General features: G+C 37.4%; 3 protein-coding genes, 2 long non-coding RNA genes and 1 pseudogene across 7 annotated transcripts; 5 read left to right on the forward strand and 1 right to left on the reverse strand.

The window, feature by feature from the left end:
- Nucleotides 1-4,858: 4,858 nt before the first annotated feature.
- On the forward strand, nucleotides 4,859-7,772 carry LOC116264811 (uncharacterized). The gene is made up of 3 exons (XR_004174928.2): nucleotides 4,859-5,156; nucleotides 5,237-5,347; nucleotides 7,064-7,772. It is a non-coding gene; the product is annotated as an uncharacterized LOC116264811 (long non-coding RNA).
- Nucleotides 7,773-8,153: 381 nt separating this feature from the next.
- On the reverse strand, nucleotides 8,154-16,152 carry LOC116263502 (putative cyclin-B3-1). Of its 2 annotated transcripts, none has more exons than XM_031643230.2 (17): nucleotides 16,043-16,152; nucleotides 15,871-15,961; nucleotides 15,729-15,761; nucleotides 15,568-15,612; nucleotides 15,432-15,489; nucleotides 15,270-15,327; nucleotides 15,095-15,185; nucleotides 14,836-14,877; nucleotides 14,671-14,703; nucleotides 14,505-14,556; nucleotides 10,354-10,656; nucleotides 10,169-10,258; nucleotides 9,214-9,465; nucleotides 9,066-9,125; nucleotides 8,891-8,989; nucleotides 8,632-8,810; nucleotides 8,154-8,557 (listed from the first exon to the last, which is right to left on the reverse strand). In XM_031643230.2, the coding sequence occupies exons 1-17, from the start codon at nucleotides 16,053-16,055 to the stop codon at nucleotides 8,413-8,415; spliced, it is 1,644 nt and encodes a 547-aa protein (XP_031499090.1). In that variant the 5' UTR covers nucleotides 16,056-16,152; the 3' UTR covers nucleotides 8,154-8,412. The 2 variants fall into 2 exon arrangements, with proteins under 2 accessions (XP_031499090.1, XP_031499091.1); XM_031643231.2 differs by having other exon boundaries at nucleotides 15,871-15,946; nucleotides 16,043-16,144.
- A 14,855-nt stretch (nucleotides 16,153-31,007) lies between these two features.
- Nucleotides 31,008-33,520, forward strand: LOC116263941 (polygalacturonase QRT3-like). 2 transcript variants are annotated; one of them, XM_031643776.2, is made up of 3 exons: nucleotides 31,008-31,358; nucleotides 31,458-31,688; nucleotides 32,236-33,520. In XM_031643776.2, exons 1-3 carry the CDS (start codon nucleotides 31,098-31,100, stop codon nucleotides 33,241-33,243), a joined length of 1,500 nt encoding a protein of 499 aa, XP_031499636.1. In that variant the 5' UTR covers nucleotides 31,008-31,097; the 3' UTR covers nucleotides 33,244-33,520. The 2 variants fall into 2 exon arrangements, with proteins under 2 accessions (XP_031499636.1, XP_031499637.1); XM_031643777.2 differs by having other exon boundaries at nucleotides 31,014-31,295.
- Nucleotides 33,521-34,817: 1,297 nt separating this feature from the next.
- LOC116265088 (U6 spliceosomal RNA) lies at nucleotides 34,818-34,911 on the forward strand (annotated as a pseudogene).
- A 359-nt stretch (nucleotides 34,912-35,270) lies between these two features.
- On the forward strand, nucleotides 35,271-37,111 carry LOC126410563 (uncharacterized). The gene is made up of 2 exons (XR_007574786.1): nucleotides 35,271-35,612; nucleotides 36,868-37,111. It is a non-coding gene; the product is annotated as an uncharacterized LOC126410563 (long non-coding RNA).
- A 3,179-nt stretch (nucleotides 37,112-40,290) lies between these two features.
- Nucleotides 40,291-68,588, forward strand: LOC116264923 (uncharacterized). The gene is made up of 3 exons (XM_031645384.2): nucleotides 40,291-40,494; nucleotides 40,660-40,797; nucleotides 68,367-68,588. The coding sequence occupies exons 1-3, from the start codon at nucleotides 40,404-40,406 to the stop codon at nucleotides 68,381-68,383; spliced, it is 246 nt and encodes an 81-aa protein (XP_031501244.1). The 5' UTR covers nucleotides 40,291-40,403; the 3' UTR covers nucleotides 68,384-68,588.
- The last annotated feature ends 3,501 nt before the right edge of the window (nucleotides 68,589-72,089 follow it).

Consider the following 72,089-nt stretch of genomic DNA (forward strand, 5'->3'; position numbering starts at 1 on the left):
TGAAACAACATTGTGGAATTAAATCCAGTTCGGCCAATCTACCTCTCAAAAACAAATGTTGCTGATTTTAACAATAGTACACAGCATCATATTCCAAGACCAGGAATACTGTTTTCACTGATTATATTTACTTTAGTCATAGGTTGAGAAATGGCATGATTGTTGATCACAGAACGAAAAATTCACATTCTTTTAAAAGGTGCTCCCAACATTTGTAGATGGTATGGAAGAATCATAAGCGTCTCTGCGTAGTTCTTTTCATGCGTACGATGAGAATCACAAGAAAAGTTAGTAGATGGACAAGAATTGTTGGATTTTAGATGTAGAGCAGCCCATGATGGGCTGGATCCAAAGTCTATAGAGTAACACAAAAATAACCATCCGATTTTGTGACCGCGATTTTGGGTTGTTAATGAAAGAGATCATGAATAAGCAAAGAGAAAACCAAAAGGATGCAGATAGATGGATGATTTTTGATGTAGAAGTTTTTTCCAAAACATAGTGAAAAACCACTTCCTATCAAGCAGGGGCGGAGTAAGAAATTTTTCATGATGGGGGCCAAATTAAAGTTTTTAAATTTTGACTGTGACTGAAATATCATTTTTTAAAATTTTTATATAGAACAAGTAAAATTTTCTAAATTTCCATGTAATTTTAAAAAAAAAAAAAATTGAGGTGGGGTCAGGGCTCATGGAGGCCCCCTTGGCTTCGCCCCTGCTATCGAGCACAAGAGTCCGCTACTTCATAGCCTAAAACAACAAACTAAGGTATGCATGCATTGCTATTTCCATTTTGCTGTTATATGTTAAAGAATGAATCAAACATTTATATCTGTTTGTTAACAAGTAGGTTTTCTTTCCTTGCCCCTTGTTGAAAAAAGTACACATTAGGATGCTAATTTATCTCTACTGCTAACAAGAAAGAAAGAAAAATCAAATGCAGAATACAAAATAATTATTAGCCGAGAACTAAAACTCTATGAAAATAATGCACAAGTGAAGTAGCTGAACTGCAGATGGAAAGGAAGAAACAACCAAAAAGATATGCCCCTTACAGGTTTAAGATTTAAGACATTTTCATTGAGCTCGACTAGTCGGTGACATTGTTCTGTCTTTCAAATGAATGAATGACTCAAACTTTGTGTTGAATAAAATGTAACATCAATCAATTTTAATGATCAATTCCTTTAACAGCTAAGGTTGATATCTGATCCTACTTTTCCTCTTGCTTTTTACTAGCTTTGGATTCTTTGCTAACGTAAAATTCAATATTACCAAGCAGAGGTTAAATTTTGAACTATTCACCAGAAAAGCTGCACGCTGCATCAGCTACCAGCTACCAACAAAATTTGAACCAGCATAGGTACCAGCCATCACTAGAAACAAACAAAATATTCCACTCATAAAGTGACTCTAGTCAAGAGCTTTTAGGATAGACCAACCGGGGGGCGGAGCTAAAAAATGTTCATGAGAAAGACCGAATTAAAGTTTCTAAATTTTGACTGAGCTCGATAGCAATAACCTAACGTCAGTGCCAAGTGTTGGGGCATTGGGACGTTGTGCATTGGTACCAAGGGCGCAGCCAAAGAGGGCCTTGCAAGGGTCCTGGCCGCCCTCAATTTTTTTTTTTAATTACATATAAATTTTTAAAAAATTCAATTGTCCTATATAAAAATTTAAAAAAATGATATTTCAGCTCCTGTCAAAATTTAGAAACTTTAATTCAACCCTCTCATGAAAAATTTCTGCTCTGCCTCTTATTGGTACCACTTATCATGAACAAGTCACACACTTGTGCCAATTGTAATTGCAAACTGTGCAAATTAAACTGATACCATTTGTTGTGGAAGAAAAAGGTATGTAGGTGAGAATATATGGTCTGATATTGTCTATGTGTGTGATTTGACAAAGGTTGCTTTCACACTATTTACATGCAAAAATTTTCAACTTTGTATATAGATAGCAAATGAGAAACAACTTTACATGTACTTGCCTCAGTTTGCTCATGTGGAAAGCCATGAGAGACAAAACCCAACTTGTTAGTATGAAGTCTGACCGCTCCTGACACCTTTACTAAACATAGTTAGACCAAGGATTAGACATTGTGTTTTATGCTCTAAGAATTAAATGTTGTCATGTTCCTAAGCATACAAAAGCAAACGTGCCTTGGTTTTAGAAAAAAAAAATATGATTGCATATATCTAAGTGGATCAACAGAAATAGGATTTGTGAACTAAGAAAACTTAAATGTGACAGTTAACATTCTACTATCATTGGTCTATGGAAGGACGAATCTGAACTTTTATGATGCATGCACCCAGACTCTGCATAACCAAGATCTAGTTTCTAAGATTTAAGGGTATGTTTACATGTGTTCAATGGTTCAATAACAAATCTTATCTGATTTTGTGTCCAGGTCTAATTCCAATTCATATCCACAGTTATAAAGATCCTTTTGATCTAATTCTGATTTAAATTGAGATCCAATTTTAAATATCTAATATCATGATCAAGGAGAAGTTCGAAGCTCTATGAGTCACCTAGGTTTTAAACTAAATTAGAGATCCCTTATAGTTCATTATCCAAACTTGAGATCAAATATCATCGAGATCTAACATTGTTGGCCTCTAGATTTGAGGTATAATTTCAAGAACCAAATTCAAGGTTTCTAATTAAGGTTTAGGATAATCTCAATTCAAAATCTCAGATCTAAGATCCAATCCATACAATGGCTTATAATGTCTAGATCTGAGATTCCAGGTTATAGATCTGAGGTCCATTGTTTAGAGTCAAGATCCAATTTTTGAATCTCAGATCCAATATTCATAGCTACAAGTTTCATTATCCAAATCAGACTTAGAATCAACTTTTCAAGGGTTTTTTTTTTTTTTCTGGGTTGACAGGTTCAAGCGTAGCTAGGGTTCTACACCCTGGGTTCACTATAGTGAGTTCAAGGCCTAGTATTAATTAGACACTTGAAAGAAGGTTTATCCAGGGCTTAGGGACCGAGTTTAAGGTTCTAAACTCTATCTAAGTGAGGCCCAGAAGACACTTGTAAGTTGAACCTAGGTTTAGATCCTGTCTTTGTATGAGCATTGAGTATTAGAAAATGAATTTAGAAAGTTTTTATTCTGAATTCATTTATAAAGCTATGAGTCATAAAGTGGGCGAGTGTAGAGACTGAGCTAGGTTGGACTACCCATTCCAGTTTCTTCTGTACTAGATGTATGACATGTAAAACATAGTGCATATTTAAAATTTGGTGCAATGCATGCCTACTTCTAAGATGTTATATGGAAAATTAATCTATGTGTTCAATGCAGTATTGAAATTAAAATTGGAAATTGAAACTAAAACTTGCAATGCATCACTACATGGTGTTTGACAACATCTAAATCTTCTAGACTCCAACATATCTGCTCCGAAGGTTTTAAATCTGCAAAGATATCTACTAATTTCATTGGTGGCATCACTTTTTTCAAAATGCATGATTTACGAAAATGGTATGAAAATTAAGTTACCATTGTTGGTAGAATACCAAGATTCAAGTGTCTTCCGAAGGAAATACTTGAGGAAGTACAGCTCCCTCTCATACCTTCTTAGAATATTTTTGGTTTATTATTTTATCCTGGGATTCCCCTTTACCAAATGAACATTTTAGTTCCTAGAGTGCAGAAAATGAAGTGCAATGAAGAGGACTAAGTCAGAGGCAATGTGATTTTTTATTGGAAATTTTTGTGTTTGCTGGTTGTCATCTAGCATTGCCACTTTTGAGCAACACCGATATCACAAGATGGAGGACCACCTGCGAGACCAATGAGGACAACTTCTTTCCAGTCGTCAGGTCAAACTTCAGCATGTTCGCTACAATAATTTCTAGGTGGTAGTTGTCAGCTTGTTACACGGTGCTCTTATTGTTAAACAGATATTTTCAATTGAAGACTATCAATTTCTATACATAGTCCCCATTTTGTTAAGGAGAATTTCACTTGGCACATTAAGTACTTATGCATGAGAGGGTCATCTCAACTTTCATGTTCTTCCCTTTGTTACGACCATGCAGACATTGGTGTATGAATTCATGCCCAACGGCACACTACACAACCAGTTATCAGGTGCCGGTTAATTTTACACTATGTGCCTATGCTTCTCCCTTGTTGTTGATGAAACATCTTTGGATTATCATCATAATTGTGAATGTGATATATGTGTTAAATGTGGTTTTTTTTTTTTTTTGTATTCCTTCATTAGACATCTAGTTATGTACTCATTTCTTGTTATTTTATATTGCATGGTTTTTATCAAGTGGCCTGTTGTACACTTGTTTTGTCATTTGGAACAAGAGGACCTTGATGGGTGTATTTGTCCTGCATTTAGTCTTTATGCATGATTATGACTATTTAGGTCTGTTTCTACTCAAGTCATGCATAAAGCTGATGGAGTTGTTTTGTGTACTGGCTTCAAAGGGACTTGAATGTACACCTTTGCGATCTGTTTGATACTCAACAAGTTTATAGTCATGAATCATCAGTCTGTCGTCGTATGTTTGCACGTTTGTTTTGATGCTCAAATGTGGAAATGTTGCTAACGTAGCTGATAGTAAGATAACATAATGGGAACTAAAAAGTGTAATGTATATGATGAAAATTAAGGCTGCACAACAAGCCGAGCCAACTCGAGCTCCACTCGAACTTGCTCAAAAAAACTCGCTGGTCGTTTATAAACAAGCGGAGTTCGAGTTTACAAAGATACTCAAAATGATGAACTAGTCGAGTTAGAGTTTGAAGAGGAATTCGACTCGTTTATACACGACTCGACTAGCTGAGTGCCGAAATCTTACGGTAAAAATTTGTCCCCTTTCGAAGTGAATCTCAAATCTCAACTGCTGTCTTTCTCTCTTCCATCATGTGTCGACCAACTTCACCGAATCACCGCCCCGTCGGCCGCCACTGGCCCGCTGACCAGCACAGCTGCATATTGATGTTTTTCTGTTCTTGTTTTTCTGTTCTTTTTCTTCTTAATATCCCTGGATGTGTTTTTCCCTAGGAAGAAGAAAGCAGTGAGCTCGGAGAAGAAGGAGAGCAAGCGGAAGAGGTAAAGTAAAGAAAGGGATCCCAACATGCCCAAGCGTCCGCACACAGCATCCTTCGTTTTCATGTAGGATACTTTCTCTCTTTGTACCCATCTCACGCTCTTTCCCATGGTTCCTTATTGCTCATCTCCCTAGCCGTTTTCAGGGATGAATTTAGAAAGAAATACAAAGAAGAGAAGCCTGAAGATGCAAAAAGCGTTGCAAAGGTTAGGCGATTCTTTGTGTTATACCAGTTCGCTAGGCTATGACTGTGGAGGTAACAGTCCTTCCTTTTCTTTCCCATTTTCTTTGATTCATATCTAACTTTTTGTTCGTTTCATCTTCCGAACGTTTATCTGCACAAACGCAGCATTGAAAGGTATTTGGGTTCAATGAGAACAGGTCTTTCTCGTTTCTATAGTTCCCAATGTGCCTATTTAATTAATCACTTTCATTCAGAATTTTCTTTTTCTTTTTCTTTTTTTACTAAGGATGTCTGCTCCTATATAGGAGGTGGCCATGCGCCGCAGGAAAATCTGAAAGTGCGTTCCTTTAAGATTTTCAAATTTTGAAAGTGAAGTTCTCTAGAAAGATTTCAAGATTTTGAAAACTCCCACAACTCAGCCCCCACTGCACGGCTCAAAGGGGAATGCAGGGTGGTCCGTAAAAGAGCTCAGCCTGATGTATTTTGGTGCTTTTGATTAAGCATCCGAAGACACCCTGAAGCAAACCCTCATTCCCTTCCTATTTTCACTTTCAATCTTATTAGTTTTATGTTACTACATGCTTTTTTCTTTTCTTTTTTTTTTGGTTCTTCTATGTCATCAAATGCAAGATAACTAAATGAAATAGAACTTTTCCATTGAAAATATAGTGCAAAAAAAGTTTCCGTGAAAAAACAGGTCCTTGCAATCAAATTAAGCGTAAAGTAGAAATTTACCTTCATGAAGCACTATTTAGAATGACCACAAAAGTAAAATGCTAATCGCACTACTTGCATCAGATCGCTGGGTTGCATTAGATCTATCATTAAGCTTTATAATTTTATTTGGATTATTGTTTGAATTGTATTTCAAATCACAAAATCTAAATCTGATTGTATTATATGCGGTATACATGTTATTTTATTATTTTTGTGAATACTTTATACTTTATTCTTTTATCCAGATACTCATCGTTGCCCTATATGTCGCTTTGTAAACTTAACACATCGCTTCACATTAACACTTAACAACATTGAAAGTCATCTACTTCTCCCTCCCGTATTTTTCTACCACTCTTGTTCCTGGTGATCTTTTTGCTTGCTGGTAGAGTGTCCGTTGCCACTGCTTGAAGGAAAGGCACTAACCCCAACAGTGGTATCAGAGCTCACCTACGACCTTGGTTCCCTGCAAAGCATAACAAAGCAGTAAGATAAATCCGGCTTCGTCAAGCCTTCCTTTCTGCCGGAGTGCAGGAAGCAGACTCATTGGTTACTCCTTTGGTCATATAAAACTAAAGGTCTCAACAAAGAGACGCCGGTTCTTCCCATGTTTTAGCAGTTAGAGCTTATAACTTCTCAAATATTAGCATGCAAATTTGATATAGTTTCTAAAGCATGACTAACAGCCTGCATTAAAACTCAAGGCTTCGGTGAAGTCCTCTTCTTCTGTCGGTGTGCTCACAACCACACTTTGAGAAGTCATTTTCTTCTATGTTGGACTATGATAAAGACTGCCTCAACAGAACGAGACTAACGCTTATTGTAAGAAGCAAGTACGTGTGCATGACCTGAACATAAATCATAACACTTAGATGTATGCTAGCATCATTTTGTTAAATGAATGATTAAGCAGCAAATGTTCATATGCGTTTTTTTATATGCGTGGCATGTACAGTAAAAATATATACAGGTAAACAGAACCAGAGAGCCGATTCTATTGTTTGCTTTTAGATAGTCTGTTCACTGTTAAGCAACAAAAGATTTGAAAAAACTTTCTTTTTGGTGCTGTAGTACTGAAACGCAGAACAAAAGAGGAGAAGCAGGCACAAGGGAACAAACCCGCAGGGATTCTCGGCTTAGAGAGGAATACCCACTGCTCAGCCACAAAAAAGAAAAGGTGAAAATATATCTGCACTCCAGTCCTTGTGCCTTTGGGAACCGAAGGTCCTTTTTTGGCAGACTCCTTTTCCCGGCATCCCCCGTGCTGCTGACCACTGCGGCTGCCCCTGCGATTCCCCCGGCGTAATGAAAAAAAAAAAAAAGAAACGAAGTAAAGATAGAAGACAGAAACTTACCTGAACGATCCTTCCTCCCTTGTTTTTTCAAGGTTTTTTTGCTTTGGGTTCCTGTTACAAAGGTTCTGGTGAGTAGCCGTCCGCGTCTACCGCGTGTCGGCCAGTTGCCAGTGGTCGAAGAGGCCGGAGTCGGCCTGCGTACGCTGAAAACCCTCGGAGATACAAGAGGGATCGATAGGGGAGAAGGCAGACGCAGGAGAAAATGGAAAAGAAGTTAGCGTCGGACTGGGTCTTCACTTCTCATATCCATTTTTGGAATGGTCTTCATATTTTCGGGACTTTATAGATAGCGTGCCATGTTTTTCTCTCTTATGCCACCTGACAGTGCTTTCTTTCACTGCCTTAACACTTACTTTCTTTCATTTTCAGAATTTTCAACCAATTGAACCTAAGATCATAATTAGGCCATCTTTAGATGACAGAAATTAATGTTGCGACAAAATGAGTGAGCCGAACGCATGAGTCCAAAGAACATCAAATAAAGCCACAGAAACGGGAGGTTCCAGCGGCATTGTCAATATTGTATCATCATACAAACCGCATTGGGGATACAAAGTGAAATAATGCTGGCTCATACAGGATTTGAAAATCAGCATTGGGAAAACCTGACGAGGGCCAATACAGGCTAATGCATGTCGACCGAAACGCCATATCAGTTTAACAAAACGAAGACGATGATGCATAGAAACCAATACTCACAAGACTGGGTTGAATGGCAGCCATGTCAGTTGAGCTGGCTACTGGCTTGGTCCGGGATGAGGCACCAACAAGTTAGTGGAGAAAAGCATATGTTTCAAGATGACAACTAAAGAGATCACAGATAAGAAAATGGTATGCAACGAAGAGTTATTAATAATACAACATCTCCGTCATTGACAAAATAAAGCAACATTTCCGTCATTGACAAAATAAAGCTTCACCGACTTTGTATGACGAATCTTCTAATAAGAAAAGAAGCTATTCCATGGCACAACAATTTGTTACAATCTACTGACAACATTTGAAATTGTTTCCATACTTTTGGCAAACCTGGCATTCAAAAAGAGCCATAAGTCTGCAACCCCTTTAAGATAATACAGCAGGAAGCCTATTGATGGGCTTTATGCCTGCCACGCCACTGCATTTTGAGCTCAAATACTTCTCGTAGCTTACGGTAAGTTCTCCCACACTTGCACATTTTTGGAATCTTAAGATCATTTCTGCACACGGTCTTTAGAGTACATGGAAAAAAAAAATCACCACATAGGTCAGGAAGCAAATGACTAATATAAAAAGCACTTTTACCTCAGTTCCATTTCTTCATAGTCGGTATGCTTCTGCAACAGTGTTGTCCAAGCCGGAGATATCCGTAGAGTGCACCTTGCTAGGTAGATTGAAGAAGCACATAGCAATGAAGCTTTAAATTTCAAAGCTTCATAAGCAGTTTGACATAGCTCAACCAAGTAAAACGATAGGTGTTCAAGCTGGCATAACAAACTTCAGTATAAGCATAATCTATCAAGGGGATGTCACATTTACCATATCTTAAACAAATGTTTTATACCTTAGCATCGGCTTGAGCAGCTTTAAGAAATCTTCTCATAAAAACATATGGAGTAGGTGCATTTAAACGGAATCTCAATTTGTTGAGAACAAATCGTTCCTGGAATAAGTCATCATAAAGTTTATCATAATATGAGAAAACAAATTGCACCACCAAAGGGAAATGAAGATGATACCATTGAAAGCATTTCTTCTCTTGTATAAGAATCTGAAGATATGCTAATCAAGTCATCAACCTATTTCATATTCAACCATAGAAGAAGCATCAGATCCAAGAGGTGGAAAAAGTTGCAGCCTAGAAGAAGTTAGCTTATACTGTACAACCTTAGGATGCCAAAAGTCTTCATATTTGGAAGCTATCAGTAGTGTGGTTAGCCCAACCAACTGCATGTCATTTTTCTTAATCACATTAGCGGATAAAAATCTGTCAAGCAACTCTACCATAAGAAAGAGAGTCTCTGGCATCAACTCAAACTTCATGTGAACTTCAATCAACCAATTGATCAGTATTGCTCTCATCCTAGGAGTAATATCTGTTTGAATCACCATGTAGTCTGCAGGCAATGAACTCTGTGCCTGTCATATTATTCAGAAGTGAGAGCACTAGAAAACTTAACGAACAAAGCCATGGAAAATATGATAATTGACATTGTCACAAATTTGTTTGCTTGCATTTTTGCATTCAAGGCAAGTATATGATGTGTGTAGAGAGAGAGAGAGAGAGAGTTCTCAACATGAAATCTACCTAGGCCTGCACATGCTGAGTTAAGGTGGCTTGATACATAAAAACTTTTATTTCTCAGCTCAAACTCAATCAAGCTCAAGGTCAGCTCACTGAGCTGCATTAACACTCAGACCTAGACCGAACTAAGTCTGAATTGGACTGAACCCAACTGATTCCAAAAAAGGTCATTTTTTTTATTTTGAAGATTGATAAAAGTACAGGGTGACCAAGACCAACAGAGCTTGATCTTGTAGCACCTTTAATGGAGGCATGTAGTAGCTACCACTGTACCGAACAAAACTTTGTGTAGGACATACAAAAAGTAAAATTGTATGTGTTTTTAAACAAGCCAAACTGATCTCAAATGGGCGAGCATAAAGCAACTTGAGCTGAAAGGATGAGCTTGACTTTGACCAGATTATCGTATGAGCCAAGCTTCAGACAAGTTGAATGGAATTAATTCAAGTTACTCTACTCATTGCCCACTCTAAGAATAACCAATCATCTTAGAAAGGAATGTCATAACGGATAGTCTGTAGTAGAGTTGGATACTACCTCCATAGTCCAATAGAACTGATAGATGTCCTCCACATACTCGGCCACTTCAAGTTCGTTATTTTTATCATCAATATTTGGAACCTTGTCCTGCTTGTAACCATAAGATTGAACTAAATATAACATCCATAAGCACAGTCATTTAAGGATATGTGGACTGAAAAGAAAAAGAAATAAGAGAACACCTCAGATCTAGCCATTAGCATAGAAGTGAAAGATCTTCGTTTCTTTTTCCTTGGTCTAGCAATAACTGTTGTAATTGCATTTCCTGAGTTTCTAGTGCCTCCAGGTTGAGATTTATCCAAGCTACTACTGCACAAACTAGTTGAATCATCCTTCACAATAAGAGGTCTCAGTGTATTTTTGCTCTCCTTGTCCGCTGATGACCTTACAGCAGCAGATGTTGACAGATTTCTCTGAGTTGGTGGAAGCTTTGATTTGCTCACTGTGGAAGCCTTTAACTTTGTTTGTATTGATGTTCTAACAGTCTGTAAAATTGTTGTCATACAGTTTGGTAACCAAGTGTCAAAGAAAAAATAAAACTCTAGCATTGTTACTCACACATGCACCAAAAGATGAAGCATAGTTTCACATCATACAAGATAAAACAAAATTGAAAATTCACTGGAAATATGATTAATGGATTATCCTCAAATGCCACATGAGATCATAGTTTCACCAGTAAGTCTTCATGGGTGTTTGGATGACACCCTCATCTAACCCAGTCGTGTGAAAACTTGGTTATATGAAAACCAATTTTTTTTTAATGAGTTTTAAAACTTGGTTTGTTTGTTTGGGGACACACCAAAACCTAGCCTTTTATGAATAACCTAAGTGGGGTCAGGTTTTTTCACTCCATCTTACAAAAACAGGTTTTGTCAAAACTGGGCTTTCTTCAAACTCAGTTTTGAATGGCACTCAAAACACTCCAAAACCTGGTTTTTTACTATGTCACACAGGTATGGGGTGCGGGTGCTAGTGCTGCTGCTGCAGCATTTTCCAAAAAATTAAGGAGTGCAGTGCGGCAAGGATATATATAGAAAAACAGGTAGCTAGTAGACCCTCATATGCCAGAATTACGGGAATTGTTTGAGTCATTGATTTTAAGAAGATCATACGACAAAGATTAATTTGAAAAAAGTGAAAACCCAGTTGTATCTTTAAGAGACTAAATTACTCATCAAATGACTAAACAAATGGCTTTCATTAATCAAGACCCATTGCTTTCTTTCAGGGTATTTTAGTCTCTTGAATATAGCATTAGATTTCCATTCTGTTAAACTTAATCTCCATGGTCTGATATTCTTAAAACCAACGGTCCAAACAACTCTTATCAAGTGTGGCATATGAAGGTCCAGTAGTTATACATTTTCCTATATATATGTGTGTGCGTGTGTGTGTGTGTGTTTGTGTTGATATATATATTACCATGAAACAAAAAACAATTTGTTTGTTATTGCACCCGATCTGTACCCAAAGACCACCCAAGCTGCACCTGACATGACTTGGGTGCGGCAAACTTTTTGAAGAGTTTGTGTTATTTAGGTTTTGGAGTGTCATCTACATGCCCTAACGACTGCCACAAATTCATTTCTTGTGTTTCTGTCAATCAGGTTTTCTTGGGTATTAACAGCAAGTTTTTTTAGGAGAATTTTGAAAATTAGAAACTCATAAACACAAAAATTTGAGTTTTCCACTAATTTTCTTAGCTAAACATTTAGAGAGATTCAAAATATCAAAAAATATGTCAAAAGCTTAAAAGAACCTCAAAAAATCAAAATATATTGAAAACATTCTTTTCCTGAAAAACACAATAAAAATGTGTTTTTCTTTTTGGTCCTTTTACAAAATACTGTGATCATTTCCCTTATTCTATTTCTCCTCTATTTTCCTGTTTTTTCAAATTCTGTGAAGAAAAATGCTGATACTTGTAAAAGTGGTCATAATGTACTGATCCAGGAGTTTACATTAAGCCCTAATGCTTCTTGATTCAGCATACTGCCTTCATTTATCAGCCAGAGCTAACAGAATCCATTGGCTTTTTATTTTAATGATTCATCAAAAGCTATACAAATTTATTGCCAACTGAATTCGAACCTATAACTATCTTTGATATTTTCAAAAATTGTTGTATTATTGCCATTTTGAAGGTACATTCACACAGCATTACCATATCTTTGCCTTTTGAAACAGAATGTGTGTATAAGAGCCAATTCTTTTATTGAACATTCTAAGCTACCCTATTGGTCAAGGAAGCTTCCCTCGTGGTATGCCTCTAGGAATATCCGGTGGTCATGGAAGGAGATTCTAAAACCTCATGAGGCATGCACATCACCACCACAACAAAAATCATATATGGTGCATGAATTTATGCTTCAATTACAGAAATTCATAATAAAAAAATTTATAATTTCTAGTGTTTCTTCTATCCTCTATATTTTTCTATTTTGTGAATTGTGAATTTCCAAGAATTTCCTGAGAAAAAGATAACTAAATAAAACTTCCAAGAGAAACATCGTGAATGATACTTGTGAGCATGAGTAACATCAAATACGAGAAAAAAAAAAGAACCTGTAAACTTTTCCCAATGATAATCTTGGTGATCATACTTTATCTCAAGACTCAAATAACAATATGAAAGGAAAACAATTTGCTAATATATATATATAATTTTAATATTGTGGCTCCTAATTGTTCAAATAGGCATGCAAAAAACTATACAAGCTGAAGAACTGGGAATTGATATCGTTGTTATACAACCAAAAAGTGTTCCACTCATACTTCCATGTTCAGGAACGTTACAATGCTTTAAAGGCCCTTGAAAAAGAAAAATATGAAAGCGCAACTTGAATAGTTAAAAGTTAAACTTTATGCACATCATTTATGGTGTTTAATAGCATTAAGATTTTCTCCTAAATCAGACAAAAAGAACATCATGTTGAACAAACTTCACCAGAATATAGAGAAAGAGTCAACAGCTAAGAAGCAATAGAATGTACACATCAAGATATTCTTTCCTTTTAGAGTCTTTCTTTTACTAAAGAAACATTCCTTTTTAAAGTATACTACCTTTAAGTACTGTCATTTCTCACGTTTTCCAATTGGGAACCCTTTCATAGAATCTATATTCTTGATGTGGAGGCTACGCATGAATAACCATAACAATTGTTATATATAGTGGCCAATCGGTGTTATGTCTAGTGGCTAATGAGTGAAAACTTATGAAGGATATCCAGACAACATCCATCTGTTGATTCAATTCTGGGCAAGAACTTCTGTGCACACTAAGATATCTTCCCATGGCTAATTTTGGTTGTTTGAACTTTGAAGGCAACGGCCAATGTTCAGACAATAAGCAAGCTATCTTCTCATTGGTCAACATGACTAGTTTAATAATGCACTTACAGTTTTAATGATTTGAAGAAGAAAATGACAAACTGACGTAGATTAATAGTTAACAGCACAATATGAAAGCAGTTTCTCTGTACTCTTTACTCAAGCAGGTCAATGCACATTATGAATTTCATGCGGTAAGCTGTTCTAGGAAGAAAGAGATTTATGTTTTCATATATAGTGCAGGATACTTTACTAGCACTCCAATGATGGCTACATTCTCACCAGTTCATGTCAAGAGCAAGTCAAACAGATTACAAACACAATACTTTTCTTGAAACTCCAAGTGCATTACATTTGCAAGAAAACACCCCTTTAAAGATAAGGAAATTCCCATCATAAAAAAGCCTTTTGGATGATAGAAAATGTGAAATACTCATTCTTGAAAGTAGATCATGCAACTCTAATAAAAAAACAAGGTCAAAAAGTTTATCAGAAAGCTCAACGATGATCAATCGATTACTGAGACTGCACAAGGCATATCTGAAGCTTTTGTAACCAAACAGTACATATTAACACTTCAGCAAACATTAAAGAAGGTTGCACTTGACAGGGAGGATAGCATGAGCTTAGCACTAAAGCAACATGCAGTTATTTTAGCATATATAATAAAAGAAATCTAATCCCAAACAGCATTGTAACATGAGTCTGGCATTAACTTTGGGATATTCTTGGTCGAAGTCATGGCTTACAGATAGCTATTCCTTCTAAAAAAAGTAATTCATGTTAACTTAGTTAACTTTTCTTCATTTGAATGGTTAAAGGTTCAACTTCAAGTAAATGTAAGTTGTTTTCAAGCACATTGCAAAAGATCACACACCATGGTAGCTTGTCTCATGGTCCTGCTAATGCATCTCTTAATCTGTTTGTGCAGTTGAAAGGCATCCCAATCATGTGATATCTAACAGGAATGCAGAAAATTTTAAAACAAAAAATCACACACCATGGTAGATTGTCTCGTAATCCTGCTTCCAGCAGCCCTCTTAATTGTTAAACTATCGGAAAGAAACAAAAAGGAAAAAAAAAGCAAATGTCAACATCCCCTAAATGTGTAAAATTTTATGTTGAAAAAAATGTTTAGCCACCAGAAGGTTTTCAAGAAGCACTACCTTCTCAAAGAAAGCCTATCTCCTTTCTCGACCCTGCAAAATGTAAGGGTTCAAACTGTCAGGAGCAAAAAAATGAAGAGAAATGGTAAATCTGAATTGGAGATGATCTCTTTGTCTACAAGTAAATGATATTTTATTCAGTCAACATTCCTCGATAATTGATACCTTCTTGCTGTTAGAGCATGCCCCTTTCCTGTTTGAGTGACCCTATGGTAGTATGGTGAACATGAAACGAAAGAACCAAGTTAAATTCACGACCAATCTTAGAATGTGCAAGCACGTTTCAGCGAGTTCACAATCAAATAAACATAAGAACATAGACAAAGAGAAAATAAGAGGATAAAGAACCGAAGGAAAGAAAAGGAAGTATGTTAAATAGCCATGAAGAAGAGCTTGTTCAAATAACTGCTTGTGTTAGGCTTACTTAGTAGGCAGAGAACTATCCCTCTTTCTGCCCTTGTTTTGACAGTCATTGACATTGCTAACGTCGGCCAATGCTTTTCTTCCAACTTTGCCTATACAATTCACCAAATCATTGATTATTTATGTTTCATAACCAAAATCCAGATCCATAAAATAGATTATGTGAATCACCTAACCTTTCTCAAAAGATATGTCGCTCTTTCCCACATTTCTTTCAGTAGAACCAATTTGCTTCTAAACCAATAAAATAAGCAGAAAAATTAAACCCCTCAATTTCTATCCGAATTTTTGAAAAAATAAATGGAAAACACAGCAATAGAAGAATACAGGAAATTCACCTTCAACATGCTCAGTCTATTAGACGTAGAAACCATCGCAGTTTTGTTAGCTTTACAACTGAATTCATGAAACCAGAAATTACAAAACTATCTACATTAACAAGTGAAAGAAAACAGTTTCTGAAACCAACTTTACCCAAATGACAAGCCCTCCCGAGTAGGTTGAGAAGCCACCGATTTACTACAACAGAAAATAACAACCGCCACCATCAAAACGACAAAATCTTTGAAAAAGGGGACTAAAGTGGAAAGCCTCAAACACTATGGCCCTAAGGAGAGTTTAGAATTTGGGTTTACCGCATGTTCACGGGAGGTTTCTTCACAGGTTTCCTGAAAAAGCAATTTACAGAAATATCTCAAGTAACACTAATTTAACCACCAACCAAACTGAGAAAAATGAACCGAAAATGAAAGAAAGTATGAACCAGTGTAAAATTACCCTAAATCAATGGCCAGAGATCTCCTACGAGGACCCTTCTTCTCATCATCATTGTCTTGATAAATCTTCAAACATGCTGCAACGTTTCCCTCTATTTGAGAGAAATATAGCCACAACCAAATTGAATGAAAATAATGAAAGTAAGAAAAACAAATTCAGAAAGGAAACATACTGCTCCTCGCCATCCTCCTCGCAATCTCTGATATCGTGGGAGAATGTGATGAAGGCAGACGACGGACCCTCTCCCTCTCCCTCCCTCTCCCTCTCTCTCCCAACCCCCACCCTTTTTCGAACTCAGAAGGGGGAACCAGCGAATACTCCAATTATTTGAATCGTAAGGAGAAAATTAACAAAGACCCACTGAGCTTAACGTATTTGCAAAATGACTGTCGGTGGGATGTGCTAAATGACCATTCGGGTTTGACGCGCATCGAACCTAGCAGGTTTAGGGTTTGATTACAATTGATAACTTTTTTTTTAGTAAATTCGGGTTCGACGCGCATCGAGCCTAGCAGGCTTAGGGTTTGATGACAACCGATAATTTTTTTTAATAATTAAATGTGAGTAGTTATCCGGCCTTGTTTACCTAGCAGTTGTTCGGAGCATCTTTTCAGTTTTGGGAAGATTAGAAGTGAAGGATAGTGGCTACCGTCTGGTAAAGTGTGACTAGTCCAGTTGGATTAGACGCCAAAATCTGGCTATTTATCCGGTGATCTGGGGAGCAAACCCTGTACCAACCATATTCTGTCCAAGTTTAGTGTGAAACGGAGTTCGATTGGCGTAACAAAGATCAAATCTTATCTTCTTCAGCGTGCGTTTTACTGTTTCTGTGAAACCAGAAACTGTGTCAGATTCCCTGTGTCAGATTCCGACGGCTGGCGCTGTCAGCTTCGGTGTCAAAAAAGGTCAAACATCGGCTCATTGGAAGTGCCTGCATGTAAGGAACCTCCACACAAAATTTCAGAATTTTTAGAGTAACGGTTTGAAAGATATGAATTTTTGAGTGACTCCCTATCGCTGGAGGGTGTCCAGCGGCGGCTGAGGAACAAGCAGCAGACTGGGCGACCCAGGGCCAAACGTGACTTTCTTTGGGGCGCGAATTTTATTGGAGCTGAGTTAGAAGTTAAGCTTGGTGGTGTTGGATTCCTTGCGTGTCTAGTATTTTCCTACCAAGTTTCATAATTTTTGGAGTTCAGTTATTGAAATTACAAGCGGTGCCAGAAAAACTCCATGCGACTAATACTGTGACAGTGTTTCCTTGGCTTTGGGAATGTCGGATTGGGAAGATTGTGATGTAGAGGTTGAATCCTCTTGCGGGTACAACAGGATTGGAGAAAGATCCTACGAGGAGTATGCGCAATACTCTAACAGTGAGACCTACGGTCGATCATGAGAAGAGCAGTATGAAGAATGGGATGATGGCTATAGGGAACGATTCTTAGATGGAAACAGGTCAGATTTGAATTAGTCATATTCTTAACCATATTCCCTTGTTTAGACGTTCACGGTTCACATATTTGAATTCAAATTTGAATGAAGGAAAGTCTTTTATACCATATTCAAATCCACATATGCATTCACAATCCAAATCTGATTTTTAAATTAACATTAATATGTATCAAAATGCATGGGCATTAGTCATTAGACATATGATGTTTATATAAAAATAAATCCTATCCGAATCCAAATTCAAATCTGCTTGGTATTATTTGAATGTGAATTTGAATTACTATCATTTCTTAGATCTGAATCTCATCCGATTTCTTAATTGGATGTCAGTTTTTGTGAAGTAGTTCGGTCATATATCAAATCCAAATGGGATATATTGACATCTCTAAATGCAAAATGCAAGTCGAACTTACTGATCACCCATACCACGCAATGATCTACTTAGAATTGTGTGATTTGAAAATTGCCAAGCACCCATGCTTAATGGTTTTAAAGAAATTTTAGTAGATAAATTTTCACTTCTTAGTACGATGGAGCCATAGATAAGAGCCCGTCAACTGAGCCTGTTAATGTATTTTCACTTTCACTACTTCACATGTGTAGTCAAACGATGACACATAAATGAGAATGATGTCTATGGATCAGATTCAAATCCGAATCAGATGAACTCTTCACCATAGATCTCCTATTTTCAGATGTTCGCATTTTCATATTTGTATACCAAAGAAGAAAAATTCATACTTTATTTGAACCCAAATTTTAAATTCACAACCAGTGTTGTTAACAATGTTATCAAAAGTGTATGCCTCGACGCGTTCCATTGAAGTGCAACTGGACTAGAGGCATGTGCATCACTAGGGTGAGGCGCACGCCTCACCATGGTTCGGGCATCGTGCCTGAGGCTTATGTATTTTTACCAAAGTCCAAAATCCAATTTTATTTTTAGTTTTGGACCAAGCCTTGGACATTGATTAAAACTCAAAGTCCAATACCTGCCGGTATTATTATTAATGAAATTATTATTATTAACAATAAAACTAATTAATATTGTAGAGTTACACGGACCACATATTAAATTAATAACTATTCTTTCTTCTGGACCTCCCCATCCTTTCTTATAGCTAGTAGAAAGCTTATGACTTCTTCATCTTCAACATAAGACTAAACTATAAACAAGGAGTGTCATCTTTTTTCAGTGTTTAGTTATATATATGAAGAAAGAGTGTAAGGTTGTGACCCTTGAAGGGATATATATAAGAGGATGAGAAAGTCATCAAACCTTTGTCCTGAAGAGCCAATGATAGGATCAAGTTCTTGCGGCCAAGTGTAATGACTCGATCCACACTCTAGTTCGGATCTTTGGTCCAGTAGGTCGACCTGCCTCCAAGCACAACTAACTACTTTAACAATTTCCTTTATAAGCCATTGCAAATCTCTCACAATTTTTAATACTGGATTAAACTTTGGGGTGTTACAATCTACCCTCATTAATGCGACCTCAGGTCCAAGTGTTGAACCTACTTTTGATAGCATTGTAATGTCTTGACCCACTCTCAAGACAGAGCTTGGGCCCTTGGTCTAGTGGATCCCAACCCACTCTAGCAGTTTCAGTTTCATTACAAAAAAAGTTAAGATTCAAGACAACTAACTACTTTAACAACTCCCTTTATAATCCATTGAAAATTTCTCATAATCTTCAATACGAAACTAAATTTTGAGGTGTTACACCAAGCCCTACCGAACCCAATTCCAAGTATAAGGTACTTAATATAAGAAATTTGATTGCCCCTGCAAATTATCCAATCAGATATTTAGTTAAAACAAATCCAAATCTGATCAGATTTTGTTTCCACAAGGTAGAGTTGGTCTTCGGAGCATGGTGGATGTTAGCAGGGCTAACCTCTGCTTTTTTTGGGAAGCTATCACACAGGATTCCCTCTGGGCTGATCTTGTCAAGGCTTAGTATTTGACCAAAATGAGCTTGTGGCATTATAAACTTTGTGGGAGCAAATCGGTCTCATATAAGAGCTTGATCAAATCTTTACAATCAATTGAATCTCAAGTTCATTGAAGGGTCAATAATGGCTCAAGAGTCAAATTTTGGCGGAACCGGTGAAATGGCGTCATTATTGCTAGAATCATCCCACCAGACCAATGGCCATTAGAGACACCATGAATTGCACTATTAAGGAGCTTCTTGCTTATGAGGACACCTATGTCCAAACTTTCTTAGACTTTATGAGCATTCTGATGCAATTTCCAATGCTTGATGATAGCATGCAAGACATACTCGAATGGGTGGATTGTGGTTCTCGTCTGATGTCGTGACACCATATTTGGGATACGTTACGAGCCAGTAGTCCAATTCAGCAATGGAGGAATTTTATTTGGAAAGTTGGAGCCCGTCCCCATGCTGCGTGGACAACCTTCTTGGCAGCAGAAGGCCATCTCCAAGTTGACGCTAGAGCCCAAAAGCACGGTCTTCATCTTGCTTCAAGATGTTATATCCGCAAATGGGCTCAAAAAGATATCAACCATGTTTTCCTTCATTGCAAAGAAGCTAGAAGCTTGTGAGAGTTAGTTATTAGGAAGTTTGGACAACTCAATTTCCATCGAACAATTGTCAAGGATGCTCTCGTCTAGTGAAGCTCCCGCAAGTTTGAAAATAAGATCCTTTTCAAGTGCTGGAAGGACCTACTGCATATAACCCTCCGGCATATCCAGAATTGGCACAATAGCTGCAACCATGAGAAAAAACCTACTAGGGGATCCAGTGAGATTTTATTGTCTCAAGAGAGTGGAAGCAGAGTGACAAACATGCTATCCAAACATTATTAGAGGTGTAGTTGCCATGGGGTTCTTGGAGGTGGGATCATGGCACTTACCACAACATCCACATTGCATAGTGCCTTAATAAGAACAACATAGATATGGCAACTCTAGTTAGGGAGAGTAGTGGGCATTACATATTTGGCATAGTTTGTTGGAGAATGGAGGCAAAGCTACTCATGAAGTCCAGAAAACAGAAAGGTATGTCGGTGTTATTAAGGTGATATGTAACAATGGGAGTTGGATCAGTTGTTGTTGCAAATGCTTGAGAGAAGATACCACTCAACAGGTTTTGGGAGGTTTTGTAAGTGTTCTGCAAAAGAACCTGGTTTTTTGTAGATGACCCAGCACGAGAGGTGTTCCATTTGCTCAAAAGAGTTGACAGAACCACTGTCTGCAAAAGTATATCATTAGCCTTTCTGAAACCATACAAGGATATTTTGCAAATATTTACGATCCCATCGATCCTAGTTTTGTTGTAATTACTCTCGCATTTTTTGTCAATAAATTCTGGGGCAATCCCCAGCATCAGTTCTCCGAAATAACTTTCCATTTATTTTTTGGTTATTTTCATTGGACTATCTTGTCTTCTATCTCATAAATACTTTACTTAGTATAATATGTAGAGTTCAATTTTTATATTTCTAGACATTGGATTCATGAACTTGATCCATTGTCCAATTGAGATCCACAATACATCTTCTATTTTGGATCAAACCCTCCAACTCACTTCCTTTCAAACATATGTTGTCAAATCACCTTTAGGCTGGGATTTGGATTCTCTCAAGCTTTCATCCCTCTTCTATCTGAATCTAAGGTTCATCTTCCTATAGGGATCTACTGACCACCCAATAACCTAAATTTTGGATTCATATCAATTTTATTTACATTCAAATTCAAAGAATTTCAATGGTTTATCAAATTCAATGAAATACTATTGATTTGCATAATGAAATCCAACAAAATTTCAAATAATCTTAAGTCACTTTCAAAGAGATTTATATAACAAAAGAACAAACAAGGAAAAGATTTATAGGAGACGAAAAAATGCATATGTGCGAGGAGAAGCCAAGGGAAGAGTAGACCTGTAAGCTCCAAGAAACTTGTCGGCCAAAGGATGTTTGTTGATTTGACTTGGACTAGTACTGTTACTCAGGGCAAAAATAGAAAAAACTTCGATCCGATAATAGTGGGATATGTGAATGGTGTTTTATTATTATTAATATTATTATTATTATTATTATTATTATTATTATTGAAAAGAAAGACATGTTAAACCTCCATACACTTTTGTTGGGACCCCAACAAAATGAAGTTGTAGAGTGTAAGAACTGTCAACTCCTCAATATTGTTCAGTCATGTTCAGTCACTTATTATGCATATGAATGCCCCAGCCCCGCCCCAACCCACACCTCCAAAAAAAAAAAAAAAAAAGAAGTGTTTGGACTGATACCCAACTATTGCTCGCTATTTGACCAATAAAACCCCTAGTTCCAGCATTGATGATCAAATTCTTATACAGCTCCTCCTTAAGAGGTCCATTTTTGTATAACATCTTCAAGTCTTTGGATGCAAATGTTATGCTCATCTTACGACTACGTTTAGAAATAAGTTTGAAAAAGAGACATGAAATGTGTTTTTTCTTGTACTCTAGCAGAAAGACATGTTATAAATGCTTTAAACTAATATCAAAAAATTGTTTATCACTAATGATACAGAATTTTTTGAGCTAAAACTATGTTTGAAGAACCAATTCAAGGGGAGATGGGCATTCAACACCTTGTTGCTGAACTGCCTCTTTGCCATCTTCAACAGTGTCCCCACTGCAAGTTGTTCTCATGAAGAAGCCTTTATCTATACTGAATCCATCTAGCCTAATAATGGTGACTCGAACATTAGAACCGCTTGAACTATCCCAAAAGCAAGAAGATGAGCAACCCATAGGTGTTCCACCCATTCAATCAGACCACCAACCTGTACTTATTCACTACTACTACTTGACTGTCGAAAAAACCCATTCCATAGATTAATATATGGCTTTTGGTAATTAATTGTCACAAAAACCTATGTCCAAAATAGAACCAAGATGTTATGAAGAGATAATTAAAGAGAAGAGGTGGAGAGATGCAGTGCAAGACGAACTCTCTTCTCTCGAGAAGAACCAAACTTGGAACCTTGTGCCCCGTTCGAAAGAAAAGAAATACGTCGACTGCAAGTAGATATACAAAATAAAGTACAAAAATGATGAATCTATAGAATGTTTGAAAGCTCACCATGGCCGCTAAAGGGTTCATTCTGACTCAAGGCATCGACTAGAATGAAACATTCATGCCCATGGCCAAAATGAATAGTGTAAGAACTTTCCTTTTAGTGGCATCAAAAATTTATCATTCTACTTGTATATGCAGATAACATGACAATGACAAGTGTTGGTGTTGAGTTTATGTTGTGCATAAAAGATTACCAAACAAACAGTTTGAAATCAAGGATTTAAGTACATTGATATATTTCCTAGGCATAAAGGTTACTACCCAAACAAAGAAATCTTTATATGCCAACTGAAGTATGTGCTTAGATCTTTTCCAAGAGACAGGTTGTATGACTGTAAAAGCTGCAGGACAAACCATTGGAACTAACTTGCAAATTTTAAAAGCAAAAAAGAGATGCGTGGAACGTGTTCAAAATTTTCGAAAGTTGTTGAGAAAAATTATTTGTTTGACTCTCATTAGACTCGACATCACCTATCTTGTTCAAGCAGCGGATAGAATTTTGAAATACTTAAAGTGAACCCCAAGCAGTTGAATTTTAATGGAGAACAACTGGTCCTAGTAAAGTTACTGTGTACACTGATATAGACAGGGTTGAGGGCGTTAATCGTTAATGATAGGAAGTCCATATTGGATATTGCATATTTGTTTGAGGCAACCTTATAACATGAAAAAGCAAAAAACAATCGGTGGTGGCTCAGTCAAATGTTGAAGCTTAATATAGAGACAGGTAGCCTGTACTTGAAAACTCATACGGGTAAAAGCTTTGTTAACAGACATGAATATTAAACTTACGGTGTATAGCTATAATTTATGTTCGAGCAAATCTAGTCTTTCAGGAGCACACCAAATATATAGAAGTTGGTTGTCATAATATAAGTGAAAACATGCAAGATGGAACTATTCAAACTCCTCATGTAAAAAAATGAATATGACTCGCCGATATTTTTATGAAGACCAAATAACAATTCATATCTACCAAGTTGATAGATTGACATATGTGCACCAACTTGAGGTGGAAACTGTTGCATGAATCATGGAGATCATTTTAACATTTTAACTTTCCAATATGTGATAGATCCTAATGTTGTCATTTTCTTGAACAATTGATGGGTAGGAATGAGACTAAACCGTTCCAAAAAATCAGATATTAATGTCTGCTTAAGAAATTGGATCAGATTTGAATTTAAGAAATGACATCCGATCATATTTGGATTTAGATATGCATAAATATGTTTATGAATGCGGATTTGGATTCAAAACTGGATTTCTTTATATATAAATATTCTATATCCAATGCTCTTACATTTTGAAAATCAGCCAGAGTCCGTTCAAAATTTGGATTTGGTTTTAAATATGAACATAAAAATCAGATTTGCATCAGATTCAAATTGTGAAATCGGGTTTTGGATTTGGATTCAAATATGACTTTTCTTTGTTCGTATTCTAATTTGAATTTGAATATGCATATGTAAATCTCTAAAAAAGCAAATATGGACACTTTATCTGATTTGAATAAGGTCTGTTAACATCCCTACTGATTGGTCATACCAACCTGGAGCAGTGGGAATATTATTTACCAAGATTGCACTTCCTAAAATTGTGTTGTGCCAATCTCGGGTGATCTTCTTTACTCTTGATTATCAATGTAGTCCTTCCTTATTACTATCGTGGTGCATTTGCCTAAAGATACATGAATGAATGAGCTTGCCTAATACATGAGCTCCAGTTTTTATGGTTAGAATGCATGTAATATAGCCAAAGGTTACCAAACAAAAAAGGACACGTGGAATATATTATAGTGAAAGCTTGCCTAACAGAAATTATTTATACATAAATACAGATATAAAAGTATATCTGCTCATATTTAGTTAGGTTTTAAAAATGGAAATCACGTTTCATTTAGGAGACCAACACAAATATTCATAATATACCCCCGCCTGTAATTTTTTCACCTGAGCTCCAGTTTTTTCTTGGTAAATTAATGGACCATTTTTTTCAATATATTTTAAACTCTAAGTTAAAATCGATGTTATAAATAATCAACTATTCAATCCAATTGGTAACAGTAAAATTCAGTGAATCGGCTATATAGATCCACATCACAATTGTCTTTGAGTCGATAGAATAAAAAAAATTCATCTTGTTTTTTCAAAATCAAAGATAAAGAAATTAAATTTGAAAAAAAAATAAAAATAGATGGCTTCTTGCACCGATAAATTAGAACCATTGTCATGCCTATTCAATGAAAATGGGTTGATTCTGGATTTTGAGGACACTGGATAGAATATCAAAGGAATAACAGCAATGGTTGTTATTTTTGTGACAAAGATGCTAAACATTTCTTAACTTGAAGGACAACGTTGGGGATAACATAAATTGACATAATTCAACCGATTTTCAAAACATTGTTTAAAAATATTAGTTACTATGAAAGAAATAATAGCAATATATGTTAGTTTTGCATGGAAGTTGAGAAACAATACTGTTTTACTTGAAACAATAATGCTGTGAGAACATAAATTTAATGGCATAATTCAACATGCCATTAAATTCATGTGGAAATATAAAGGACATTAAGCAGAGAAATCTAAAGCCTTAAGATAAGATTATAGTGAAAAGTAGGCTCTTAAATGAAAATTCATGTTTTCAAAAGCATATTAAAAAAAAAAAAAAAGAAACCCAAAGACTCAAGTTCAAACTCACCAAAAATTGAAATTAAAACCTCAAGGTGAATCTAGTAACTTAAAATTACCAAATCACCTCTGATTATGAGGTTGATTTCCGTGTCACACCCATAACACAAAAATCCATGTTCCTCCAGTATAATTTGAGGTGACATTTTCATCATTTTTTAGGAATTTTTTTTACCAATACAACTTTTTGCCCCTTAGCCAGAAGGAACATTTTGATCATTATCAGCCCATAACACGTTATGCAGCATAATATTATAACCAGATTGGTCAGACCACGTCTTTCTTCATGTTGTTATATTATTTTCTTTTTGTCCCGTTCATTTTTTGTAATAATTCCAAAAACTGTTGTTCCACCCTCCCTCATTATCGCTTTCTCAAAAGTAAAAAATAAAATAAAATAAAATAAAAAACACCATTTCCTTTTTTTTCCTACCCATGAACAGTTTTTGTGCTGCTATAATAAAAAACATGAAGTTTTACCACTCACATGACCAAACAGCTAATTGAGGTGTTTTTTTGAGAGAAACAGGTTGTTTGTTATGTCCTTTTTTCACTTGTGATCAGGGGCGGAGGGAGTGGGGGGCCGCCTAGGCCGTGGCCGCACCTTAGTTAACTAAAAAAAATTACATTAAAATTTTTGAAAATCTTTAGTTGTGTAATGTATTTTTTGTATTTTGATTTAGTTTGGCCCCACTCGAATAAATTCGTTGGACCGTTTGGTCTTTCTCTTAAAAAAAAAAAAAAATCCTGGCTCCACCACGGTTTGATATATATAACACATGTATTCGTAACACATGTATCGTATAGTCAAATAGAGTGATGCTCGGTGATCTTCCACTATCACAGATAATACAGGGATATTAAGGCATAACAGTGAATGAGCGTTCCATTTTAACATCTCTTTTGTTAGTAGTTCTCATGTGCATTTATTATTCATTACTCACTGAATGGGTCAGGTCAAGCAATAAATACTAGTTATGAATGAGGGCCTTAGGGGAAGCAACCTGCCCTTTAAGTTGGTCCAATAGATTTCCTGCAGGCCGAGGCAGTTGGTCAGTGAGTCAGGGGCTTCTGCAGCCTGAAGAAGGGTCTTAGGGAAAATCCACGAAAAGTTGCTAATGGTAAAAAGGGAGGTTTGAATGTAAGGGTTGTTCTCATTTTACCCAAAGAATTTGAACGAGCTCCCCATAATCGTATTTCTCCCGAGATGAAAGAAAAGATGGGTGATCTGGTCCATCCATATATATACATGGACCAATTCGCCGGCTGCAGACGAGTTGGGCAAATCCGGTCCAAACATCTGGGGCCGACCCACTTGACTAGAGAGTAGATAGAGCTCTACAAGTCTAAATCAAGTTAGTTTGTTCCACCTAACGGGTGATTATAGCAAAGTCATTAGAACCGGTTTGAATCCGTCTTCATAGGCCGATTTGAAACGAATCGGTTATTTTCCGATTCGATTAAGTGGTCGACTCTAGGCTCGTGGAAAATCGAGCATCTTTTTCCATGAATCAATGCAATCGGAATGAGAATTGGCGAATTCAACTCGAATACAAAAACGAGGTTTCATGCATGCAATGTTTTTGAATAAAATTGATGGCGTTGTTTTACTGAAGGGGAGGGGCCGAAAAAAGAGACGTCATCATCTTCTAAGGTCGTTCCTTTTTTTTTAATTTTTTTTTACAAAATAATTTTTTAATAAGCACCTTCTTCTTCTTCTTCTTCTTCTTCTTTATGATTTTATGATATTTAGTTTACATTTATTTTTTAAAATTTTCCTATTTTAATCATTTAGTTTAGAGTTTCTTCTTTTTATCAGATTTTATGACATTTTGAATCTTTATTTAATTTTTTAAATTTATAATAATTTTAACCAATCCGATTCATTAAAGATTCCAGTTCCGATTCCATTTACAGATTCTTTGAATCATTTAGCTTTCCGATTCAATTCAGAAACTGGTTCTAATAAGATTGGTTTATACTGGAGCAAAAAATGGTTTACAATGTGATTGCTGAAACAGTGAAACGGCTCTTACGGAAATATGGAAAATGGATCGGACAGTGTTATATATAAGGCAGGTCTCTCGATTTCGATACATTGAGCCGATGGTTAAGGATATCATTAATAAATAACTCTGACTTAGATCGGATATCATACCGAACTGCAAACTTCTTTGAGAAAATTGGATATGCAAGAAAAAAAAAAAAGATTAAAGGTGAGATCAGATTTACGTTCTAATGTGAACATAGAAATCAGATATTTGAATTTGGATTTGTAAGCTTTTCTGTACTCGTATTAGAATCTAAATATATGAACATTCTAAAAAGTGAATACAATAAAGAATACATCCGATCCAATAGCATTCCTATTCATAGTGACGCTACAAAAGCGGGACAGCTGAGTTGATACAGTTTTGCAATAGAGCCACTGGGGTTCAATGGGTTAGGTCTGGACATCTGACATGACACATAAAACCCGAGCCAGAGCTTAGCCCAATTGAATTAAAAATTATATATATTTTAATATAAAAGAATATATAAATATAATTATACATAATAAAGTATTATAATTATATATATAAATCAATAATATATATTTAAAAAATATTATCAAGCCGAACTGGGCATATTGAGCCCACCCCATAACTGATCGGGCCAACTCGGTGCCCTTTTTTTCAGGCCTGAGCCAGGTCAGGTACTCGGTCTGAAGGTCAGACCTCGCACCGTACACACGTACGGATCCATCCATAGAGGACCAAAACCCATGTGTTTTTTGGTGTATTTGACTATGAATAATGTTTGTGGGTCTGGCCAAGAAAACCCACAGCCCGGCAACATAAACAATATCAGATCTGTAGACTTACTGGGTAAAGTAGGCCTGACCAGAAATGGGCGCCAGTCGGGTCAGACCTTCTCATTACACAGTCTCCGGTTCCGGCCAGAGGACGTCTTTCTAAAATCGCATAGCTGAACCCCAACTTCCACATCTAAACAATTTAGAGTTTTGTTCATATTCAGGGTTGAATTCAACTGTGAAGAACTATCGGTTGAATCCATGAGACATGCATGTGGAAAATTTGAAAAATATGACACTGAAAACTTTGAATCGGAGGTCTAACCTTGTAGTTTTGTTATACCAGTGTTTTAAAGAGTGTGTTTGATAGCCTCGGACATTAAATTCAAGATAATTTGATATCATTAAAAATTTCAGATTCATGGATTTAAAATCAGACCCCCTCCCCTCCGACCTCAAATACGAGATTTTGGTTATAAACTACGGATCTCTAATCCCCTTTTTCTTTTATAGTTAAATCCAGTATTTGTTTGTATCGTGGGTCGGTTTATCTGTGCGGAGGCAGAGCTGGCAGGGGCCTTCCCCCCTCTCCTCAGATTTTGAAAATTTAAAAAATTATATATATATTTTAAAATTTTAATTTAATGTATATAAAAAATTAGAAAATTATATTTTAGTTTCATTTAAAAATTTTGAAACTATAATTCAACTTCTACAACAAAAAAGTGCTTGATCTTTGACCAACTTCAGAGCTCACAAGGCTTGGTCATGGAGGCTTGCCTTCAATCCGGAAGAAATGTAAAACTGGAATAACTCTACCGAGACTAATTTGAATCTGAAATGGGAAAATCTGACCTATTGAGATTCCTGACTTGCTTTTAGTTGGCTCAAGATGACTTAGTGTTTGTGTAGTAGTGCTGCAACCGTTGAGAGTGGAAAGTGGGGTCCGGAAAAGCGGAACCAGAACAAGTCAAAATAAAGCAAAAAAAAAAGAGAGACATGATGTCCTTTTCTTAAAAAGCAAGAAGCAGGTAAGGTAAAGAGAACCAACAAGCTAATAAATCCCTTGCTTTTACTCGAACCCCAAAGACTTGGATTCCTTCTCCTTCTCCCTTATACCTTTCCTCAAGAAATACATCACCTTCCTCCCTCTCAATGGACAAAATACTACGCTTCCTTGTCCAAATTACCAAAACACCCATGATGGGTCGGGAGAGGCCAAGCTTCCCCATTCGGCCCCCACCCCTATTATTACCCTTTCTCCAAGGTTCATTAGGGTTGTTTTGTTTTGGAAACTCCGCACTTTCTTCAACTTGAGTGTCACATACGTACATGTAGGGAGTGAAAATGCTTGACTCGACTTGTTAAAGTTTGGGTCGTGAATGAGTTCGAGTTGAGTCAAGTTCAAGTTCATGAGTCGACTCATTCAAACAATCGAGTCGAGTTTGAGTTCATGAGTCCACTCATTCAAATAATCGAGTTGAGTTCGAGTTCGCTAAACTCGAACTGTTAAAACTATACTTGGCTCAAAAATGATGTGTAGGGGATTTTTTAAATATCCGACTCATGTTTTTTAATTTAAAATGTTAATTAATTATCTAAGTTTTTACAAAAGCTCAGTCAAAATTATTGAGTCTTAATCAAGTCGAGCTCGATTTATGACAAAGTAATAATTCATATATTCAAATGAGTTTACCGAGTCTTAATCGAATCAAACTCGACTTCAACACGTAGCTATTCTGAAACTTGAGGTCGATGTTTCTAATCGAGCCAAGCTCGAACTGACTGAACTGGGTGTGAACAACTATGTTACATCATGTGTGAGTACGAAATTTAAACCATTCAAGCTCTAAAATATTGAAGATAAAATGTCACCTCCTCTTAAATGATAGCGCTCCGGTCTTTTCAAGGACGCCGATTCAAAAGACGAGGGCAACTTAATGAGTTTAAATGCTTTTGGCTCCCCACAGCTAAACTAAACAAACGGCTCCATATTCAACGGCCTGGAGGTGCATCCCAAGTTTTAACAATCCTCCATTCAAAATTAACATACATCGCAGTAAAAGCGGTCTCATGCTCAGCGGCCTGCACTGTTTGGTCATGTCTGAGAGATTAAACGAACGATATTATTCAGTTGGTCTGATCCAGTAAGCAAAGTTAGTCCAGATACATCATGATGCATATTTGAATCTAAATCCGGATTTGTACCAAAACTAAAAGTTTTAATTAATTTCGTGTTTGAAACTAGGTTAGTGCGGTTCTCTTTTTAGCTAATCGCGTTTGTCTTTGACATTTTATAATAGAGATGTTAATACAACTGATTTAGATCTGATATCTGAACCACTTCAAAAAAAAAAATTGATATCCAATTAAGAAATCAGATCCGATTAAAAAATGACATATGATGCCATTCAGATTTAAATAACTATCCTATATCTAATATTTATAATGCGGTTCGAATTCGGCTTAAAATTCATATAAATCAAATTCCCATCATATTCAGATCATTGAATTCAAATTTGGATCTAAATTTATATATGTCAGATTTTTCTTCATTCATATTCGAATATATGAACATATGAAAAACATGATATGGATAAAAATTTCATATGCGATTAAAAAATCAGATCCGATTCAAAAAAGACATTTGATGACATTCAGATTTAAGTAAATATGGTATCTCTGGTATTCATAATGCGGTTTCGATTCGGTTCAAAAGTCATCCATATAAAGTTCCGATCAGATTGGAATTACTGGATTCAAATCTGCATTTAGATTTAGATATTACATAGTTTCTTCATTCGTATTCGGATATATGAACATACGAAAACATGATATGGTTAAGAGTGCAAGCGATTAGGATCGGATCGGTTGACATCCCAAATCACTTCCAAAAAGTCCGGTGAGGCAAGGAGAGAAGGGTATCTTTGGCATCCAATTCTAATTTTCCGTGCACCTTTCTCCTTGCTCCTTTCCCTGCTTTCAAGTTTCATTCGCGTGGCCGTAGAATCCATCGTAATCTTCTCTTATTCTAGTCCGATTTTCTCCCTCCGTGTACGGCATTTAACATTACAATATTGTGTTCTATTCCAGAGATAAAGCTCAGTCTCTCTATATATATTTATATTTATACACGTCTCGGGTGAGCTTCCACCTTCCGCGATCTCTCCTCGTGCAGAGTTACCTTGGGAAATGGCCGCTAGGCATGCGTTTGTGGCACTGTTGGCCTTAACTGCCTCACTCCTGCTTCCGGAATCCGGTCAAAAATGGTGGGTGACTGGGGTTTCCGGCGGCTCCGACCATCTGCCTCTGGGAGAATCGCACTTTCTCAAGACCTCGCTGGTTCGCCGGAAATTGATCGGAATCTCGCCTTCGTCGCAGTTACAGCAGGTGATGCTCTGGGACTTCTTCGCTTTCGTCTTCTCTTTCTTGACGGAAGTCTCGTGCCCTCAAGTACTACTGTTCTCCCACTCAAGCACGTTTAGTTTAAGAAAGAAGAAAAGCCTTAAGGCGCTTCGTGTCTCTGACAAAATATTCTCACAAATCTTGCAGAAGCCAGCGCGAGTTTTCCACGTAACTGCCTACGGCGCGGATTCGTCGGGGAAGACCGACAGCACCGATGCATTGATGAAGGCGATCGCCGACGCATTTCAGGCGGCGGATGCTCATGTTCTGATGCAGGGGATTCCCGATCTTGGTGGCTCGGAGATTCACCTTGACGGTGGTGTTTACCTGATAAGCCGGCCTCTCCGATTCCCGTCCTCCGGTGGTGGAAACCTGTTGGTAAGTCCTCTCCCGCTGCTTACGGTACTCGGACGGAATCGCTCGTCATCCGTCTTCTTCCTGGATTGGACGCGCTAATTTGGTGAATTAGTTTCCTTGACAGAAACAGAGGAAAATGTGTTTTCCATATATCAACCGCATTTCCTTTCTTTGTACTTTGATGAAACAAAATCATTCCGTGTTCTCTTCAAAACTGTTTTTGTAACTAAAGAATCTCCTCTCTTCCTCACACTGCCACCAAAAAAAAAAAAAGAAGAGGTCTCCTGTTACAGTTGCAATGGAGGAAGCGTTCACCAACCTTTTTACCGACTGCCAACTAATTCATTTTACCTTTATCTTTTTCTACTCCATAAAATAACTGAATGTATTCTTTGGAACAAACCGCTTTTCTTCTTTTCTGCTTCCTTTTTCCTCCACCCTTGACTTCAACCCTTCACCTTTCTTTAGTTTCTTAGTTAGTTCGCATGCAACTAATGAAAAGCTGCCTTACCATTCTGCAAGACTTGTAAAAGTAACGCCACCACTGTTTCTTCTTAACGGGGTTTAGGTTCATGGCGGATCGTTAAGAGCTTCAGATGATTTTCCCGCCGATGGTTACCTTATAGAGTTGCAGCCATCTTCTTCATCATATGCATTCGAAGACATCACGTTCAAGGACCTAATGCTGGACGCGAATTACAGAGGTGGTGGGATGTCAATTGTCAACTCGCTGAGGACTACAATCGACAATTGTTACGTTTCGCATTTCATGTCAGATGGCATCTTGGTTAAGGGAGGCCATGAGACCTACATACACAATTCCTTCCTCGGCCAGCATATTACGGCCGGCGGCGACCCGGGGGAGAAGAGCTTTTCCGGCACCGGCATCAACCTTATGGGCAATGACAATGCTGTGACGGACGTCGTCATCTTCTCGGCGCAGACCGGAATCCTCATCTCCGGCCAAGCTAACATCATCACAGGGGTTCACTGCTATAATAAAGCAACCGGCTGGGGTGGAACCGGAATTTACGTACAGTCTCCCGGTTTGTCCCAGACCCGAATCGTGGACTGTTATCTGGATTACACCGGCATCGTTGCCGAAGATCCGGTGCAGCTACATATCTCAAATTCTTTCTTTCTGGGCAACGCCTTCGTTCTACTCAAGTCTGTCGCTGGCGTCGTAAATGGGCTGAACATCGTCGACAACATGTTTTCCGGCGACGGAAAGGCACTGGACATAGTACAACTGGATCAGTCCAAGACCGCTTTCACTTCCATCGACCAAGTAGTGATAGACAGGAACAACGCCAGGGGCATGAACCTGAGGTCCACGGCCGCCAAGGGAGTGGCTAATGGGAACGGGACGAGCACCTGGACCGTCGATTTCTCGAGCGTCCTTCTGTTCCCGGATCTCATAAGGCATGTGCAGTACGCATTGTACACTCCTGGGGTGTTTCCGAACCACGCGCTGAGGAACGTTTCACGCAACTCGGTTACTGTGGGGGCTGATACGCCCGTGTCGGCCTCCGTGTTTGTCTCGGTCGATCAGAACACGTTGCCGATAGCGAGCTAGAGAAGGCAGATCTTGAACTGAAAGTTCAAACAGACGAATGGGCGCAAGTCATCGGCCGTTCATGTATAAATTACTTTAAGAGTGTGTGTTTGTTCAAATTTTCTACAGACAAAAAAAGTCGACGCCTGCAGAGAGGGGGAGGAGAAGGGAAGGTTGAAAAAGGCCCAAATGGGTGAAGACTTGATGTCAAAAGGTGCTTCTGTCATTCGGTGTCATCCCGACGATGCAAATTATTATAATCTTTTATTCAAATAACAAGAGGCGTTTGATTCATTAATTCAAAGTACTTTGTTCCTTATGTCAACTTCTGTTATTGTGGTACCTGTTTTTCAAAAATTCGGGTACTCGACGGAAAGATTTGGTGGCCATACGCAACATTTATTTGATTTCTTAACATAAGTGGAAGATGTATGCACCTGCAGTTGGTTGCGTGATTGGTTTTTCCTTGTTGCCTGGATTCACGACATGACTAACTAAAAGGGGGGTTTCAATTTTAAAATACATCGTAGACGACAAGAGGTTGACAACCTATATTCTATAAGAGAGCCTTGAATCTCCTCTATTTTCCTTGCTCTTGGAGTCTTAGGTTGTATCGAGACCAAGATGAGATACGGTATACCGGTTAACTATAGCGCTACAACCCACTATTTACAGTTTAAGAGAATAATACCCATAAAAATTGAACTGACGACATGCCTTTATAAAGGCCACCTATTCGACCAGCTATGTGATGCCCCTCAAAACATTTTAACATACACACTTGAGAGGGTGTTTGATAACATGAATTTTATGTTCATGGTGTTCCATAAGTACACACTCTCATGGAATATTGAGTTCGTATACATTCATGAAACATTGTATTCCAAATGTATTCCAAAGAATGTAGTGTTCCTGCTACTAGAATGCCCTCTAACTAGTAAATGCTCAAGTTTTGGTGGTATGGTAGAAGCATACTAGCTGGATTGGGATTTCTTTCATTGATGGTTTGTTCCTTATGTAATACAGGCTGATGAAAGAATGAAATCAAAATTTATCTTCCTTCCAAACCTTGAAGGTGATTTTTACATCTCAAATCATAATTAATGTTCGGTACGCTGAAGATATGAATCGGAATCATTAAAACTTTTGTCATTTTTAACACATTCTTTTCTTAATGGCATGTAAACCCTTCGCTTTTTGCATGGTGGATCGTTCTGCTCAACTAATCGAAGGGTTATAGGTGGCCAAACGGGCAAGCAAGAGTACCTGTGGCTTCGTAAGAATTTGTTGGACGTTTGTTCTTGAGCTACGTTCCTTTTTCTTCTACTTTATTACTTTTCAAACTTTAATATAAGCATTGGCTTCGTAGGAAGTAGGTATGAAGCGGTTAGCTAACCGTTCGATTTTGACATTCAAGCCTTAAATTAAGTGGCCTGTCCTTCGAAGGGCTGGTGGCCATTAGAAGAAAATTATGCAATGTCATAGATCAGGTGATCACATGAAAATGACAAAGAGGTTAGGTGGCTCCAAATTTTATCACCTACTCCACTAAGACTTGGTTCACCAATCTAGAGCTAGACCTATACGAGTGAGTGGTCTATTCAGAGACATCCAATAAATTGGAACGATACAGAGAAGATTAGCATGACCCACATGACACATACAAATCGAGAAATGGTCTATATGAGTGAGTGAATTGCTGACTTCAAACGATGCTTTATGAATGCGTTACCTAATGAGAATCATTCATGGAAAGAGTATTTCGTTTTGTACATGTTTAATGGAGATGTCAATTGGGTTGGATTATTTTTCCTTTCTATTGTTTTAATGGTTAGAGGATTCCTAAGAGGGCATTTGATGGCTACAGGACACACGCAGAACAAAACATGCATGTGCTGTCTAGCTGATTTTTCAAACGCTATGAGTGACTCTGTAGTACAGGATGGACACAACGGGCGGGTGGACAAGAAGTATAAATTGTCATCTGTTCCATCCTGTTTCGAGCTAACCCTTGGAACAGACAAAACACGCCTCCCTCCCACCCCCGACCTTGAGCCCCCGACCCCGTTCTCTTTCTCTCTTCTCCTCCGTCTCCATCCCCGAGTTGCCTTTCTCCTCTGTCTCCGCCCCCCGAGCTGCCCTAGCCCTTCTTTTTCTCTCCTTCTCCTCCGTCCTCCGAGCTACCTGAGCCCTTTCTCTTTCTCTCCTTCCCCTCCGTCTCTGGGGGAGGGCGCTTGCCGGATGAAGTTTCTCACGAATGAGGATTCTCGGCACACTTTTCAGAGAAGAGGATTTTTGGTGGATTTCTCTCTTTCTCTCATCCAAGCCAACATTCAGAGAATGACCGGCCATGGAGTTCAGTCGGCCAGTGTTTGGGTTTGCTATTTGAGGTGGGTCTCTCTCTCTCTCTCGGCTTAATTCGTTCCTTGGTCTACATAGGCGATAGAGTTAGCAGCATCCTTCGGGTTGTTAGTGGAAGGTGGTTAGGGTTCCACTAGGTTTTGGTTTTTTCAGATTTTCTTTCAATGTTCAATTTTCTTGATCGGAATCGCCACTTGATCAAGCTCAACAGGCCAGATTGTGAAATTTGTGTCCCTGCTGACCTGAGCGTTCTAACTGCTCCTTACTCTCTTATTTAAAGAGCCTTGTAACATACTTCGTGTGTGATGCTGCTATACAGCCCCTGCATTCTCTTTAATAAAGTTTCATTCTCATTCGGGTGTGATTCTTTGTCTTGGTGCCCCTTTGTGAGAGTCGCTTGCTGCTATGTTACCAGTTTAGTTTGATTGCCTTGGTGCACTCAACTGCTGGTAAACAGGCTTCAGTAAGCATGATTTGTGAAACAAAACTTGCCACAATACATGTACATAGAATGTGAATTTAACTCAAACATATGTAGCATTCTCTTGTCAATATATAACAAACTCAAAGTTGAGTCAAGGTAGCTCAGGATACAAACCAGGTTTGTTTCTTATCTTTTCTGAATGTGATCGTGGTGGCTGTTGAGATTTCCTTCTTTAAGAACTATAATTGCTCGGGCTTTAGTTGTCCAAACCCCTTGGTTTAGACACTTATGTGCTTTGTGTCTTTTGATTTTTCATATTTAGGGGCAGCAAGAATTTGCAATTGTAAATTTGTACTTCTAATGTTTGGGGAAGGGCATTAGTAGTTCTATTTCCAAGGCCTCTTGCCAGGTTAATGATGGTCTTGGTCATGACTTTTATTTTCAACCATACTCCATGTAGGTGATTTCCTTGGAAAAGCAAGCCTACTGACGAAATTTGCATGTATCTGCGCTCTTCATGTTGCAGCCAAAAATTTGTTGTCTTCTTTTCTCCACTTTTGTTGTGTCTCTTGTTTTCTTCTTCTTCACTAGTGTAGGCGCAACTTGGTCGTTCACGTGGCAGTATTTGAGCATCTCATTTCTATCGTCTAAGTGTATGTACACTGCTTGCGTTTACTTTTCTTATTCTCTCATTTTATCTCTCCTTTAATTATTTCTCTGCTTCACTCCTCGCACAATTTAATTATTTCCTCGTAAGTCTCATATTTAATAAAACACTTTCTCTTCTCTCCTTCTTTTATCTATATTTCACCTTCTAATATTAAATTAATATGAAAATGCTCAATTTTTATGGTTCGCAGGAAGCAAATACATCCCAAATCATTTTTACAGGATGAACGGAAATGATGAGTAGACTCTTGAGAAGGAACGGAAATGATGAGTAGACTCTTGATGGCCATTGTACAGTACTATTATAGAAAGAAAGAGTATAGAAATGGGGAGACCTCTATTGACAGTATAGGGAAGTAGAGAAGGTTGTTTACATTTATGCATGTAATAATGAAGAATAAAGATTCATGGACAATATAATTGTTTTTGTATAAATAGCAAAAATTATTTTTTTCATGAGTTGTTGATCTCTTTCTCTCTCTCTCTCTCTCTCTCTCTCTCTCTCTATATATATATATATATATATATATATATATATATATATATAGAGAGAGAGAGAGAGAGAGAGAGAGAGAGAGAGAGAGAGAGAGAGAGAGAGAGAGAACTGTTGCTTTATCTTGGCTATTCAAACATTTCTTTTGAGTATTCTTATGATGGAACAAGAGACTTCAAAAACAAACATTGGACATGATGAACAAGACAGACAATACAGATAGAGATAAAACAAATGCTGGACTTAAGGAACATAGCATTCATTCCTAAAATTGTCAAACAATGGACAATAGTGTGATATACAAGACGTCCTGTCTGTTATATCTTATGGTACAACTATCAAATGACCTTTTAGAGGCTTTTCATAAATTATAGGTCATTAAATGTGGTGATTGTTGTAGACAAGCACCCATGCCAATTATTGACGAGCTGTTTGATAAGTTGATTGGGACATCCAATTACTCCAAGTTTGATTTACCTGTAGGCTATCACCAAGTTAGAATAGCCGAAGACGACGTGTCCAAGACAGCTTTTGAGATACGCAATGTTCATTATGAGGTTTTGGTCATACTATTTACCAATGCACCGACAACATTCCAACGGTGCAAGAATGATACTTTTCTTCAATATTCACACCGGTTTGTACTTGTGTTTTATTTGGATGATATATTGGTATACAACCAAACACTTGAGGACCAACTTGAACATCTCTGAATTGTGTTAGCTACTTTGAGAGAGAGCCACTTATACTGAAAGATATCCAAGCTAATTTGGGCAGTCAACAAGTATCATGTTTGGGACATATTGTCACACGTGATAAGCTTAGGGCCGACCCCAACGAAATCTAAGCTATGCAAGAATGGTCTCTTCCCAAGGACCCAAAGGGCATGAGGGGGTTCCTTAGCCTTACAGGCATATACAACTTGTATATGGAGTAATTGCAGCACCACTCACATGGATGCTCCGTAAAGGTGCTTGGTAAGTGACATACAACGTGTGGGTGGCATTCTGGAGTTGAAAGGTGCCAAGTTAGCAAGTACTTAGGGAAAACAAACACTCCATCACGTTAATTAGCAAGGCATTGACAGATTGGGGGCCAAGCCCTTCTCTACATATGAGAAGGAAATAATGATCGCATTCGAAAAGTGGAGGCTTTACTTGATTGGGCAGCGGTTTGTGGTGAGGACTGACCATGTCAACTTCAAGTGCTCGACGTGAGGCCTGACTGATGCACACACATTAGTCCACTTAGGCAAAACATATCAGGTCAGCCTGCACCTCACTGCCTATTTTTGGTGCATCAATGGGTCCCGTGCACACCGAGGCATGCGCATCACACCCTGCTATGGACACATTTGAAGTAAAGAGCTTGCTTGGGGGTTAGGCCCCCTACCTTTATTCCAACAAAATGGATATATACAAGGGAAGGCCAACGGTCTATGCATATTTCAATGGGTCCCGTGCACACCGAGGCATGCGGATCACGCCCTGCTATGGACACATTTAACAGGACTAAATTATACACACAATATCGAGCCATTGACGACACCAACTGAACTTACTTGAGGATGTGGAGGCGTGATTTTGGAAGCATCCCAAGCGACATGAGCCACCATCAGTGGAAATGAATTTCCTTTTTTTTTTATTTACAAAAAATATATAAAAATGTAAATTCCATTAATAAAAGAAGAGAACTTTAGAGTTTAGATCCATATGGTCTCAATAGGAGAGGGAAAGATGCATATTGGCTGTTGGGCAGATACCTTAGTATTTTCCTGCCATCTTATATTTTAAACGTTATAAAAAAATTTTCCATTAAAAAATTTAGTTTATGCTGTGAAACAACAAAAAACATAAATATAATTGTATAATGTGTTTGGATGATGCTCTAAAACGATATTTGAGGAGCAAAATGTTGTTTTGCCTTCAAAACACTCTTTTAAACACGTTTAGGTGACAGTCAAAGTTCAGTCTATTCAAAATCTCAGTTTTGACGGAACCATGTTTTGGAAAACGAATGAATAACCTTACCACCATTACATTTTTTGAAAAAAATTCCATTTTGAGTATGTCACCTAAACATACAAAACAAGTATTAAATAGTTATTAAAAATCAAATTTTAAGAAAACCTTATTTTCTCTTGACAGTTTTTTTTAAAGGTGTATTGTCCAAGCGGTACCTTAAGATTAAAAAGATTCCCCCACTGCATAGTGAGTTTTTCAAGATATATAGGTATATCTCTATTGCTCTATGGAGAACAGAAGCATGATTAGTAGTCATTGAGAGATAGAAAGCTCTAAAGGCCCCAACAGCATAATGAATCTTTAGAGATATACCTATATATCTTTAAAGACTCACAATGCAGTGGGGGGCCTTTTTATAGCTCTATAGAGATATAGAGCTATATTGGTATACGTCTCAATAGTTACAATGTGTTGGGGGACCTTTCTATGTTCAGAGGTGGATAGGCACCCCTCTAAAGACTCATTATTCTGCTGGAGGCCTTTAAAGCTAGAGACTACTAATGCTTGTGTTTTCTGTAGAGAAATAGAGATCTACCATATATCTCTAGAGACTCACTATGCAGTGGGAGACTTTTTAGATACACTCAGTTTTTCATTCTTAGGGCTGCACACCAGCTCAGTCAAGCCCGAGCTTGGCCAGCTCGAGCTCGAAATCGGCTCGAACTTGAGTCGAGCTCCTTATAGCAAGTTCGAGCTCAACTCAACTACACAAAATCGAGCTCGAACTCGACTCGCTTAACCTGTTTAACTCTTTTAGGCATTAACTCGTTTAACTTGTGTAACTTATGAGAATTTGTTTTTACCCTAAAAGTTAAAACTGATGATTCCGTGAACTGATTTTGGCAATATTATATAGAGTACCGGTGCGAGTCGAGTTGAGTTCCTGAAATTAGAATTCGACTCGTTTGTTGTTTCAACTATATTTGTAAGCTCAAACTCAGGCTCGTTTATAAACTAATTAAGCACGGGCCGAGTTGTTTCAAGCAAGGTCGAGTCGAGCACGAGTTAACTTGGATTCGTTGCGCAGCCCATCTCGTCCCTAAACAGAGTTTTGGCGTCGTTAGTTCAACGGACATCACGAGTCTTTCTTCCCCGTATCCCAAGCACGGGTACGTTTGCGTTCATTTTTCAGCACGAGTGCCATTCACGGTCCTAGGAGAGCCTTTGTTGCAGCAGCCAGCAGCCACACGCGAGAGAGAAAGAGCGAGAGATGCCGGCAACTGCGACGCTGGTGGGAGCCCTTCTAGGGCTCGGCACTCAGATGTACTCCAACGCCCTTCGGAAGCTTCCCTACATGAGGCGTGAGTGGTCCTTCTTCTTTCTTCTTCTTCCTCCCTTTCTTTTGTTCCCCTTCCCGTCAATTTTTTGTTTCTTTCGATCCCCTTTCTGCAATGCGTTTGAATGATTGGTTGGCATCTGGGTGAGTTGTCTCAACGAAATAATGATGGTGGTCGTTCTAATTTCAGACCCATGGGAACACCTTCTTGGGATGGGCCTCGGCGCCGTGTTCGCCAACCAACTTGTGAAGTGGGACGCGCAGTTGCAGGAAGATCTTGATAAGATGCTGGAGAAGGCCAAGGCTGCCAATGAGAGCAGATATTTCGGTAACGAATTTTTCAGTAGTTCCCTTTGATGTCTTCTTTTCGTTAGCTTGGAAAATTAGATTTGTTTAAGGAAGGGAACTACTGAAATAGTATGATCCTTTGTTTTTTTTTTGCTGTTCATCTGATCAGACCAGCTGCTTATGGATTTATTTGTGAATTTTCATGGTTGTAGTAGTCGTTCTTTTCACCAATCTAACAAATATATCTTATCTCTAATGCTTCGACAATGAACCATCCCTTGTTATCCACTTGTCTACTTTCTGCTTACAGGGCACCATAGCGGGCGATCCTTTCTTTAGATTTGAGTGGCAAGTATGCAGATTAATTCTTCGAAGTAGGAAACAATTGCATGGTTGAACACGAGAATTTAGCAGGGGTGGTAGCAGCGCATAGGAATTAATAATTTTTCACAAGTTAATTGTTATAATAATTTATCTTTATTTTGAGGACACAAAAAAAGCTGGCCGTATATGGATTGATAACTAGAAGGAATCAGGTGCAGTGCAATTCCATTTTTTTTTGCACATTTCCAAAATTAAGTTTTAGGTTTTTGCAGGACGGGAGATTCGGACATGTAAATGTGATGTTCACAGATCTGAAACTTAGAACTGCCTCTTGTTCCTTTAAGTAGATGTATAAGTAGAACTTGGTAAGAATCAATAAATTCAACAATATGAGACTTCCAAATTTTATGGGGCATAGATTGTTGCATGAATATTCTAATAAAGCGATTCAAGTGCCACTTTCTAGGTTTTGGTACATGACAATCTTATCACCTGGGTAGGAACTTACAAAATTGATGGTGGATTTTGAAAGTGTATCTCCATAATGTAATCCAGGCACTCTGAATGGGAAATAAATGCAAATTAAAACCCATCTTCTTTGATTAAGATTTCAGATTTTCCAAAGGTCAAGATACTTTATCCACAAGACAATACATTGTTGAGTTGCACTGTGAATGATTTTATTAATTTTTCTTTAGTTTCGTTTGCTTCCTATTTAATGATAGAGGTCCACTGCTATGTACAGCTGTTGTATGCCAGAAAAGAAAACAGAACCATAACTCCATAAGTTTGGGCTTGGTCATATGGTGCACAGTAAAAATAATAACTGAAGACAAATAAATGATAAATTTCCTGTCAGTTGAAGCAATAAAAAAATTTTGGTGCTCAAATTGCTTAAAAATTTTCCTATTTTCTCTGTTCTTCTTGTTTCTGAAATGTGAACTAAAGGGCTCTTGTTAATGATTTTCCTTAGCACTTTGGTTACTCTTAAGCATATTTTGCTGACAAATTTTTTCGTCGTTCCACGAGGATGTTGCTCTCTAATGACCAACAGGCTTGTATGACTGTACCCCGCATCTTAAAAGAGGACAGCCGAAGGGTTGGAATTCTTTGATAAGAAACTTTTAGAAGCTTCTTTTCTATTCTTAGCTTCTGTCAACTGCAAAGCAGGTTCATGCAATAGCATGGAAAGATACATGTTACTGAGACCTTTTCCTTTTTCATACACAAAGAAAGTTGTCCTACATTGGTCTTGTAGCATACTGACTGTATGAACAGGAACAAGTATAGGATATAATGTTTATTCTATCAACTCAGAAGTTCTGACTTTTAGTTACGATGTGCCAACTAGCTTTTAACGCATGGAGCTTTTTGCTACATTTTTTGTTTTCTCTTCCAATGAAATGTTTTTTTCTGAGTTGCTGGTGATCAAGAACCGATCTAGCCAGTATAAGTTCTGTTTAGGAAATTTATCGGAGAACCCTGCATGAAATTCATGCAGATTTTGTGCTTGGTGCTTACAAAAGTGAAAAGTCTAAGATCACAATGTTCTGAAATTATGTTTAAGTTCAGAGAAATATTGATGTTTATTTTATCCCAGAATTCTCTCCGACCATTCGCTATCTGTTTCCGTTCTCATTGACGGTTAGGGGAAAAAACACATTATTTTGAGGAACTTGTTGTTGCTCCTAACAATATTAAGGGAGGAAGAGAGATGTAATATCAAAATGACAAATAAGAAGATGAAAAATGTTTAACAAGAAGCGAGTATCAAACAATTCTACTTATCATTTTTGGTTATTTAAATATTCAAATTTCATCATGTAGATGCTTCGTAATAGCAACAAGATGTCACTTGCATCCTGTGCAAGATTCGAATATTCAATGTCAACTCCATTTCTTCCATTGAAACTCTACTGATGCCCATACTTTGCTACATATATTGATATCACCCTTAGGGCCTCCTTAAAAATGGTCATATTCCTAGACCTTCTGCAGCTCTTCCATATCTATATGATAAGATTTCGTAAAGGGTGTATCGTAATGTCTCTCTGGTGGGACAATAGTTATGCCATATTGCGAAATATCATAATTTTATTTTATAAAAAATTAAAAAATAAAGAAAAAATCAGAAAAAAGGAAAAATCATTAGAAGTGTGTTTTCCATGAAAAGCATGTTACACATAAATACAGACTTATGGCAATGAACATTTATCAATTTAATAACTAATCATATGGCTATGAGTCATAACACATTAAGAAATAGGTTTAAAGTCTTAGGTATACATGATGAAGTTGCTCAGTGCTAATAACAAATGGAAATATCATCTAATCATTATTCATAATCTTTATCTTCATCACATTGTTAATTGCATTATCTTTTTGAATTTCAAGATCCTCGTCAACATGTGCAGGCTCTTCTTAATTAGCATCTTCTATTCCTTTGATGTTCAACTTCTCAAGATTCTCCTCCTCAATTATGGTGGTTGGTCCTTTGTCAACTCACAAAGCCAGTACATTGAAGTTGTTCAAGCTAATAGGACCAAATTGACATTAATACTTTCTTGTTAATATTTTTTCTCATTGCATAAAATAAATAAGTGAAAATTTGTTAATATATTGTAGGACAAGTGTACATAACATCTAAGACAAGTATATATTAGTTTATTAATTTTTCTCAACCACATTTTATATCATATATTGTTACACGCAAGTATTTCAGTTTCTTTTAATTTCTCTTCTTGTGTTTTTGCTTTAGTATTTTCTTTTGTACGGGTCGGGTCTAGTTAGAGTGTGCAACCCAACCCAGCACGTCATGTACTTAAACCCTCTTAAGGGTAATCAAACCCTAATGAAGATTATTGTTGACGTGAAGAGGAGCTGGGCTTCCTACGGCTGTGTGTGTGAGTGCTGCAGCGAGCGACTGTAGAGGTGGTTAGCCAAACCGAGGCTAACAAGGTATCAGAGCTCCAGCGACCATGGTGGAGAGAATCACTGCGAACATTTGACGCCTGAGCAAATCAAGGAGAAGAGATGGCTGAACCAATGTTTTCACTACCGTACGTTCCAGGCCATAACTGCAGACGCCTCCATATGTACCTCGTCGAGGAAAGCGACAAACCACTAGAGGCTGATGGGGATCCGCCTGTAAAAAGTGACTATAACAGTCACAAAATATGTATTTAGCAATAAAGAGGCACTAAGGCCAAGTGAGGAAGGATAAAACTGATTCAATATAACATATGAAGGCTGTAAAACACAACATATCTTTACAAAGACTGTTACAAGAATATATACAAGAGGGAATAAGAAGAGAGGAGCTGAACTAGCCGTTGAGCTAGTTCCAACGGCTCTTAATAGAGCTGTTGGAACTGCCAATGGCTAGTTTGTGTTAGAAAATAAGATAGGTTAGCATATCATAGTTAGGCTTAGCTAGGTTAGGTTTTATTTTTCTATTTTATTTTTCATGTATTTTATTCTTTTATTTTTTTTCTTTTTAACCTAATGTTCTAGTCGTTGGGAGTTCCAACGGCTCTTTTATGAGCCGTTGGAACCTCCAACGGCTAGAACAGCCTTCTCTAACTCCTTCTCTTGTCTCTCCCTTCTTGTATAAATTGTAGAGCTACCCCTTGTACTAAATAAGCTGTGTTTTACAGCGTTCATATAGTTTATTGAATGAGTATTACTCTTCTCCACTTGGCCTTAGTGCCTTTTTAGTATTATATGCATCTTTTGTGACTGTTATGGTCACTTTTCACATGGTATCAGAGCCATTGGGCTGATTCTTGAAGCTTATTAAAGGCTGCTGCTGTGATTTTATGTTGCTGGTTCGATTGAAGAGATTTTTGCTGGTGGATATCGTTTTTTGAAGGCTTTTTGCTGTGGCTGCTCACCAACTGTTTGGTGAAATTTCTAGAAGAGTTTCTTTTTGACTTCCTTGGAGATTATTGTCTCAAATATTGCTTTCATGGAAGACTCCAAAGTTTCAATCGAAGGAGGAAGTTATTATGCTCCATACAAGCTCGATGGAACCAATTATACACTATGGGCAAAATGTTTGGAAATGCATATCAAAGGAAAATATTTATGGGGTTTCATAAGAGGTACGTCTATCACTCCCACTCTTAAGTTGACCAAAATAGAAAATGGAATTGGGAAACAACTAGATGGAGTGGAAAGACAAAATGCCATGAATGAATATTACAAAACATTAGACGATTGGGAAGCTAAAAATTCTAGGATTAAAAAATGGATTTATGGAAGTATTGAACCTAAGATTGCCCAAAACCTTATGTATTATGAAAAAGTTAGTGAAGTTTGGGAATATCTCAAGGGAATGTTCACCCAAAAAGATATGGCCCAGAAGTATCTTTTGATTCAAAAGGCTCAAAGTATCAAGCAAGGAGAGAAAAATATTAGAGAATTTTTCATGGAAATATCTAGTGTATGGAATGAGTTAGATCAACTAAATCCCGAACTAGGGATGGATTGCAAATGCCATGAGATTAGAAGAATTGAAGTGGATGAATTTTGGTTTTTTTCAATTCCTTCAAGGGCTACGACCCGAATTTGAACAAATAAGGTCAGCCCTTCTTTCATTTGCTTCTCCTCCACCCATTCATGAACTTCTTACAAAGCTAAGTGGAGAAGAAACTAGAATGAAACTATTCAAAGAAATGGACAAGGATAGTGTTCTTATCTCAAAACAAGAAGAAGAAAGAGCCTTAGCCGCTTCTAGACCTGGAAACAACATCAACTCTTTTAGACCTCCTCACTTTAAGAATCAAATTAGAGGAGAATATGAAGTTATTTGCCACTTTTGTCATGAACCGGGTCACATAAGACCTAGTTGTCCAAAGTTGAACAACAATAAAGGACAATTGCGGAATCTTGGAGGAAATTTATTCAAAGGAGGAACTTCATATCCTCAAGGAGGGCAACACAACCGGGGAATTTCATATCCTCAAGGTGGACATTACAACATTAGATAATTTGATCAAAGAAAGACCGCAAATGTCGCAAATGAAGGATGTGATCTCTCATCCATATCCACAACGTTGAATCAAATCATGACGGCCCTTCAACCCATGATCAAGGAGTCAAATTCCGGTGCACTAGCAACAACGGCATCCATCTCTAACACTCCCGGTATGTTTTCGTGGCTTTTAGATTCCGGTGCGTCTTTTCATATGACACTAAATATATCATCTTTGACCAATTTTGAACAAACAAGAAAAGAATCAAATGTAGTTACCGCCGATGGAACTTGATTGAGAATTTTGAAAAAGAATTTGGGAAACAAAAATTTTTTGTTCCAAAAGTTAGTTATGTCCCTAGATTTAATCTTAACTTACTTTCTGTATCACAAATCTCAGATCTTGGATTTGATGTTGTTTTCTCATCAAATAAATGTTTGGTGGAGGATCACCAAACCGGGAGATTGATTGGGGAAGGTTTTAGAAAAGTGGACCTTTACTATTTGGACAATTTATGCATCCCCAAAGAAAAGTTTTGTCACTATGTTGAAAATGTGGACATCAATGTTTGGCACCAAAGATTAGGTCATCCAAACATTAGAAAATTGTCTATGATGAGTCCTACCAAGAATATTTGTATTGAAAACTTTAAATGTAATGATTGTATACATGGAAAAATAAAATCTTTAGCTTTTGGAGAAAGGAACTTTTTCTCTTCTTTGCCTTTTGAACTTGTTCATTCCGATGTATGGGGACCCTCTCCTATCATGTCAAAAGGAGGCTATCATATTATGTGATCTTTGTTGATGACTTCACTAGGTATTATTGGATATATTTCCTAAAATATAAATCCGAAGTTTTTGAGATATTAAAAAATTTTCACATGTTGGTACAAACACAGTTCAATGCTAAATTAAAAATTTTAAGGACTGATTCCGAGGGTGAATACATTTCAAATGAGTTCAAAAGATATTTGGAAAACTATGGGATAGTCCATAAAAAAACATGTCCAAGAACCCCTCAACAAAATGGACTTTCTGAAAGAAAACATAGGCACATAATTGAAACAATAAGAACTCTTCTTATTTTAAAAAATGTGCCTAAAAACTTTTGGGCTGAAACAACCATTGCTTCTGTTTATCTCATAAACAGAATGCCTTCAAAAGTTTTAAATAATACCACTCCGTTTGAAAAATTATTCAAGTATGAACCCGATTTCAATAGACTTCGTATTTTTGGATGCAAATGTTTTGTTCTTAATGACAAGACTGACAAGCTAAGTTCAAAAGTTATTGAATGTGCTTTTATTGGTTATTCTGAAACTCAAAAAGGCTACAAATGTTATGACTCTATTAAAGACAAGATCATCGTCTCAAGGAATGTAAGGTTTTGTGAAGATGAAAGTGGATTCAAAAATTATGGGGAGTCTCAACACAATAATGATTATTCCTTTTTATTTAAGTTCCTTTCTGAATGTGATGATGAAATGCATCATGTTGATGATAGTAACACTGATGGTAATGATAGTGGAGTAGCAAATGATATAATCACTTATCATAGAAGAAACCGACAACAAGAAGTTGGTGAAGAAGAACATCATGAGACTATTTGATCTTCAACCAACTCGAAGTGAAGAAAACCTTATGAGATCCACTAGAAATGTAAGACAACCCAATAGGTTTGTATCTTATGAAACTTTTACTCCATCACATAGAGCTAGAATTAATGCCATTCACTCTCACTTTGAACCTTCTATTTTTAATGAAGCATCCAAATATATTGAGTGGAGGAATGCCATGTTAGAAAAATTGGATGCCTTGAGAAAAACCCAAACTTGGGAAATACAAGGTTTACCTATAGAAAAAAAGACTATTGGATGCAAGTGGGTATACAAGGTGAAAACTAAAAGTGATGATCCTTAGAAAGATATAAAGCAAGGCTTGTTGCCAAATGTTACACTCAAGAATATGGTTAGCTAGAATGACTACTGTTAGGACCCTTATTGCTTTAGCATCTGTTAAAAACTGGAATATCTATCAAATGGATGTTAAAAATATCTTTTTGAATGAAGATCTTATGGAAGAGGTTTATATGGAAGTACCACCAGGGTTGTTTGTTCCTCAAGGAAAAATTCTTAGACTTAAGAAGGCTCTTTATGGGCTCAAACAAACTTCCAAAGCTTGGTTTGACCGCTTTAACTCTGTTATTTCTGATTATGGGTTTCATTCATGTTGAACTGACACTACCTTGTTTGTTAAGAATACTGCTGCGGGTATCATAATCCTCTTATTGTATGTTGATGACATGATCGTTACAGGTAGTGATAAGGAAGATATTAGAGAATGTAAGAAATTGCTTCAAAAAACTTTTGAAATGAAAGATTTAGGTTTTCTAACATATTTTTTAGGTATTGAGGTTGCATATTCTACTAGAGGATATTTTTTGTCACAAACTAAGTTTGCTGTAGAGATCATTGTTAAATCAGACATAATAGATGTTAAGGTCACAGAAACTCCTGAAGCAGTAGGAACCAAAATGAAGATTGTTGATGGAGTTCCACTTACCAATCCCACTCCTTACCGACAGCTTGTGGGATCCTTAATGTATTTCAGCATCACTCGGCCTGACATTGCTCATGCAGTTCATACTGTGAGTCAGTTTCAACATGCTCCATCAACCGTTCATATGGGAGCTGTTCTTCGTATCATCAGATATATTAAGGGAACAATAAATAAGAGAGTATTTATGTCTTCCTCTTCCTCCTTGAACTTGATTGTTTATATTGATGCTGATTGGGGAGGAGATCCAAATGATAGACACTCAACTATTGGATTTTGTATTTTTCTAGGGGAATCACTCATCTCATGTAAGTGCAAGAAGCAACAGAAAGTCTCTTTATCCTCTACTGAAGCTGAATATCGCGTCATGGCTTCTACAAGTATGGAAATTGTCTGGTTTCGTCAAATGATTTTTGATATGGGAACAAGAATAGAAGAGCCCACTGATCTATGTTGCGACAACAAGAGTTCTATCTACATTGCAAAAAATCAAACCTTCCATGAACGAACTAAGCATATAGAGATGGATTGTCACTATGTTCATGAAGAATTTTTGAAAAAGACTATCAAGCTTCCATATGTTTGCTCCGAGTTCCAGCTGGCTGATTTCTTCACAAAGCCTCTATGTTCTCCTAGATTCAACTTTCTTTTAGATAAACTTCTGGTGATATCACCGTAAGTTTAAGGGGGGGTGTTAGAAAATAAGATATGTTAGCATATCATAGCTAGGCTTAGCTAGGTTAGATTTTATATTTCTGTTTTATTTTCATGTATTTTATTCTTATATTTTTATTCTTTTTAACCTAATGTTCTAGTCGTTGGGAGTTCCAACGGCTAGAACAACCTCCTCTAACTCCTTCTCTTGTCTCTCCCTTCTTGTATAAATTGTAGAGCTACCTATTGTACTATATAAGCTGTGTTTTACGGCCTTCATATAGTTTATTGAATGAGTATTACTTTTCTCCACTTGGCCTTAGTGCCTTTTTAGTATTATATGCATCTTTTGTGACTGTGATAGTCACTTTTCACAGTTTGACAGTAATAAAATAAAAATAAAAAATAAAAAAAAATAAAGAGAAAAAAAAGAAATAAACTAAATCCTAAACTAAATTCTAACTAATCCTAAACTAACTCTTAGTTAAGATAATACCTAATTAAGAGATGACAACAATAAGAACTCATATTTCTTAACACCCCCCCTTAAACTTACGGTGCTATCACCGAGAGTTTATCTAAAAGAAAGTTGAATCTGGGAGAACATAGAGGCTTTGTGAAGAAATCAGCCAGCTGGAACTCGGAGGAGACATATGGAAGCTTGATAGTTTTCTTCAAAAATTCTTCACGAACATAGTGAGAGTCCATCTCTATATGCTTAGTTCGTTCATGGAAGGTTTGATTTTTTGCAATGTAGATAGAACTCTTGTTGTCGCAACATAGATCAGTGGGCTCTTCTATTCTTGTTCCCATATCAAAAATCATTTGACGAAACCAGACAATTTCCATACTTGTAGAAGCCATGACGCGATATTCAGCTTCAGTAGAGGATAAAGAGACTTTCTGTTGCTTCTTGCACTTACATGAGATGAGTGATTCCCCTAGAAAAATACAAAATCCAGTAGTTGAGTGTCTATCATTTGGATCTTCTCCCCAATCAGCATCAGTATAAACAATCAAGTTCAAGGAGGAAGAGGAAGACATAAATACTCCCTTATTTATTGTTCCCTTAATATATCTGATGATACGAAGAACAGCTCCCATATGAACGGTTGATGGAGCATGTTGAAACTGACTCACAGTATGAACTGCATGAGCAATGTCAGGCCGAGTGATGCTGAGATACATTAAGGATCCCACAAGCTATCGGTAAGGAGTGAGATTGGTAAGTGGAACTCCATCATCAATCTTCATTTTGGTTCCTACTGCTTCAGGAGTTTCTGTGACCTTATCATCTGTTATGCCTGATTTAACAATGACCTCTGCAACAAACTTCGTTTGTGACAAAAAATATCCTCTAGTAGAATATGCAACCTCAATACCCAAGAAATATGTTAGAAAACCTAAATATTTCATTTCAAAAGTTTTTTGAATCAATTTCTTACATTCTCTAATACCTTCCTTATCACTACATGTAATGATCATGTCATCAACATACAATAGGAGAATTATGATACCTGCAGCAGTATTCTTAACAAACAAGGCAGTGTCAGTTAAACATAAATGAAACCCATAATCAGAATAACAGAGTTAAAGCGGTCAAACCAAGTTTTGGGAGTTTGTTTAAGCCTATAAAGAGCCTTCTTAAGTTTAAGAACTTTCCATTGAGAAACTGACAGCCCTGGTGGAACTTCCATGTAGACTTCTTCCATAAGATCTCTATTTAAAAAGGCACTTTTAACATCCATTTGGTAGATATTCCAGTTTTTAATAGATGCTAAAGCAATAAGTGTCCGAACAGTAGTCATTCTAGCTACAGGAGCAAATGTTTCCTCATAGTCAATACCATATTCTTGAGCGTATCCTTTGGCAACAAGCCTTGCTTTATATCTCTCTAGAGATCCATCGCTTTTAGTTTTTACCTTGTATACCCACTTGCATCCAATAGTCTTTTTCCGTATGGGTAAATTTTGTATTTCCTAAGTTTGGGCTTTTCTCAAAGCATCAAATTCTTCTAACATGGCATTCTTCCACTCAATATATTTGGAGGCTTTATTAAACGTAGATGGTTCAAAGTGAGAATGAATGACATTCTAGCTCTATGTGTTGGGGTAAAAGTTTCATATGATACAAACCTATTGGGTTGTCTTACATTTTTAGTGGATCTTTTAAGGTTTTAGTTGGAGTTGGTTGGAGATCACTAGTCTCATGATATTCTTCCTCACCAACATCTTGTTGCTGGTTTCTTCTATGATATGTGATTATATCATTGACTACTCTACTATCATTATCATCAGTGTTACTACCATCAACATCATGCATTTCATCATCACATTGAGAGAGATATTTAAATAAAAAAGAATAATCATTGTTGTGTTGTGACTCTCCACAATTTTTAAATCCATTTTCATTTTCACAAAACTTTACATTTCTTGAAACTATGATCTTGTCTTTGACTGGATCATAACATTTGTAGCCTTTTTGTGTCTCAGAATAACCAATGAAAGCATATTCAACAACTTTTGAACTTAGTTTATCAACCTTGTCATTAAGAACAAAGCATTTGCATCCAAAAACACGAAGTCTATTAAAATCGGGTTCATACTTAAATAATTTTTCAAATGGAGTTGTATTGTTTAAAACTTTTGAAGACATTCTGTTTATGAGATAAACAGAGGCAAGAGCTGTTTCAGTCCAAAAGTTTTTAAACACATTTTTGGCAATAAGAAGAGTTCTTGTTGTTTTAATTATGTGTCTATGTTTTCTTTCAGAAAGTTCATTTTGTTGAGGTGTTCTTGGACATGATTTTTGATGAATTATACCATAGTTTTGCAAATACCTTTTCAACTCATTTGAAATGTATTCTCCCCCAGAATCAGTCCTTAAAATTTTTAATTTGGCATTGAACTGTGTTTGTACCAACTTGTGAAAATTTTTAAATATCTCAAAAACTTCATATTTATATCTTAGGAAATATATTCAACAATATCTAGTGAAATCATCAACAAAGATTACATAATATGACAATCCTCCTTTTGACATGATAGGAGATGGTCTCCATACATTGGAATGAACAAGCTCAAAAGGCAAAGAAGATAAGAAGTTTCTTTGGCCAAAAAATAATGATTTTATTTTTTCATGTATGCAATCATTACATTTAAAGTTTTCAATACAAATGTCCTTGATAGGGCTCATCATAGACAATTTTCTAATGTTTGGATGACTTAATCTTTGGTGCCAAACATTGATGTTCACATTTTTGATATAGTGACAAAATTTTTCTTTGGGGATACATAAATTGTCCGCGTAGTAGAGGTCTCCTTTTCTAAAACGTAAGTTAAGATTAAGTTTAGGGACATAACTAACTTTTGGAACAAAAAATTTTTGTTTTCCAAATTCTTTTTCAAAATTCTCAATCCCTTTAACACTCAAAGAAGTTCCATCGGCGGTAACTACACGTGATTCTTTTCTTGTTTGTTCAAAATTGGTCAAAGATGATATATTTAGTGTCATATGAAAAGATGCACCAGAATCTAAAAGCCAAGAAAACATATCGGGAGTGTTGGAGATGGATGCGGTTGTTGCTAGTGCTCCGGAATTTGACTCCTTGATCATAGGTTGAAGGGCCGTCATGATTTGATTCAACGTTGTGGAGATTGTTGAAAGATCACATCCTTCATTTGCAACATTTGCAGCCCTTCTTTGATAAAATTGTCTAGTGTTATGTTGTCCACCTTGAGGATATGAAATTCCCCGGTTGTGTTGCCCTCCTTGATGATATGAAGTTCCTCCTTTGAAAAGATTTCCTCCATGATTTCGAGATTGTCCTTCATTGTTGTTAAACTTTGGACAACTAGGTCTTATGTGACCCGGTTCATGACAATAGTGACAAACAACTTTATATTCTCCTCTATTTTGAATTCTAAAGTGAGGAGGTCTAAAGGATTTGATGTTGTTTCCGGGTCTAGAGGCGGCTAAGACTCTTTCTTCTTGTTTTGAAATAAGAACACTATCCTTATCCATTTCTTTGGATAGTTTCATTCTAGTTTCTTCTCCACTTAGCTTTCTAAGTAGTTCATGAATGAGTGGAGGAGAGGCTAGGGAAAAAAGGGCTGACTTTATTTGTTCAAATTCGGGTCCTAGCCTTTGAAGAAATTGAAAAAACCTAAATTCATCAACTTCATTTCTTCTAATCTCATGACACTTGCAATCCATCCCTAGTGTGGGACTAAGTTGATCCAACTCATTCCACACACTAGAGATTTCCATAAAATATTCTCTAACATTTTTCTCTCCTTGTTTGATATTTTGGGCCTTTTGAATCAAAAGATACTTATGGGCCATATCTTTTTGGGTAAACATTCCCTTGAGATATTCCCAAACTTCACTAGCTTTTTCATAATACATAAGATTTTGAGCAATCCTAGGTTCAATACTCCCATAAATCCATTCTTTAATCCTAGAATTCTTGGCTTCCCAATCATCTAATTTTCTGTAATATTCATTTATGGCATTTTGTCTTTCCTCTCCATCTAGTTGTTTCTCGATCCCATTTTCTACTTTGGTTAAAGTAAGAGAAGGAGGGATAGACGTACCTCTTATGAAGCCCCATAGATATTTTCTTTTGATATGCATTTCCAAGCATTTTGCCCATAACGTATAATTGGTTCCATCAAGCTTGTATGGAGCATAATAACTTCCTCCTTCGATTGAAACTTTGGAATCCTCCATGAGAGCAATATTTGAACCAATAATCTCCAAGGAAGTCAAGAAGAAATTCTTCTAGAAATTTCACCAAACAGTTGGTGAGCAGCCACGGCAAATGCCTCCAAGAGATAATATCCACTAGCACAAAAGAATCTCTTCAACGAACCAACAACTAGAAATAACAGCAACAGCCTTTGGTAAGCTTCAAAAATCAGCACAATGTCTCTGATACCATGTAAAAAGTGACTATAACAGTCACAAAATATGTATTTAGCAATAAAGAGACACTAAGGCCAAGTGAGGAAGGATAAAACTGATTCAATATAACATATGAAGGCTGTAAAACACAACATATCTTTACTAAGACTGTTACAAGAATATATACAAGAGGGAATAAGAAGAGAGGAGCTGAACTAGCCGTTGAGCTAGTTCGAATGGCTCTTAATAGAGCTGTTGGAACTGCCAACGGCTAGTTTGGCAGTAATAAAATAAAAAATAAAAAATAAAAAATAAAAATAAAAAATAAAGAGAAAAGAAAGAAATAAACTAAATCCTAAACTAAATTCTAACTAATCCTAAACTAACTCTTAACTAAGATAATACCTAATTAAGAGATAACAACAATAAGAAATCATATTTCCTAACACCGCCCTTGCCCATGGAACCAGAAGCGATGGAAAACCAGACGATCCCTGAAATTTCGCTGCATGCGTTGGCTGGAGATGACGTTTCGCATCTCATGCGTGTGGAAGGCAAGTTGCAAGGCCGGCCAGTCAGCGTGCTGATCGACACAGGCTCGACTCACAATTTCATTTGTGAGAAATCTGCCTGGGGCTGTCATATGGAGGTTCAACCCGCCTTTGACGTGGTGGTCGGAGACGGGAGTACCCTGAGGTGCAGGGGTAAGTGTCATATGGAAAGGTTAGAGATCCAAGGTTTTCACTTCTCTGTACAGTTATACATTTTAGCCATAGCGGGAGCCGACCTGGTCTTAGGCATCCAGTGGTTGCGCGAATTGGGAGAAGTGGTATGGGATTTCATGGGCATGAAAATGCAGTTTAGGGGCCTCGCGAACGAAAGATTTACGTTGGAGGCGTGCCCCAGGCGACCTTGTTTAGAAGCACCAGCTGTCCGCCTGATGAAGGGACCGTCTGCTTCTTGTCTCTTGCTATCCACTCAAGTGCAGGCACATACGGAAGAGAAAGAGATCCGATTCGGCTCCGAAGAGTTTAAGAAAACGCTACAGGAAATGCTACAGGAGTTTGGGTCAGTTTTTAGCACGCCTAAGGTGCTACCGCCGGAGAGGGGATATAAACATCGCATTGAATTACAACCGGGAGCCGAACCTGTCAAATCTAGACTGTATCACTATAGCCGAGTACAACGAGAAACTCTCGAAGAACTTGTGCAGGAAATCTTGGAAGCGGGGGTGATTCAGCCAAGTCGCAGCCCCTTTGCTTGTCAAAAGAAGGATGGAAGCTAGCGTTTCTGCGTAGAGTATCGCGCGTTGAACGCCATCACGATCAAAGACAGGTACCCGATCGCCATTGTGGAAGACTTACTAGATGAGTTGTATGAGGCCTACGTTTTCTCCAAACTAGATCTGCGCTCTGGGTATCATCATGTCTGTGTGGTGAAGGACGACATTCCTAAGACCGCTTTCCACATGCACGACGGGCACTACGAGTTCACCGTCATGCCTTTTGGACTGACGAATGCGCCTTCCACCTTTCAGTCGCTGTTGAATGATGTGTTTCGCCCCTTCTTGGGAAGGTTCGTATTGGTATTCTTTGACGACATTTTGATTTACAGCAAGGGAGAATGAGAACGCCTCAACCACTTACGGGAGAATGAGAACACCTCAACCACTTACGAACTGTTCTTAGTGGCTTTGCAGCGACATAAGCTACACACCAAACTTTCTAAATGTGTTTTTAGCACTCCCAAGATCTCTTATCTAGGGCATGTGATAAGTCATGGGAAGGTGACATGGAACAAGAAAAAGTCCACACTGTGAAGGGATGGAGTACACCTAAAAACGTACGAGAATTGTGTGCGTTCCTCGGGCTCGCTGGTTACTACCATAAATTTGTTCGAAATTACGGTCTGGTCGCTGCACCTCTCACAGCCCTGACTAAGAAAGGTTGTTTTGCATGGAGTATTCAAGCCGAACAAGCATTCCAACAACTCAAAGAGGCGGTGACTACAACCCCGGTTTTACATTTCAGCTTCCCTTTACCGTTGAGTCAGATGCATCCGATTTGGGGGTGGGAGCGGTCCTGAGCCAAGAGCAACACCCAATTGCTTATTTCAGCTAACCAATGGGCCCGACATTTGCGAGTAAATCAACATACGAAAGAGAAGCAGTCGCCATAGTCCTTGCCGTCCTCAAATGGAAGCACTATCTTTTGGGACAACAATTTATTGTCTTAACCGATCATTGCAGCCTCAAGCATTGCCTGCAACAGCCCACCCTATCTTCATCACTGCAAAAGTGGATGCTGAAATTGATGAGCTTTGATTCAAAATCTGCTATCGCAAGGGGAAAGAAAATGCAGCAGCGGACGGGCTGTCCTGATCCCACGACCACAGGTTAGTAGCTTATTTTCAATTTCACAAGTCCAGGCTCACTTGTGGGATGTGATTCGACAGACGCAAGAAAGTGCCACCTCAGTAAAGAAAATCAGGAAAGAGTTGGAGCAGATTCCCCTTAAAGTGTATGGGTATGAGTGGAAATCACCATACCTATATCGCAGCGGACGCATCTTTGTTCCACCCGAGTCCACCCTACCGCAAACCTTTATACAACATTACCACAATGAGCAGACGACTGGTCATGAAGGAGTGGAGGGCACTTACCGTCGGCTTAGACCTACTTTTTATTGGCCCGTGATGAAAAGAGCCATCACCGATTTTGTAAGGAGATGTGACATCTGTCAATGGAACAAATATGAGACCATGAAGCTAGCAGGACTGCTTCAACCCCTTCCCACGCCTGAGCTTATATGGGAAGACATATCACTGGATTTCATAGACGGCCTACCCTCATCTAGGGGAAAGTCTGTTATTTTGGTAGCGGTGGACTGCCTATCAAAATATGCACATTTCGTGCCATTGTTGCATCCATATTCAGCAAAGACGGTAGCCCGGGCCTTCCAAGATCATATTGGGAAGCTACTTGGAATGCCCAGGTCGATCACCAACGATAGAGATCCCATCTTTATCAGCGCTTTCTGGATGGAATATTTTCAATTACAGGGCACCAAGTTGCAGTTGAGCACAGCGTACCATCCACAGACTGATGGCCAAATAAAGGTAGTAAACAGGTGCCTCGAAACTTACTTATGCTGTTTTGCAGGGCAATGCCCATTTGGGCAGATTATTTCTCATGGGCTGAATTCTCATACAACACAAGTTGGCATTCATCTACCGGTGTCACACCATTTGAGGCGGTGTACGGGCGTCCTCCCCCTACTATACGTCGCTACCAGCCTAACACAACGAGAGAAGAGTCAGTGGACACTCAACTCCGCTGTTGGGATGCCATTTGGGAGATCTCAAGACACATCTCGCAGCGGCGCGCAACTGCATGGTACTCCAATACAACCGCAGACACCGGGACCAGCAATACAACGTTGATGAGTGGGTGTACTTACGTAGGCCGACCCACGCAGCAGGGTATCGTCGACCACGAACATACAATAAATTCGCCCCCCGCTATGTCGGCCCTTTTCGCATTATCAGGCGCGTTGGTTCTCTTGCTTACGAGTTGCTACTACCGGTTGGAAGTAATATACATCCCGTCTTTCACCTCTCAAAGCTTAAGCCGTGTCCCCAACCACCGGATGAAGAAGACATAATTTCCGAGCCCATTAACGAAGATCAAACCAAGCTGTTCCCTTCCGCTGGCACTCACATTATCAACCAGGACGGGACCAAAGCTGTTGAGTGGTTAATAGAGTGGAACAATACCGAGGAAGGTATAGCAACGTGGGAAAAAGCGGAAGACATTACTAGTCGCTTTCCAGATTTTGCACCTTGAGGACAAGGTGTTGCTGAAGGGGGGGAAATTGTTAGGCGCAAGTATTTCAGTTTCTTTTAATTTTTGTCTGTGTGTTTTTGTTTTAATATTTTCTTTTGTACGGGTCGGGTCTAGTTAGAGTGTGCAACCCAACCCAGCACGTTATGTACGTAAACCCTCTTAAGGGTAATCAAACCCTAATGAAGATTATTGTTGACGTGAAGAGGAGCTGGGCTTCCTACGGCTCTGTGTGTGAGTGCTGCAGCGAGCGGCTGTAGAGGTGGTTAGCCAAACCGAGGCTAACATATATAAACAAAGCCATTCAATTTTTTGTTTTTTAGCTTGTTTCCCTTTTTTCTGTGGATATGTTGGAAAACACTCCAAGTTCTTTCACATCCATTTGCATTGCATGTTTATTGAGGATTCAGACTGCAAGACTTCTAATTTTGAGCAGTGACTTCCAAAGCCTATTCCACCACATGTCTAAATACAAATGAAACACTATGTCGGTGTTTGATTGCCTTTGATCTAATATCCTCAGGATTTGAGATCCATGAATTTAAGGTCAGACCTTCCACCCTCTGATCTTGAATCAGATCCAACCAAAAAAGGCAAAATAAGGGTTTGTGAAGTGTGGATCTTAGGTCAGACCTAAGATCCTAAGTTTGATGAACTGTAGATTTTATCATGAATCTTTTGTTACATCAGCAAAAGCATGTCACATCAAACCCATGGGTCTCAAATCTGACGTAATCAAATGCCCCTATGAGAAACCATGAATAAAAAATACTAAATTGCAATTATGAAAAATAAATTGAAATGTCTTGCATGATGTGGCGCATGGTTGTCTTGTTCCAAATGGCCATATTTCTTCCCTTGTCATCCAGACAATTATCGTATATTTCCATTGCTACAATGGATGACCTTTTATACACTATGTTCAATGACTAATATGTCAATGTAGTCCAGCAAACCTTTGTTCATCTTTCTATCTATTTTAAAAATGGCGAACATCTTAAAGTTTATCCTAAATCATATGCTGCTGCATGAAGGGGATGATGAAGTTGCCCTGTCCATCTCTGATCTATAATTCTCCACACAGACATGTATAACCTCTTTTTTCTCTTTAGCTTCTCTTTGATGGCCTTTTTTGCCTTATCCATATTCCATAACATAATAAAGGTACATCATGGCAGACCTATCTTTTCTGTCAACCAATCTTAAGACTTTGACCAAAGGTATGCTAATTGGTAATTTTCAATAATCATTCACATGATTCCCAAAATTTGGGTTGAATATCTTATCCACAACTATACAAGCCTTTATCTTATTAAGATATGAATATGAAGTCCAAGTGCTATTTTTTCAATAATTGTACACATGATTCCCAAAATTTGGGTTAAATATATTATCCACTACACAAGACTCTCTTATTATCATATGGATATGAAGCCCATTCATCATTGGAGAACATCTGTTTCAAAAGATTATTTTTTTTTTTTTGGTTTAGTATAATCTGTAAAGTCAAAACCTTTGTAGCAAATCTACTTTAAAATATCTAATAATTCAACTCTACATGTAAATTTTCTCATAAGACTCAATATATATGCATGGTTTTAAATGTATTTTGTAATACCTTGACTTTGTTCAATGGTTGATTTCATCTTATACATGTTGCTAAGATCTTTGGGCATGAGATTCACAAAATGAATAGCGTATGGAGTCTAAAGAATGATTCATATTGTTCAGTCTACAATTTACTTGTGGTTTTATGATTGTTGCATTATTTGTGATGAATTATACAATGTTCCTAGCCCCAACATCTTTTCTAACGTTATAAGTACATAATGAAATTATAAAACATCAGTGGTTTTGGAGTATTGGATAACCAATGTCTTAAAACTCGATGACTTAAGACTCGACTTGTCATTATTCACTCGTGACTTGGTGGGTCTACTTGGTGACTTGGGCTGGGTTTTGTTAACTGTTCTTTTTGAAACATATATATACTTGTCATTTAAATATAAAAAGGTTGTAAAATGACTTGCTTACATGTATAACTAAAAAGTAGGTCGACCTAACATTAAGTAATAAGAAATCAGACAATTAAGCTGTTATTGCTACTCTGTAGTTGATACTTCAACAAAAGTGAGTGGGAAGAATCAATGTATCAACGAAAAACAACATGAGAAAAAACGAGCATTAAAATCAATACGTTCAACATTTACAACTGTCCAATAGTTAACAAACTCAACATGTATGAATATATTCTGTAAAACTAAAAGGTTAATAAGTAAAGAGCCCAATACTCTAAAAATTGAAAGAAATAGATAACCATACTTGAACTTAAGCCTAATCAGCTTTAACTTTTCATTTCAGATATTCAAATTTGATAAACAAGCAATAATTCAAAATCCTTATATTTCAGCAAGTTAGAAGATTCACCTCAAAAATTTGGTAATTAAGTAGTTAGTTGCCAATCACCTTATTGATTACAAAATATAAAGTTTATCAACGGATTGCACCAAGTCAATTAAGTTTGGGCTACTAACCTACTTCAATCCTGGTAAGAGACAATGTTAAAAACTTAGAACATGGCACTTAATGTTGCTGCAAACTAAGTTCAATTATAACAGTACAATCAACTGCTTTACTGGTAAATCCCTCTTTGAAATTGTCTATTGGAATTCTCCTGCACATGCGGTTAACTTGTTTCCTATGTTTCATCCATCTGATGTTGACCCTAATGCCTTAGACACAGTGGCGAATATCTATAACATCCATCAACAAGTTCAACAAAAACTACAAGAGAGTTATGATTCATATAAGGCCAAGTCACTTTTGAAGTCAGTCAGCTTGTGTGGGTCTATTTGCAGCCTGAATGATTCCCTGATGGAACCTACAATAAGCTAAGTCCTTGTAAATATGGTCCTTTTTAGATCCTCCAACGTTTGGGGAAAAATGCATATCTCCTTAAGCTCCTTGAAAATTGGAATATGCTTCTCCAATATTCAACACGGTCGATCTATTTTCTTATTGTGACCCAAACAAATTGTTAGAATCAATTCAACAGGCCCAGATCAATTATATGCCAGACCCTATGTCACATAGGTACGGGTACAGGTGCCGGTTGCGGCTACGAACCATTTTAAAAAACTTGGGTGCGGAGGTACGGCCATACACACACATGCACATATACATATATATATCAAAAAATTTCAAACAAACAAATACATATGTATACATATATATATATATCAAAAAATTATAAACAGAATAACATAGTCATAAATCATAATCCAAAATTTATCATTCTTAATTCTCATTCTCCTCAATCGCAAATTTACTGCTCAACTGAGACCGAAGAAAATCACGCGTGTACAGAAGCATAAGCACAAACCAAAGAACAACATAGACTTTTACATAACAAGATAAATGAGCTAGCGAAGCAGAAAACAAATCCCAACACTACGAAGCAAGAATGAAGAAAAAAGAGGGAAGTGAGACATTAAAATGAGGGTTTCGAAAATTTTAATGTTAAAATGGTTTAAAAAGTTAAAATGTAAAAATCATTAACATTAAAATCGGACAAATTTGGACTTAGTCAATTTTGACAGAGTATGAAAAAGTCGAAAATGACATTGGGTGCATCGACCGCACCCGGTGCGGTCAACGCAGCACCCCTGCCGTACCCGTACTCGTGTCATACCGGTACCGTGTGGGTACTCCTCCTTAGGAGTACCCGTGTGACAGAGGTCAGGCCACACCTTCTCAACACTAGGTTTACAGCAAGACACCTGTACAGGTAGTGCACCTATGACAGCAGATTCTGTTCCAGTTATTGGTTTAGATTAATCTATTGATTTTGAACCTTTTTATTTTTATTAGTTTCTGTTTTGAATACGAAAGTCCAAAATGATTAGAAGGCCCTATTTAAGGGCACGAGTTGATATTTTCAGACAACTACTGAAGTTGATCAATAAATTTAGCCTAATTTCTTCATCAATTCTTTCTTTTCTTTTCTTTTTTCATTTAAATTACTTTTTAATTCCTCTTTGAATCACATTACTGCAGGGTTTAGGGTGAGGATCCCAAATCACTATGTCACTATGATTGTCAACAACACTAATACACAGCCAAGAACAAAAGAAAACTCCAGGCAGTAGGCCTGAAAACAAAGGAACCTTGAAGAATAAAGCAAACTGTATCTAAATATCACATCTGTGAAAAGCAGCTTAATCATGTTATTGAATAGGGGTTCTATTTATACACAATGAGACGAAAGAGAAAGGGGAGATGGCTGAAGAGAACTAGCCATCGTGCTAGATCCATGTTCTATTTCCGCACAATAGAGTAAAGGGAGAGGACTGAAGAGAACTTGACATTGGGCTAGACCAGGGTGAGCTAGATGCTAGTGAAAAAGTAAGAATTACAATAAACAAATGAGTGAAATGAACTTAAAAAAATTACAAGAAATTCTTATATTCAGAGATACATATCAAATTTGTATCACATATACCTATATGAATCTATGATCACACACACACACACATATTAGTAAATTTACATATAATCTAACACCCCTTTCTCAAACTTATGGTGTAAGAAACAAAAATTGAAAATGAAATTGGAGAACATAGAGCTTTACTGCAGAAATGAGCAAGTTGAAAGTTGAAACTCTGAAACCAGACATGGTAATTTGATTGTTTTCTTTAGACTTTCTCCTTAATAAAGTGACAATCTATCTCAATAAAATGTGATTTTTGACAATCTATATAAAACTTTTATTATCACAACACCTTTATTTGGCCCCTTTATATTAGTCCCCATGTCTAGTACAAGTTCTCCTAGCCAAATGATTCCCATTGGTGCTGAACCCATTGTTGGGTACTCTGCGTCTGTGGATGACATAGAAACTTTTTGTTATTTCTTATATTTTCTTGAGATTAAGGATTCGCCTAAGAAAACACATAAATCAGTTGTTGAGAGTCTATTATTGGAGTCTTCCAGCCGGTGTCTATCTATATAAGCAATTAAACCTAAGGAAGATGAGGAAGGCAGAAAAACCCCCTCCTTCATTGTTCCTTTGATATATCTGATGATTCGAAAAATCACAGAACTGATGTTGGAGAATGTTGGAACTGGCTTACCCCATGGATGGCATGAACAATCTCAGACAGGAGGTTTGTTGCTAAGATCGTATGAACTATCTGTACAATGTATACCATTGTCAAGCTTCATCCACCTCACGAATTTCTAATGTCTTGTTGTCAATAATCCTTGCAGCAAACCGGATTTGGGATATAAAATAACTTTTAGTAGAACAAGCTGCTTCATTACCTAGAAAATAGGTAAGAAAGCTTGAACCTTCATTTCAAAAGCCATTTGCAACGATTTTGGAGTCCATATGGAACCTTCTTTAATTTTAATATTTTTCCATATGGAACGTGGAAGTCTTGTGGAGCATCCATATAAACTTCTTCCCCAAGTTCTCCATTCAAATAAACATTTTTTACATGTATTCAATAAGCATTCAATCTTTTAATGGATTCAAGAGCAATGCTGGTTGTAATGATGGTCACTTCAGCAATAGGGACAAATGTTTCTTGATCCCATACTTTTGATTATATCATTTGGCTGCTAATCTGACCTTGTATCCTCTTAAAGACCCATTATTCTTGGCTTTACTTAACGTGGGAAACACATTTACGCGCAATTGTCTTTTTGCTAATGATAAGTCTCATATTTCCCAAGTATTGGCTTTGTTAAGGGCGTCTAACTTGTCTATCATGGGCATGGCATCTTGCCATTGTTTATAGTCTTTGGCTTCATAGAATGTGGATGGTCCAAAATAGGTATAGAACTATACATGCCATATATTTAGGTGCAAAGGTCCCATAAGACACAAATCTATTGAGAACTTTTAAGTGTTCTTGTAGATCTTCTAAGGGTTATCACAAGAGGTGGGTGGACTTCAACTGTTAAGGGACTGGTGTACTCTACACGAGTGCTTTCATGCTGGGTTGGAGTTCTATGTCGTCTGTGATATGTTATGAGTTATGACTCATGAATTCTTTAGGTGCTCCACTCTTGATATTACTTCCAATGCTATTCACATTTTCTCAGCATCAAGTGATTCATCATGAAACTTGGACAGATATTTAAGCTAGGAGTAATCCATATTAAGACATCTAAACAAGGAGTAAACCATATTACCTTGAGTTGTTTTATTTATTTCAAACCACTTTCACTTTCAATAAAAGAAAATGTCTTGGAACAATTATTTTATCATTTGTTAAATCGTAACATTTGTAACCTTTTTAGCTATGTCACACGGATACGGGTACGGGTATCCTATGGATACGGGTACGGGTACGGGGACACGGCATTTTTCAAATTTTAGGATACGCGGATACGGCGAATATTATATTCAAAAAAATTAAAAATGATAATAAAGAAAGTCTCAAACAAAACATTGTTCATCACCAATCTCAAAAGTGATAACTGCTAAGACATAAGCAAGAAAGTCTCAAACAAAGTGGCTGTGCAATAGACGCAGCTGATCCAGAACCTCCAGAACCACAACTTGTAGGTTGAGACTGAGACACTGTTTTTCCTTTCCTCGCCATACTACATTAAACATATAATGAACATAAACATGCAGTTACAAAACATATAATGAACATAAAACGTCTGAAATAAAACAACCGAGGAAATATGCATACTATCATGTTATAAACTTCTAAAATTAACATTTTATATGTTAATGCCATCTAGATTGCATGCTAGAAGCCAATAGAATCATTAATTTCCCAACAACAGCCGAGTTCATCTATAATATCTAGCTGCGATCGACTATGTAGCTGAACCTGCTACATATCTAGCATCATCAACAACAACGAAGGCTACATATCTAGCATCATCAACAACAACGAAGGCTACATATCTAGCATCATCAACAACAACGAAGGCTACATATCTAGCATCATCAACAACAACGAAGGCAAAATCCCCAAATCGGCAAAATCCCCAAATCCCAAAATCAAACAAAAAAAAGAAAATATCGCACATAGCAGTGAAGAATAGGATCCTTAACCGTCCAATCTTCAAACCAAAACATCCCAAAATCGGTAAGAAATACCCAATCTAAAAAATCCCCAAATGAAAGTTGAAACCCTAACTTCTAATGTCGAAAATAATAGATAAAACACTTACCTGTCTGTCACCGGCTGCCGCCGGACGCCACCAGATGTCGCCGTCGCCGTCGCCCGCCATTGCCGAACTGTGCTGCCGTGGAAGTCGTCGAGGTAAGGAAAGTCGACTGTCGGAGGGTAAAGTCGCGTAAAGAGAAAACGACGGTTTAAAAGAAAATCGGGTTGGTTTGGATCGGGTCTGACCCAGACCCGATCCAAAACGTATCCTACGGTGTCCCCGTGTCGGGATCCCCGTGTCGGCGTGTCGACGCCGGTACTTGACCTTCCCAGCCGTATCCGTGTGACATAGCTTTTTAGGTTTCTAAATATCTAATAAAATCACATTCTATAGTCTTTGAACTTAATCTGTTAGCCATGTCATTTAACACATAGCGTTTCCAAGCTTAGGATTTAGGTGATCCAACTCATTCCAAATGATAGTGATTTCCATTTAGTAGTATTTTATATTTTTCTCTCCTTCTTTAGTGTTTTGAGCTTTTTACATTGAGAGATTTTTTCGGGCCATATCTCTTTGGGTTAACATCCCTTTGAGATCTTTCCAAACTTTACTTGATTTTTCATAATATAAAGATTTTGGGCTAACTGAGGTTCAATACTATTATATATCCATTCCTAAATTCTTGCATTTTTGGCCTCCCAATCATCCAACTTTTTATGGTACTTATTCATCCCCAAAGAAACTTGCTTTGATTTGCATTTCTAGACATTTTGCCCATAATGCGTTATTGGGTCCATCAAATTTAAAAGGAGCTATGTAACTTCGACCATGGAAATTTATGGAATCCTCCATTGAAAATCTTCATTCTGCCAAATCAAAACTTGTCGAAAAGCTTTACAAGCGGATGGCAGTAGAAACAAGCAATCTTTATCAGCTCCGGAGAAGGATAGATGATCGCAAACAAATCCAAATAAGATTCTTGATTTTCAGCAGGAATAGAAGACAGCAGTCCAGCAATATTAATGACCACACTGGCACAGGAAAAGAGCAGCAGTATGAGTTCTTGATGACAGCACCCAATGAAATGCCCAGAAAAAGCAGAGAGCACTGATACCAAGCCGAAAACAAAAGTAAACCAAAGGAACTAAGGCCTGAAAACAAAGAACTCTTGAAAAGTGAAGCAAACTGTATTCAAATATCATAGTAGCTGTGATAAACAGCTTAGTGACATCCATAGCCATAAATATCGTTCTCGGGTTTTTAACAGTGAGGTTTTTTTCTGATATTTTTGGACAAAGTTGTTTTTCTGATAAAAATTCTGGGGAAATCTGGGCAATTTTTTTTTTAAAAAATGTGTGTTTTTTTTTCGGGTATTTCTTATTTTTATCTTATTTCTCTTTAATATTGCGATTTTTTGAAAACATCATAATATTTGTGGCTATGGTTGCGTTGGCGAATAGGGGTTGTATTTACACACAACAGGAAAAAATAGAAAAGGGAGAGAACTGAAGAGATGTAGTCGTTGGGCTAGCTCCAACATCTGGCTCTAGCTTGGTTAAGAAATATTTGACCAAGCTGAGCTCCGCATAACAGAAAAAAGTAAAAAAATACAGAAAAAATAAGTGAAACAAACATAAAAAATTACTAGAAATTCCTATATCTATATGCATGCATGCATGTGTATGTATGTATGTGGGGGAGTTATATGCTGCCATGTGCTCAATGTTGCCAGATAGCTAAAAATTAAAAATCTGTCTCTAAAAAACAGCCATCATATGACCATTGGTGACAGTTTATGATGTAGTAATGGATAATGATGTTTTTAGCAACAATTGGTGGTACTTCTAGCGGTAAATTTTTAATTTGTAGCCATCCAGCAACATTCGGCATATGGTGGGATAGAATTTTTGCACACACACACACACACACACATAGTTACATGTAATCTAACAATGAATGAGATCTTAGCTTCAAAAACAGATCCTTTCAAGGCGTAATTAAGTTCTCATTCTTGGTGAGTCAAGAAAGACAACTTAATGGTGATGATGAAGTTAGGCTTGTTTGCAAAGATACAGTGTGGCTTTGTTGACTTACTTGAAGGTCTGCATTTACTATGGTATAATCCTGGTTTCACCTTGGCATACATTCCCTTCTTGAGAACATGTGAGTGCACTTTTATGCCATTAGTTTGATATTTGTGTGGTTAACCTTGAACAAGAGAAAGTAGCCACCAACTCTTCTACATATGGCTGATGTTCCTCTTCAAATGCATAGTGGTTTGTCCATATCGTAAGGCAAAAACTGTTTTGCTGCTGTTAAATTGTTGAAACCGTTCATACTAGATGCTAGTTCTTTGAATCTCATATATACAATTTCTTTGGGGAATTTCATATAATTTCTAAGCTAGCCTGCAGACTCTGTAGTCTAGGGTGACCATGTTAACATGATTGAGAGCATCTCATATTGGTTACTTGACATGGTTCAACGTATAAGTTGGAAGACGATGCAATCTCCAACTAAGTACTTCTGGTTCTAGGGAGATCAATGATGACTCCCGTTTATCTTTCAGTAGGCCATGCGGTGGTTTGAATGATAGTACTTTGGTTGGTTATTGTGAGCCTTCCTCAGTATGGTTGATAGCATCTGCTGGGTGTACAAAGTTGGCTACAGAACTAAATCTGTTAATGCATTTAGGGGACTAGCTAGCTTAGGAAATCACTTGTTTAACAATATTTATCCGAAGACTACATAGTGAGTGCCTGGTCCTTACAGTTACTTCTTTTCCTAGCATGACCATTTGTTTGATAGGGGAGCTAAAAGATGAAAATTTCTACTATAACAATTCTCTTATAGTTTTGTAAGATTTGCTTAGTGATAACTTTTTACAGTTCTTTTCTTTAGCGTGACTGTTTGATAGGGGAGCTAAAAGATAACAAGTGATACTATTACAGTTTTATTATAGTTTTGCAAGAGTTTCTCAGTGATCTCAACTTTGTATTCTACAATAAGTGTAGACGTTATTATAGACTGCTTTGGTTGAACATTCTTTTTCCATGTTAAGTAGGAGCTTTGCTTGGAATTGTTCTAATACGTGCTTCTCCAAACTGTTGTTGGTATTATTATTACGATTATTATAATAATTTTTAGTCCAAAATTTTGATTTGTTTCTATATGCTTGGCATCTAGCTGAATACTAACTTTTAAAAACTTACTGCAGACGCTGATGATGACTAGCGCTTGATTATCTCCTCATCCGAAATATGCACATATTTTCTCGTTGGAAAACTTCGAGTGTGGGTTTTGAGGGTAAACGGTGAAGTTTGTTAAACTTCAAAATCATTGTAACTGTTTAAGCACTTTGCCATTTCAACTTTTCCAAATAAGCTTCCTTGTAATGAAATTTCAGAAATGAGAGAAAACAAATTGAATCATTTTTCTATACTCTAGCTCTTCCTCATAATCGACATAGAGGAGAATTCTCAACTAAATAAATGAGCGGCATGCTTCTGGGCCTGGGGTTGAATTAAAGGATCACCTGAACAATATTCTGGGTTCTTCCCTGACTAGGACTTAGCTTGATTTCTCTCTTGCAATGTCATGGAAGGCCTTATGACCAATTTAGGATGATGGTTTACTATTGCATATTTTGTAAATACAGTCCACGTATTAGGTGTATTTGTATATGTATACTCAATAAGATCTTATTTTTGCCAGAATGTGATTCTGGCACTTCAAGTCATCCCCTATAATGTTCTTTTGTATTTTCTATCTACGTCTACTTCAAGACAAAAACCACCTCAACTCTGATCTGCTTATTTGCTGACTATGCATCTTCCACTTTCATGGCAATCTAGTAAACGCCTGGTTCACCAAAGCGCGTTAATTGCTGGTTGTTAAGTAAACACCTCTATTTAAGCTTGCCCAACTTTGAAGACTGTAAATTGTGTTCCAACTAGAGGAGTGGTTAGGGCAAGCCGGGTCTCTTCATGTTCAGTCAATTCTACTGGATGGAATTTGTAGAAATCACCCCTTGATCAATAATTTTCCCTTGGTTAACATGTTCATACCTAGCAATTTTATCAGTCTTTTAGCACTCCAATATTCTCTGCTCTTTCAGCTCAGCAGACGAAAATCCTTAGGGGCTGTTTGGGAACAATAAGTTTATGTTACTGTCTCATGTACATAACCCAAAAATTAGTTAGATTCATTGACCACTTAAAAAAAGTGTTTTATGAAACAATAACAATGTGTTATTTATGCCAAATAGCCCCTCAAAAGCATTTGTTATAATCTACTCTTACCATGAAAAATCAGGTGTTCAGTTTTGAGACGGTCGAAAGCACAAATGAATGCGTACAGAACGATTACGTTTTACAGTTCCAGTAGCTAATGGCCGTATGAGAAATGATATTGACAATCATAATGGTGATCGAGGACTTTTGACTGAATTTTTACAACACGGGAGACGAAAGTGATTGAAATACTCGGAGTCTCTTTTGCATTGCATGAACTGTGGAACAAGTTTGTTGGATAGAATGCAACCATGGCGCATTGATACCGACATTTATTTTGTTAAACATCTTCCTAAATCACGTACCCTTACTGCCAAATATGTCATGTTCATCATCGTGGCCATCACTGCCATTATTTTCGTCAATGCAATCGAAGAATATGGTTTTCCTTCCTGCATTAGGTGTCCTTCATCCATCAGGTATGATCTGATTTTAACCTGTTCATGGCAGCTTTCATGAGGACTGAGTTTGACACATAGCCACAAATATCGATCTCAGGTGGTTTTTTTTTGGCAAAATTGTTTTTTTTGGGAAAAAATCTTAAAAGTTTTTTTTTTAAATAAAAATGTTAGGTGAAAATACAATACATGAAAAATTAATTAGAGTACATAAAAAGCATTGACCTAAAATGATAAAAAATGATAAATTAACAAGCATTGTATTGCATACAGGAGGTCATGTTAAATAACTAAAACTAGAGGAACTAAAAATAATGAAACAAAAGTTGGAAAAAATGAAAATACAAAAAATGAATGAAATATCGTGAAAAAATCATGTTAAAATCGTGAGAAATTGATTTTCAACTTTGTTTTAAAAAATATCGCTATGTTTTCCCTTTTAATTTTTTTTTTTATTTTTTCGCTAATATCGTAATATTTTTTAAAATTATTGCGATATATGTGGTTATAGTTTCACATAAATTAAGTGGTTCCATATGGAGCTGGATATGGTTCATGAAATTATATCAGACCACAGCAAAGGTGAAGTTCTTAGGAACAAAGTTTAGTATATATCTTCTTAGTTGGAGGCCTCAGAGCTTTGGTCTTTCCTATAGTGGGTCCAATCAGACTCGAACTCAGGATCTCCTGCCCATGAATCCTGATCATGGCATTGTCATCTGGATCCAGACCACCCAATTTTAACAGATTTTCCCATCCATTGACAAAACATCCTGCCAAGATCTTAGTGATACAGAATATAATATTATTGATCTGGAAGCCAAATAAAGTGACATCACTTGATGGCAATGGCTGCCACAATCAAACAAATGCTGGGTCCAGAGACTCACCGATGGATTGAAACAACACTCGTCAATTACAAGTTCAAGTTTGCAATAAGAAAATCGAGGCCAGACAGCTACGTGCATGACCACCAACTCAAATAAACCAGAAGATAAGGCGTGGACTAATGTTTTCCCGTAAAAAACAATTAAAGATTGATCTAGAGAAATGTTGCCCAGCAAGAATATGCCACATATCGCAACAAACTGTAAACTATTTAAAAATGATCATACACTCAACCTCAGAAGCGAATGAGAGGAACATTGAAAATAAAGACTAAGCAATCTTGTGCTACAATCAAACACCCCCCTTCAGCCCGAGAGAGGGAGTGTGAGAGAGAGATTTCTTGTGTGAGTGATGGGGGAAATATTTTCCTTATTCGTGCAAAGGACGGCAATGCATGATGGGCTTAATATAGCTGACCAAGTCAAGTAACCTTAACAAGAAAAGGAGGATTGCAATTCAAACGCGAGACAGGAGTCAAGTGGGTCGTGATTTGTGGACTTCGCAGGGTTGGACAACGAGAGGTAAGGAAGGAATGATCGGGCCCAAGTTGCAAGAACTTGATTTTATAACTTCCAATTATCTGACAGAAATTGGAAAAACATCCTGCATGTATTTGCGCTACTTGGATCGAGGCAGATCCATTAGTTGAATATGGGTACTGAAAGCACAGATCCGATTCATTTACATCACTATTTGAATGGAAATCATATGAAATTTGGATCATGGCACACCCGTTCATAAATAACAATGTGTTTGATCAAGCCAGGCCCTCAAGGCTGCTGGAGAAATGGATCATATTCGGATCTGGCCCATATCTTGGTCTAATTGAGAACCACGCCAGCCATCACGGGCAAGAATCGTGGCACATACTCTTCTAACTCGACCAAGTAAAGTCCAAGCCTTCCAAGTTGCATGTTTCTTTTGGAAAGGGCAAAGAGAAAGGATCTGCAAAATCCAACTTAATTTCATCTTTTTTTTTTGTCAAATCCATGTGAATTGATATCTAATAAATGAACTTTGAGAGAAATTGTATGACAAGAAGCTAGACGTACATGGCATGTATGACAGCTAATATGACCAAGATGGGGAACTAAATTTTAATAATCGTTTGAAGGAATCAATGGCTATTTTAATGCAACAGTGGGGAATACAAGGCCCTACAGGCCAAGTCAGAATGTGATTGGGATTATTGTCTACATCTAAGTCCAACTTTACTTAGGTCAAAGCACCTCCTACAAGGAAAGTACCTTTTCTTCTTTAATCCCACTACCCGAGCGAGAGCCGAATCTCCCCTCCTTCCCCTTGCCCCCACGGTCCAGAGCTGGGTCGGTACTCTTTCTTTTTAAATCTTCTTTAATTTAG

Source organism: Nymphaea colorata, chromosome 11 (assembly GCF_008831285.2).
Source record: "Nymphaea colorata isolate Beijing-Zhang1983 chromosome 11, ASM883128v2, whole genome shotgun sequence".
NCBI lineage: Eukaryota > Viridiplantae > Streptophyta > Magnoliopsida > Nymphaeales > Nymphaeaceae > Nymphaea > Nymphaea colorata.

Bases quoted from the DNA above. Each gene is read 5' to 3' on its own strand.
- LOC116263502 (XM_031643230.2), bottom strand. The intron at 15,328-15,431 runs GTGAATTTCCTG...TTATTGGTTTAG, and splicing joins ATAGACTGAGCATGTTGAAG to AAGCAAATTGGTTCTACTGA. The intron at 10,259-10,353 runs GTGTTCTCTTAT...GGTTACAAGCAG, and splicing joins TGCTAATGGCTAGATCTGAG to GACAAGGTTCCAAATATTGA.
- LOC116263941 (XM_031643776.2), top strand. From the start codon at position 31,098: ATGGCCGCTAGGCATGCGTTTGTGGCACTGTTGGCCTTAACTGCCTCA. The intron at 31,359-31,457 runs GTACTACTGTTC...CAAATCTTGCAG, and splicing joins CGGAAGTCTCGTGCCCTCAA to AAGCCAGCGCGAGTTTTCCA. The intron at 31,689-32,235 runs GTAAGTCCTCTC...AACGGGGTTTAG, and splicing joins CCGGTGGTGGAAACCTGTTG to GTTCATGGCGGATCGTTAAG.
- LOC116264923 (XM_031645384.2), top strand. From the start codon at position 40,404: ATGCCGGCAACTGCGACGCTGGTGGGAGCCCTTCTAGGGCTCGGCACT. The intron at 40,495-40,659 runs GTGAGTGGTCCT...TTCTAATTTCAG, and splicing joins GAAGCTTCCCTACATGAGGC to ACCCATGGGAACACCTTCTT.